The sequence below is a fragment of the Ostrinia furnacalis genome, unplaced genomic scaffold (genome assembly GCF_004193835.3).
Source record: "Ostrinia furnacalis isolate ACB-3 unplaced genomic scaffold, ASM419383v2 OfSCF0660, whole genome shotgun sequence".
Classification (NCBI taxonomy): Eukaryota; Metazoa; Arthropoda; class Insecta; order Lepidoptera; family Crambidae; genus Ostrinia; species Ostrinia furnacalis.
In genome coordinates, this window is record NW_021130899.1 from 47,134 (window position 1) to 108,671 (window position 61,538).

General features: G+C 41.1%; 3 protein-coding genes across 3 annotated transcripts; 1 reads left to right on the forward strand and 2 right to left on the reverse strand.

The window, feature by feature from the left end:
- Positions 1-15,776: 15,776 nt before the first annotated feature.
- On the reverse strand, positions 15,777-23,011 carry LOC114366679 (mediator of RNA polymerase II transcription subunit 28-like). Its single transcript, XM_028323622.1, has 2 exons — positions 22,569-23,011; positions 15,777-15,932 (listed from the first exon to the last, which is right to left on the reverse strand). The coding sequence occupies exons 1-2, from the start codon at positions 22,626-22,628 to the stop codon at positions 15,804-15,806; spliced, it is 189 nt and encodes a 62-aa protein (XP_028179423.1). The 5' UTR covers positions 22,629-23,011; the 3' UTR covers positions 15,777-15,803.
- On the reverse strand, positions 17,181-22,505 carry LOC114366678 (probable lysine-specific demethylase 4B). Its single transcript, XM_028323621.1, has one exon. It carries the CDS (start codon positions 22,035-22,037, stop codon positions 19,311-19,313), a length of 2,727 nt encoding a protein of 908 aa, XP_028179422.1. The 5' UTR covers positions 22,038-22,505; the 3' UTR covers positions 17,181-19,310.
- Positions 23,012-25,321: 2,310 nt separating the features above from the next.
- Positions 25,322-60,528, forward strand: LOC114366680 (U5 small nuclear ribonucleoprotein l(3)72Ab; the record flags this gene model as incomplete). Its single annotated transcript, XM_028323624.1, has 30 exons — positions 25,322-25,522; positions 25,702-25,865; positions 26,963-27,161; positions 27,586-27,697; positions 28,651-28,778; positions 29,347-29,460; positions 30,803-30,919; positions 31,961-32,093; positions 32,683-32,813; positions 33,711-33,915; positions 34,789-34,922; positions 35,542-35,739; positions 36,187-36,331; positions 37,180-37,316; positions 38,883-38,989; positions 39,868-39,985; positions 40,747-40,844; positions 41,510-41,672; positions 43,764-43,941; positions 44,905-45,066; positions 45,808-45,943; positions 46,784-47,015; positions 49,358-49,535; positions 54,947-55,053; positions 56,081-56,305; positions 56,866-56,979; positions 57,748-57,815; positions 58,582-58,762; positions 59,332-59,541; positions 60,373-60,528. Coding segments are annotated over exons 1-30 (4,395 nt in total), but the record flags the coding sequence as incomplete, so codon positions are not given.
- Between the last annotated feature and the right edge of the window lie 1,010 nt (positions 60,529-61,538).

A 61,538-nucleotide genomic window follows, 5' to 3' on the forward strand; every position in this document is an offset into this window, starting at 1 on the left:
GGACGTCCTATGGCTGAAATAATTATGGCGAAATCATTAGGAAAAAATAATTTAATACATTATAAATAGGACTCACAGATATTAAAAACTATTTCTAGTGTTACAAATGAAAGCCAAAAAACCGTCCACACTCGACCATAAATACCGTGGCAGAGCATACATCTAATTCAACGTGTCCATTCACACCATAATAAAACCATCGTAAATCTTCCCTTGGCTTTATACCCCGATTATGGCCAGTTGTTAAAAGACGACATTAAAGGGAGTATCATAAGTACATATATAGAGTATCCGGGTCGAGAGAGAGCTAAAAACGCAGAAAAATTACAATTATGGTTATGTATCACAAATACGTTAAAACAATGCACTGAAACTGCTGAACTGATTTTGGATATGGATCATTCCACTGTAGACGCAGTTGCTAAAAAGAAGGTGATCTCAAAAATATAGTAGCTGTGTGAAATGTAAACGCTTTAATATTACCATGAAGAAAACCAGCCTAGACACTAGAACTTAGAAGCTCTTTTAAGAGAATAATCCTAGGACCAGTTAAGTAGAAAATTAAAGTCCAATTAAAACTCGTAAAAGGAAAATAGGCATTACAGCAGCAACTCATCGCGTGTCATATTATAATAAAACACGTTCCACACATTACGTTACGTAACAGATAAATATAAATAAATAAACAGAAGTTACATTATAAGCGGCAACGTGCAGTGGGAACGGCATTGACATTGGTTCAGTCGGACTGTTAATGAGTCATTATTTAATATGCGCGGGCGCCTCGATAAACGTTATTATAATGTCGTTCACGTTTTGTATCGGAGTTCGGAAAAAATACGGAACTTTTTGCAAAAGGCCGCAATCATACGCCAGTTCAATAAAAAGCAAAACGTGCGTTCCCCTTGATAGAAAATATGCAAGAGGGTGCATTTCTAATGTATCATAGATTTTATACGAAGAAAGATATTCATAGTCGAATGAAATACTGACTGCTGCATAAAATAAAGATGATCGTGAAACACCTCCATAACATCCAAAAATGTCATCCATATTTTATAAACTTCCATCGACTTTATTATATCAGTTGTATTTTTGGATTCTTAAAGCAGCATTGTTTCAAAGTGATTTACATGTAAATTGAGACTGCTATTGTTTTGGGTGCATTTTGGTTATGTCTTTATTGTCTAAATCGTCTCTATGAAATTCTTTATTTCCTTCTTTACGTGTTTCTTCATCAAAGATTGGAGTTTCTTTGGAATGTACGGGTGTTTTATCTTTATCAACTAGACGACCCTATTCTATATTCATGAGCGTTCGTCTTATATCGTGTACGGTGAGTGGAGGTGGCGTAGGCGTCTCCACTCTACCAACATTAATTACAACGACATCGTCTGCACTTCTACCTATTGTTTTATTGCATCTCCTCACGATAGTTTAAACAGATAAATTACTAAGAACGATGATAAGCATTGTAATATGGATATCCTATGCTGTTACTTTCCATTATGTGGTTATTCCGAGTTTTAAGTACACAGAGCTAGTTTGATTTATCATCCACGAGATAAGCTTACAAATAATCATAATAACAGCACAAATGCTTCGTAAGTAATGACCCGAATTTATCAAACAGAACTAAATGAATTTGCTTCAATTCATCAGAATCAGATGCAATTTCGATATGCATTCTTCTTTTTATATCTCCGTAAATTAATTCAGCTTCTCTGACATAAAGAATGGCAAAGGCGTATTTAAAATGCTCATTCATTTATTCGCAGATTAAAAGCCATATATCACTCTTTAGGCGGCACTGCATATTAAGATCATACTTTATAATTGTTCGGCCATTATTCTTCCATCTTGATCCCGAGGGTTTAAAGGATTCAAAGTACCTGTTGCTTAAGATACGATCTTACGAACGTGGGTGTAGTATTAAGAAATAATAAATCTTCTTTGAGCATTAATTATTTCTCATCTTGAAATGGAGGCGGCTGTGAGTTTTATTTCATTAGACAATGAGATAACATTTGATGATGATTTATTGATCATGATTAACGCCCTGTATCCATTAAAACAATTGAGATGTCCTTCTTTTGGTTTTAATGTATGTTTAACGTCTCTAAATGCTGTTGTAAAACTTGAACTGGATGGTTCTCGGAACATAGTAGTGTTTCATCATAAAATGAAATAAAGTTAATTTGAACAAAATTAACTCTGTGAGTTTGTCAGTTTGCGTAAAATTAAAGAAAATGTTTTTGTCATGAAAATTACCATGTATATTTTCTATTTGAATTTGAAATGGAGATAAAATTGTGTAATTGGAAATTTCCTGCAATTTACATTAACGCCAAGTAAATGTTGATTTCACAAATTTCTCTACATCCCACTGCTGATATTTGATGCAAATTGTGCGAACAATTGGACGTAATAAATTTTGAAATTTCAGCACTTCCTTTTTTGGTTAATGGTGGCTTGAAAACGATTAGTACAGTGCAAAAATAGTTTTGTTTAGTTAACAACGGATGTTGTTTAATAATACGCAATTAAGTAAGTGTAGAATTTCTGGAGCCCTAATTAGCTATTTCAAAAGCCTCTATAATGTCATTTTAGAAAGAGACTTTCATTATTCTCCAGTTATAGTATAACTGGACCAATTAAAGTTCCTGCACATTATGGTGTTACATACAGTTAACAAATGAAGGCATATTTCCAGGCACTTCATTATGTAGGTGGTTATTTAATTCCTGAGGTTCATAGAGTTTTACTGGGGTTTATAACATTAATTTAATAAGCTTTGTTATTGAACACTGCCATGTCCAAATTAGTCTATTAATAGTCCAGTCGTTGCTCTATTAAGTGAGTTATACTGTAAGCTATTTCAGTTTTTATTGCAACATGGCGGAACACAATTGGCTGTACTCGGTTCATCTCCGAGCTTGTAACAATTTGTGTTACGGATGCCATAATTCCATGCTTCCTTCTAGCAACCATTTAATAGGAGGGTATTAAGAGCAAATTGGCCTGTCGATCGCTGCGAAAAGTGGCCTAACAATAGGCTTGGCGTCCTAGGTGCGGTGCGTGGAAGATTACCTTAAACCGGCGTGGAGTTTGTTAGGTTCAACCTGGTATTTTGCTCTTGGTGTTGCATTCTTTTTCTAGGAACTTTCGAGAAGTTACCACACAGTGTGAACATGAGTAATAAGTTACCCACACAAATGAAGTGAGATAGATAATAATTGATAGAGGGATTACAAGCAAAATACCTCATGTTTGGGGGCCAAATTAATCCATCATCTGCTCAAATCAAAAAGGCAAGAGATCGTGCTTTTTTAGGGGAGACTAACTGCGTCTAAGAATAGACTGAGCTGAAATGATGATGATCAGTCTCTATCGTAGTTGAGACTGTAATATGCATGACAGTAGGAACAATTTAATAATACAAGTGCCTTTAGTGTCTCTGTACCTACTACAGCACTAGACACGCGAATCGTTCGCCCACATTCCCGAGTCAGCAGGATGGCGTCGTTTAACCCCCGTCTCCGGTGATTCCCAATTGAGAGCAATCAATGTATGCAGCGAACTGCAGTACCTACACACACTTTCTTTCATTGCATACAATCTCATTGTACCAAACAATCGTATGACAAAACGAGAAGTTCCACATCTATCGGAAAATCTTGGAAAGGCTCTTTTCAACTCCACTATCCATTATTCCTTCCGTATTATTTCTGTTATCCGATTTTCTGTTTAAGTGTATTAAGTGTGTTAACAAACCCTAAGCGGTCACATGAGGCCAATGATTTCTATTGTGTCACCACGACTCGATGCACTGGTATAGATCGTTTCATCCACGAAGACGCTAGATAGAATGGTGGGGACCATTCTTCCGCTAATGTTTGAGTATTATCGGTACACGCTAAATTATCCATGAGTGCACACGTACGCTACAGTAATGACGCTCAGATTGCTCGGGAACTCCCCGCACCGCGCGCTTCCCTCGACCAAAAATTGGTGGGGCGCGTCTTCGTGGATGAAACGAAGAATACATGAAGGGCTACAGCCAGAAAAAAGGTTGGTACAGTCAGAAAAAAAATTGAAAATCCAACCATTTCTCAAGCTTCTTACTTTCAGGCTTGTAAATTCATGCTGACTGACTGACAGCAATGCTTGACTTTGAATTAAGTTTTTGGCGTAATTTAGGAATTAATTTTACGTAACTAAATGCAGTAATTGGCACTAGACAGACATATTTCTTGGTGCATTAGCTCTCCAATTTATTGTAATAATATTCATACTCGTAATATTCTTGGCGTAATAACTATTATTTAATCTGAGGCAATAGTCATAAAACTAAAATTTCATAATTACATATTTTACGAGCACATTTTCATAAATGGCGTAAATATAGAATTTAAATAATAAATTACCGCAGTTAAATATGTATAGTTAGTTTAATATTCTAATAAAGTCTGACATGTCAAAGCAGCATTAATTTCAAATCATATTATTATATGCAAGCCAATATTTTAATACACAATTTCTAATGTTTATTTATATATTAAAGATTAAATGGAATAATTCAATGAGAAAACTTTTGTACTTTTTAATGTGTTAGTATTTATATTGGAAAATAAGATTTGGTTTCAACGAGACACAATTTCAACGAGACACATTTTCAATCAGACACATTCCCACGTGGACACACCGTAGTTGAACCATAATCAATTTGATCTCTAGTAGATTGCTTACTTACGAATAAAGAACAATGTGTGCAGTAAATTCCTTGCCTTAGTAGGTCTATAGCACAAATTAAAAACAAAGTTGTATTAAAAAGTGCGTGCGTGCGTACTTAGTTCTTCTGCGTTTATCGAAAAATAGGTAGGGCCATTAATTTTTAGACTTGAACGAGTCCTATAGATAAGTACCTGCTCTTTGCAAAGATATTTGCAAACTTATTTTTATCACTAATGAGATCTGTGCTGATTAGATTAAGGTTATAGTGCAATTAGTTACGCTAATTACCCTATTAACATTGCATACGTGATTGCGGTCTGTAAACAGGATATCCACACTATAGGTACATGCTGTGATTGTTTTGGAGTTATAAACGTGGAATGAGAGCATGACGTGACTCGATAATGTTGTATTGCTGTAAGGTCTGTATTTATAAACGGTCCCACGTTTTAGCTATATCTTAAGCGCAGATCTTAAACTGAGATGACTTTTCGTCAGGTTCACTTGAAAATTTATTTGGATGCAAAAAGTGGGTCCACGTTTTAGCTATAACTTAACTTAACCGCAGATCTTAGAACTGAGATTACTTTTCGTCAAGTTCACTGGAATAATTATTTTGATGCGATAAATTTTGTTTTCTTATTCCTATACCTCATATTCATATTAAATTGAACTTTCCTAACGGTTTATCAACAAAAATTAGAGAAGGATATACCTAACAAGAAACCTACCTAACGTGGAAATCATTGGGGGCCTATGTTCAGCAGTGGACGTCCTGTGATACCTAACAAGTGAACAAGATCGGTTTTATTTTTTATGTGGAGTAAAGATGACAGTAAATAGATCATTACATATCAACAAGACACCCAAAGAGAGAAGTTCTTAAGTCGTCGACTGATTTAAAACAGGGTAAAGTCGCTAAACGAACAAAGTGCAATCGATCTTGACTTGAGCGCTAGTATTTATTCTGACTTGAGTAATCGAGGACCGGTCTTGGTGTAGATATATGAATACGAGACGAAGAAATGCTCGTAAATATCACGGCGCTATGCATAAATATTGCTATTGTTGGAAAAGGAGAATTCATTGTAGAGCTATTACACTTTTCGACTGGTTTGCGATTATAATTTGCACTTTGTCTAGACCTACTGGTTTAAAATTATTAGTTCCGATTTTTGCCACATTGGACAACCATACAATGACATTTACAGGAGGGCGCTACTAGAAATACTGGATTATTAGTTCCAATTTTTGCCACTTGGCATTTCAGAATCGTTTGACTATAAGATCTGTATCTTCAGCATTTGCTGATAGAGTCCCTGATAGCTTCTTACACAGGTAAACAGCAACCTTTAAGTTTATAATGTCAAAGCCTATTTCACTCATTATTATTTTATGAAGCGCGTGAGCAATTAATATTCAAACTTACGCGCACATGACATTCACGTTTAATAAAAATTAAATTTAAATTATACAGGGTGACAAGGAATCTCGACCTATTCTGACTGAAATGATGATGAATTTTTATTGTCTGTAACTTTTAATTGATAGTCCAGTTGGACTTAATTAGTTGCTAATGGCCTCAAGTATTAACATTTAAGGAATAGGTCAAGTTTCCCTGTCACCCTGTATTATGACGTCTGCTCGTTTGCCTTCTGTCACATAAAAAAAATATGACATGAGACACGCAACTGTAAGACATTTCAAAATCCTCCACCGATGGATCACATTTCTGAACCTTGCTCTTAATATAAAAAAGTATGAAGTGAGCAACGGTGAATCGAATTTTCTAATCGATTAGGTTCCGAGTTATTGAAACATCACACCGCTGTGGTAATTTGATTTCGTTTCTGGTTGATTGGGGCTACTTTCACACACATATCATAGGAAAAATATTAAATTACCGGTCGATTTCCAGATGATGTTACATTACCACTGCTGAGGAATGTATTGGCCTGCGCGATGGATCGAAACGACCTCAAATTGATTACGTTAGGATTTTGAGTTAAATTTTCATGAATAAAACATTACATAATTACATTATCAGATGAAATGACACTACCTTTACAATAAGACTAGGCGCAGGCCACCGATTTTTAGTTGGCCGATAGTTGGGTCGGTTAATCAGTATGTATATGGACATGTATGAAACTGCGCACATTACACCGATTTGTTATCGGCCGTTTCTTCCAAACAAATTAAAATCGGGCCCAACTATCGGCCAACTAAAAGTCGGTGGTCTGCGCCTAGGCTAAAGAAGACCTGGTAGAATCTCGATTTAATTATTAATTGATAGGTAGGGTAGTTACTAAGTTTTCCTCTTTGTATGGGAATAAAATAAACAATGGACAACTTTGCCTACTAACTCTGTCTAAAAAAAGTTTCGTGCCTCTAAAAATCTGTTTCTAAATGCTTAGAAAAGATAACTGACGTCTTATAAAAGCAAATATTTATTTGGCACGTGGAAAACAATTGAAAAATTAGATAAAAACTGTGAGGGCATGTTTTCGTCATCATGTTTAATTTTATCTTTACCACGCATTTTTTCTCTACCATATCATCTGCTGATAGTGGGCAAATATTGGAGCAAAGCTTTGCACCACGTGGGAAGTAAGAACACAAAGGTGCCGACTGCCGGCACCAAATTGCGTCCTGTGGCAATGATGATACAAGAAAAAAATTAAAACGTCACACTATTGTGCCTAAATGGCAGCAGACTGTCAAAGATTAAGCAACGTAGATGACACAAAACTGTAAATATACCTAACAGAAAAGTCTTATTTGCAAGTTGCAATAAGTTGTTCTTGGCATTGCGACTTCAATCTCTAGAGATTTTGAAGTAATTTTCTAACAAATAGCTCTTATATCTTGTAGGTAATTTAATTTAAAACATGTACCGTGAGATTTATTAAATATTTAATTTATATTCTTTCTATGTTACAGTCTTAAGAATATGTTTAATCATGTATTTCTAAATTAAAATTATCATTATGCATAATATATGGAACAAACAATTAACTAGTTTTCTCGGAGATAATTGAGGGAGATTGCGATCTGCATCCATCAAGCAGAACATAATTCAATTAACATTACAAGACAGGTAAGGTCTAATTATGGAATTATAAAGTCATGCCTTTAATGCCCCATCTAGTGCTTACATGTTAGTCTTTTGTAATATAAATTAACTAACTTTTGCCCGCGGCTACACCCGCGTGAAATTTAGTTTGTTACAGATCGTCATAAATTATAGCCTATATGTTGTTCTGGGTTATAAAAAATATTTGTCGTAGAATATTGATTGTCATGTAATTACTTAGTAATCATTTTAATAAAACCAAATAGTAATAACAACATTAATTTTAAATGTAATAAATTATAATTTGATTTATTGTAAATGTCTAGTTATGTTATAAAATAGTTTGCAGTAAGTAAAAGGAGTTGTATTGACCGTACCGAGACAGGTCGGGCGCTACCTGCTAGCCGGTTTGGGTGGGGATGGCTGTATAAAAGAACGAGTACGACCGTAGTCGTGGCATTCTGGCCTCACCCGCCGCTCGGTATTGTTGTCTCGGTCCTGTGTGTGAGACTGCTCGAATATTATTATTGTTATTATTGTATTCTTACCGAAATACAACAATCTATAGTGTTAAAACTATACATCGTTTTATTTAACTTCCTGGTGAAACATAATGTCCTGCCCCTTCTGACCGTTCTCCGACATCAGAAGCGGGATAAAGAAGGCCAGCCCACTTCAATTTTTTTTTCTCCTTTCTGTTTCCTCATTTCTGAAAGCACATAAGTTGTTTGAAATAGAGGACCGTGTCATTTGTTTTATTTTTTCTTTTTTTTTCAACTTGGNCCCAGAATAAAAAAAGAAACCATATAAACTTATTGTACATAGAAAGAGGAAATTGTTCTCATTATTGTTTAATAAAAAATCTTACTCGTTTAATGAGATCGCAAATAACTAAGCATCACGGCAAAATATATTTTTGTGACGATTGTATGATATTTTTTGAGAATGAACATAAATTAAATTCTCATGTGTGTGGTGGTGTCACCACTATTTTGCCGAAGCGTGGTACACTTATTGAATTTAAGAATTTTGAAAAAATGCAGGATATGCCGTTTGTAATATACGCGGATTTCGAATCCCTTTTGCAAACCAGTCCGGATGGTCCGAGTTCAAATTGTACCGAAACGTTTCAAAAACACATACCAGCTGCTTTTGCTTATTACGTTGTCTGCTCTTATAATAGTTTATTAAACCGTTACGTATCTTATCGCGGTGAAGATTGTGTTGAAGTTTTTATAAAAAATATTAAGAGAGATGTATCAAGAATATTACAACTTTACAAAAATCCAATCCCCATGAAAAAATTAACAAATTACGAAGTGGAAATGTTTCAAAAAACAAAATATTGTTATTTGTGCAATCAATTATTATTTGACGATAGAGTTAGAGACCACTGTCACCTGACAGGCAAGTATCGCGGTGCGGCACATTCTTACTGTAATCTTAATTACAAGCTTTTTATTACTTTTTACAAGCTTTTTATTACTTTCACATGTCTGGTGTCTGTCGTCAAATCTTGCAACTTAAAATTGACCCACTTCCCGGTTTCCTATTGAGCTGAAATTTTGCATACATGTGTAAGTCCAATGACAATGCAATATTATGGTACCATTGAGCTGGTCTGATGATGGAGCCGGGAGGTGGCCATAGGAACTCCTAAACAAAACGGCGGAAACTCGTCGAGTTTGGGTTCGTTGGATTTGTCTTTTTGAGCACTTTAGTGTTAGATAACGTCCAGGGTCCTGAGATTAAGATATAACTAAAAAGTGTAAAATAAAATTATAATAAAAATAAACTTTTTTAAAAACAAGCTTTTATTCTGAATTTCGAAAGCTTGTAGCGCAAACAGAGAAAAAGAGGAATAAATTCCATGCGCGATACAAACTTTCGAAATTCAGAATAAAAGCTTGTTTTTAAAAAAGTTTATTTTTATTTTCGTTTACCGCAATTCGTCTCTTTCGTCTCGCACGCTAACCAGAACGGACGCATGTCGCTCTGCAGTAAATAAAATTACGCAAAAACACGATTCCGCTAAGTCAAAAATATACCTTAACTACTTAACCAAAGTGGTGAAAGTGAAGTGTTTAACTCCTTACGTTAATAAATAAAATATCATCTGCGGTGCGCGTGACCGGCTTCGTTGGCGGCCCCCTTCACCCCCGCGAGTAAACGAGACAACTGCCATAATTGCTGTCCTCGTCCCACACAAGCCACCTACTACGCGCGGAGCAACTGACGTCACAGCTCAACGCTACGAACTGTGCTACGAAGGTACTACGAATATCAAGTGCTACGTCTAAACGCTACGGACAGCTATAAACATAATGATGCGAACACCGGAGAAATATGGATCGGCGCCCGATGTATCCGCCTTGAGCGATAACGCCGCCGCTACAGCGTGCACACACCGTGCGCCGCCGGCGGCGGCTAGCAATATTACGACGCGTTATAAAAGGAAACGATCCACCGAACTCGATAGCACTCAATTGGAAGAGATCAAAGAGGAACTACGAGAACAAATAGAAGACTCCTTTAGACAGTTTACTGAATCACAGAAAGAACAAACAAACAACATTCTTACCACCTTAAAAGAAATCCAGAAGGTTACAACAAACGTTCAGGCAACCATCTCGTTTCTCTGTGAAGAAAACACAATGCTTAAGAAAAAAATAGAGCAGCTGGAGAACCAAGCTAAAACGGATAAGGAGCAAATAATAATTCTCGAAAACAAAATAGAGGAAAATCAGAAGAACGACAGGAAAGCAAATATAGAAATAAAAAATGTACCACTAAAAGGAGAGGAAACAAAGAGGGACTTGCTCAACATGATTCACAAACTATCAGAAAACATCGGTTTTGGGCTGGAAAAGTCAGATGTCAAAGATATTATAAAAATTCATAAGAATAAGAATGAAAAGTCAACACTCATAGTGGAATTCACCAACATTTTTATAAAAAATGATGTCATGAAGGCCGCAAAAACATACAATATCAAGAATAAAACAAGCAGACTGAGTGCTAAGCACCTAGGCATAATATCACATGCTGACGTTCCCATATTTATATCCGAAAACCTGACACCAAAGTCAGCTAGGCTTTATTTTTTGGCTAGAGACTTAAAAAGCACCAAAAACTATAAATATTGTTGGACGAACTATGGAAAGGTATACTTGCGTCTGGATGATAATTCGCCGATAATATTAATAAAAAGTGAATCTCAAATACAACAATTAACGAACAAGTGACTAGTAATTGGTAGGACATCTGGTTTCTTTAATCATATTGGTGTATACCTAGTGTGGATTGCCTACTTCAAATTGCTCCTTCTCATGTGTATTTCAACTCATTGTATGTACCAACACAACTTTGTACTAGTTCCTAATCTTAACCTAAAATCTTATGTTACATCACTCATATCTATACTCACCTCTACTTACACACAGCACAAACTATTTATTTATTTAACTTATATACTAGCGCTTTATATAAAAACAAAATCAACCATATTATCACATATCACACTCACATTAAACTATATACAACACAAACTGTTTATCTATATAACTTTTAAATACGCAGTTTATATTTACACGATCTCAACCATATTGTCACAGTTTCAAACACAAATTATGAAAATAACATATCCCCTTGATTTCTTATTTTACCCACATGAATAAGCCAGACAATATAGTACAAGACTTAGACGTCACAAGTAATATAACTGCTAAACAATGTCATATTGAACACTTAGATAAGTATCTACCGTCAGATATTCCCAACCTTTCACTTATAACGCAAAACATAAGAATCTCAAATCTAGATGACTTAGATGTTAATCTTAATCTACTAAAGAAAAAGATCGACATCATTGTCCTGACGGAATGTCGAATCAACCCTGACAGGCCACTACCTCACAAACCTGACTACCTTACTATTGTACTACAAATAAAATTAACTAGTTACTTAGTTTTTATTAGCCCTTCAATTGAACACTCTGTCAAAGAGGTAATACTTAATGGAGCCTCATGCCTAGAAATTTCTACATCCAAATACAACATTATATGTATCTACCGTCCACCATCTGAACCAAACCCTACTAACTTCATAAACTCTCTTAATAACACTGGTCAACAGTGGTTTTGGTGCCAAGGAACTGTATATATTTTTTGATTGAGGACCTTATGCTGGTTGCTTTAGTAGCAAATTTGTTGATTTCCTACGTGTGGTTTTCTAGATTTTGACGTGTATAGAAAAATACAAAATTTCACCAAAATCAGCGTTTATAATATTTTGAAATGCTTAAAAACTTTATTTTCAACGACTTTTGTGAATGAGGTGTAATGTAACTATCACGTTACATCCTCTAGCAGTAATCAGCCATCATATACCGATCCCATCTGCCTTGGTACCTCTCTTCCAATGGTTTTTAGGTCTTGATAGCATCGCTCTCCCTATTCTTAGCTATAGCATGCTATAGTGACCCAAGATTCTCTGGGAATTGGTCAAGATGACTGTGGAGGTAGTGCTCTTTGATAAAAATTATGACATCCTGAGTTCTTAGGCATGTCTCACAATTTTATTATAATAACAGGCGACATTAATATAAATATATGTGAAGGTAATAACGGAAGGTACTCTGATCCGTATCTAGACATGTTAGCAACGCACAGTCTTCTGCCAGGCCACACATTTGACACAAGGAAAAACAGTTGCCTGGATCATATTATCACTAATCTAAGTCCAATACACTACACAGCTACAATTGCAATTCTCGATACAACTATAACTGACCATAAAATGGCTAGCATGTTTATATACAGTCAATTAAGATATCAGAAAACGGTCAAAACGAAATCAGTTACAAATTACGTAGATGCTTTGAAAACCTTGAAAACTAAAATAACAGTTGACTTATTCAATATTCAAGACCCTGAATATCTTACAGATGAACTTGTTAATATTATTACAGACTCTTTAAATAAAAACACTAAAAAAGTTATTATTCCAAATAGTAAAAAAATCTTAAAACCTTCGATTACACCAGGTATATTAAAGTGTATTAAAAACAGGAATAATTTACAACATAAATTAAGGCTAGATGATACAAATGAAATTCTTAAAATAACTTATCGTCGTTATAGAAATTTTTGCAACAATTTGATTAAAAAACTCAAAATTAAATATGAAAGGGATCTCTTAGATAAAGCTAAATCAAACAATAGAACATTTTGGAGCTGTATAAAAGACATTACTAATCTAAAAAAACATAAAACTCTAAATAAAGAACTATATACTTTTAAAAGCAGTCCGGAAGAATCTGCAAATTACATTAATACGCACTTTAATAACGTTGGAAGGTCTCTTGCTGAACAACTCAAAACGGATGTCAAAGTAGTAAATGATTATTTTAATAAGCTACCGTCAAGTCCAAATTCTATAGGTGTTATAGAACCGGAAGCTTCTGAAGTTGACGCTTTGATATCAAACCTTAAATCAGAATCCGCAGCTGGTTGGGATGGTATACCCACTTCATTTATAAAAATGGCAAAAACAGAACTTGTTCCAATAATTACACATCTCTGTATTATGGTTTTCCGACAAGGAACTTTCCCTAGACTTCTTAAACGAGCGATAGTACATCCTATCTTCAAAAGTGGGAACAGAGACGACATTAATAATTATAGACCAATATCAGTGCTCCCAGTCATTTCAAAAATTCTCGAAAAATTAATTAATTCTCGTCTTATCAAATACCTCAATCAATTTAACTTACTATCAACTTGTCAATACGGCTTTCGTGAAGGCCTGAGTACTGAAGATGCCATTCATAATCTCACAAAAAATATTATTAAAAACATTGATGATAAAAAGAAAACGCTCTGTGTTTTCCTCGATTTAAAAAAAGCATTTGATGCCGTCTCTGTTCCCCTTCTACTTCGTAAAATAGAAAAGATGGGAATCAGAGGTACCTTCTTAAGTCTACTAACTAACTATTTAACTGACCGTTCACAGCGTGTGAAACTTGATGCCAACACTTGTAGTGACGACTTCACAACGAACAACTATGGCGTACCGCAAGGTAGCGTCCTCGGACCTACCTTATTTTTAATGTTCATAAATGATCTGACAAATCTACAACTTAACAACGGAAAAATTATATCGTACGCAGATGATACCGCACTACTCTTTGAAAATAGTAGCTGGTCGACCGTATTTCAGGATGCTGAACTAGGTTTACAAAAAGTCATTAAATGGCTAAATCTAAACCAACTCTCATTAAACACAAATAAAACTAACTACATCACATTCTCCATTAAAGATTGTATGCAACCTGAAAGTGACTTAAATATAACTGCCCACTCATGTGAGAACAGATCAACAGGATGCAACTGTCAAAAAATAGAAAGGGTCACTACCACTAAATATCTAGGCGTGACAGTTGATCAAAAATTAACATGGTACCCCCACCTAACGATAGTTGCTAACGGAGCTAGAAAATTGACTTGGTTATTTAAACACCTGCGTAATATTGCTGATAAAAAACTTATAACTTACATCTACACAGCCCTTGTCCAATCAATCCTACTGTACTGTATAACAATCTGGGGAGGTACTCATAAGACTCGATTTATAAGCATCGAGCGAGCTCAAAGAAGTATACTAAAAGTCATGCTAAAAAAGAGAAAAATGTATAGCACATCTAAATTATATAGGGATGCAAATGTTCTAACAGTCAGACAATTATTTATACTACAATCTGTTCTCAAAGTTCACAAGAGCTATAATATAGACCCAGATATTCTCAAAAAGCGAAATCCATACTCTGTCATAAAACAACCTCCAGCTAGAACACTATTTGCTAGACAGCAATTCTTGGTACAATCCATATTTATATATAATAAAGTAATCAGACTAAAACATATTTATACAATGTCTTCTAATGAGTGTAAACAGACTTTAATAAATTGGTTAAAGGAACTTGATTATGATCAGACTGAACAGCTACTTTTGCGGTAAAGCGGTCGCTACCTCCTCGCCGCAGAAATAGCCGTTCAGTTTGTAGGTACTTATATAGATAAATCACAATTAGGGAACAAGCAAACACAAGAAACAACTAACGCATGCACACATTCACACAAACCCACACACACAATATCTCATACTCACACAACTTTTTGGTACGAANAAAAATAGACTAGTACAACCTTTTACTAAATTACATCTAGTTAGCTCAGGCACTTACCATATGTCAATAAAATTATATAATAAGATACCTACGAATATAAAGAATATTGAAAATGATAATTTGTTTGGTAAAGAATTGAAGGAATGGTTATTAAAGAAATGTTTTTACTCTTTGAAAGAATTGTATGATCTCAAGAATTAATTAGAATTTGTACTTACATTTATTAAAATAATTTAGATTAAGCATATTTAATTAATATTATGTATAATGTTGCAATGCCCTCACAGGGCTCATGTTCTGGGACTATTTTATTTTTAATACCTTGTTTGTACCACATGAAGCAATAAAGATATTATGATTATGATTATTATGATTACCCATTGCCACTTCAGCTTCGTTTGTTCGTACGTTTCAGCCAAATGAAGTCCACTGCTGAGCAAAGGCCTCACCCAAAGATTTCCACAAAGACCGGTCCTGCGCCGCCCGCATCCAGGCACCTCGACCTTCACTAGATCGTCGGTCCACTTAGAGGGAGGTCTGCCCACACTACGACTTCCGGCTAGTGGCCACTTCAGCTAAAGCCTGGTCTGGGAGCACTTAGAATTTTGTCCAATGACCCAAAGCTACCCATCCTTATTGCTCGCGCGTTATTATATGCATCGCGACTGTGCGAGGCGCCCGCAGTGAGTGTGCGAGCGCAACAGCAACATAATTACGCGCGAGCGACAAGGATGGGCAGCTCGGGGTCATTGGACAAAATTCTACGTGCTCACAGACTAGATTATAGCTAATCCGTTATTATTGCACTCACCTCTTCTGAAGGAAGAACGCCTCCATCTGCCTGGCCAGGTCGATGAACCGCTCCACTTCCACCTTCACCTCCTCCTTCTCCACGCTCGGAGACGCCTCCTGCTTCGTCAGCACGTTCAGACATGCCTGGGGGTGGGCAGTGGGATACAGTAGGTCTAAAGTCCGGTCGCCGAGCAGATAGCATTTTGTCCAATGACCACAAGCTACCCATCCTTGTTGCTCGCGCGTAATTTTTTTGCTGTCGCGACTGTGCGACGCGCGACGGGCAGCCGCAGTGAGTGTGCGAGTGCGACAAGTGGCTTTTGATCGAGTCGAATCCGTTCACGGACGGAGCGATGTAATTAAAATACAAAAAACACAGGACAGTTGTAATTTCGAAAGACCTTCGCTTCTTTCGAAATTACAACTGTCAGCTTTTGCCACTTGTCTAGGGAGGCAGGGTAGACTAGGTACCTACCTTACAAGTAGCGAAGATCACTTTTTCGAAAATGATAATTTTTCAAAAACTTTTTTGTAGTGTTTAGCTATTAAGTATGTATTTTTTTTTATGGTTCATCATCACTTCAGCTACAGGACGTCCACTGCTGAACATAGGCCTCCCCCAATGATTTCCACAATTACCGGTTGGCAGAGCGGCCTACCTTGTTCTTCGGACGTTCTTCTATTGTGTACCTAGTGTAGGATAGGTCTACCGGAGAACATTTAGGTTTTTTCGTGAAGATTTATGGTATTGTCAAAACTTATTGTAATGATTAATAAGTACCTACCTATTTGGTTATTGGTTGGTTACTGAATTAGTTATTGTACAAGTTACTGTGTTGTGTAATGTATGTAGCTATTTCGAAACAAAAGTGTGGATGTCTACAGGATTGATAATTGAAAAGCGCAAATAATTTACCATACTTTTATTGACAGAATTCCATTTAAAACAGGTTTTAAATACTATTAATTATTCTACATTGAACATTTTGCACTCTTAACCAATTGAACGTGTGATGATGATGATAATGATGATGAGGCTTCAAACATCGAGCTATAGTAGAAGAACAAGTCGTGGTAATATATGAATTAAAATAACATCACTCAAAGTAGGTACATTTAGATTTAGCCTAGGCGCAGACCACCGATTTTTAGTCGGCCGATAGTTGGGTCGGGCTGTTAATCAGTATGGAGATGTATGAAAGTGTGCACATTACACCGATTTGGTATCGGCCGATTCTTCATACAAATTAGAATCGGGTCCAACTATCGGCCGACAAAAAGTCTGTAGCCTGCGGGGTGTTTTCTTAGGCTGGGTTGCACCATAATATTTAAAAAAAACGTCAAAAATCTGTCAAACTCCATACAAAAACACCGGTTATCTTTAAAGTTATGGTCAAACCACACGTTGGCCGAGTGGCGTTAACCAACGTGTGTAGCTGGCCTTAAAAGGTCGACATTAAAACGCAAATTACAGGTCTCAAACTTCGAACCTTATGGCTTTATGATACAGTTACAAATCAAATAGTCAAACAAGTAGTCGACAAGCGCCATTTTTCGGTACAAATGTACAAAACTGTTCCATAAAAAGTCACGTATAATAATAAGTAGTACACGTATAGTAGCACTCCATCTTTAAATTGGCTTTTTGACTTGCAAGCGAAACGAATTTTGAAGCGACGTTATTTTGTCTAGAAGTTCAGTAAAGTTAGACTACCCTCGTAAATTAGCTATTTAATATAATTCTAATCTTATATACAATAGTTCACATGGTTAAGAGTCTTAATACATTTATGACTAAGAAATTCACTTTTTACAAGCTTTATATTATACTTAACAACCAAAATGCCTTCACATATTTCTGGAAAACACTTGAATACGTTATTTTAAATTTAATAGTCCACCTCTAGACCAATACAATAAAATCTCAATTCTGAATATAATTATTTTGTAATTTATTCCACACTTATGATGAAAAATAACAATTAATTTCAAACAAGTGTAAAGTACTCATTTTCAAGCTTACCATCTCCGTATTTTCGGCTATATCTGTCCTTGTTGCACAAGCCACGACTGCTTAAGGGCGAAAGGGATAGAACCAAAACCACGAATATGGTACACCCAAGAGAATCGTGTTGAAATAATAAGTAGAATTTTAAGACTCGCCACAGGCTACAGATTTTTTAATCAGTCTGGTCAGTTTCAAACTTGTATGAAGAATCGGCCGATACCAAATCGGTGTAATGTGCGCACTTCCATACTTGTTCAGACTGATCAACAGCCTGGTCCTGACATAACTATCGGCCGATTAAATCTGTAGTCTGCAGGGAGCCTAAAACTAATACTTAGGACACACCCAAAATTGTGTAGAACACTTATACTATGGTAAAGCTGCTAAATTAAACTAAGTAGTACTATACTTAAATGTGATTTTTATACTAAATTAGGTATTCAATCAGTCGATAAAATGGCTAAGAGCATGATTAAATGATGTGAAAAGTGATATGGGGGACGATCCAAAATATAGAAGAGATTACGTAAAATATTTTTTGTATGTTTGTAATAAATAAACTCGACCGGTTTTGAAAAATTCTTTCACCATTAGAATTCAATTTTTTTTTAGTGATTAACATAGACATTTTTTAATTTATAATTTTTAAGTTTCGTACGAAATTACTGACTCACACAGTCATCACGACATTTCAGAATCTACAAGTGCTAGGAATCTCAAATTTAGCATAGGGGTTCCTTTTAGAACGTAGGTGCTCACTAAGACGAGACTTTGCAAAATTCAACCCCTAAGGGGGTAAAACGGGATCCACGCGTACGAAGTCGCGGGCGGCTGCTACTTACTATAACATTCTGCTATGTAACATAACCAAATCACTTTTCACATCATTCGTAACTTAAGTGTAATGATGATACACAAATAATAATTTACAATCCATTCACAAAGCGGATTTTTTATATTGAAATTAATGAATAAAGATCCCATTAAATCTACCTATTCATAATAGTTCACTTTAACAATCGTAAACATTTTTCAATCAACATTTATTATTTTGTATCGTTTTTTAATTTACCAACACAATTTAAAATAAGTTAAACGGTTATTGCTTAAAATCACACCCTAAAAATAAGTGCAAACAATCAAATCACAAACATATAGTTTGATAAATAGAAAAACTTTAGTGTTACATTTTCTAGACTCTATTAGGTACTTTTAAATTATTGGTAGTGTAAAAAATTACTTTAGATTTTATTATTGTTTTTATGGATTTAAGAATATGAATAGGCGATGGATGTAAATCCCCACAGCCTGATAATAGATGACTATATTCATTAGTATTTGCAATTAACACTGTAATAAAGAATTGTGAACTAAACTCTGTAATTTAATTATTTTGTACAATAAATTAAACTAAATCTTGTAATCAATTTACATCATTAAGCAATATTTATAGTCTTTAATAAGAAATATCGAACGGATTTAAATTACTTATTGAGTAAATATTACAATACTGATTATTTCTGGTACGAATACCACGGGGATTGGTACGGACTTCTGTAGTAGTCATCGTTTGTGTTGATTTGATTGAAGATGTTGTGCATATTTTGGAAGGACTGTTGCTGATGATGTTGTTGGTAGTAAGCGTCCTCTGGTCTCCAAGACCTGGCCGGTTCAGGATTTGGGTGCCTTTGCGCTGTCTGCAGAGGTGCATACGTCCGATAGTCGAGTGGGGAGTCAAGGAATATGCTGTCATTGTACTGGCCCACTGGCATTGGCCATTCCTGCGGATTAGCGGGCTGAGCAGGCTGTGCGACAGTTTTGGGAGGCGAAGGCTTCTTAGCTTGCCGTCTGACTTGCCCTAACGGCGGTGACACGGGCAAAACATTCTGTTTGTTCGACATAAACTTGTGGAACTCCCCTTGGAAGGCACTAGGGTCTTTATTCAAAGGTGGAATTACAGCTGGAACCCGTATACTTGAATCTAGCACTCTACTCGTGTATGGTTTTGTGTCGTAGTCGTAGGACTTTGGTTGAACTGTTTTGGCATTTGATGTTGCATTTGGGTAAAGAACTTTAGGCGGTGTTTGCAGCGGCGTCAACTGTTTGAGTATTGAAGAAGTGACGGTAGATGTAGGCGGGGAGACTGTTGTAGCTGTTATTTTCTGTGTAGTAGAGTACATTTTCGATTGCCTTGACATTACTGGTTCTATCGGTGAGTTGTATTCGAAGTTGGGATGCTTTTTAGGCGTTCGCGGTTTCCTCGGCTTCTTTTCTTTTGGTACGTCGCTCTTTACTTTGGGCTCCTTCTTAATGCGCTCTTTCTTCGGCGGTTTTTCCTTCTTTTCTGCGTCAGATTTCACGGCGGGTTTCCGCTTTTTGCGCTCTTTCTTCACTTCAGTCTTTACTTCAGGAGTACCCTGCGTCGTACTTGATTCAGTAGAGGTATTTGGTTTAGCCTGGCTTGTTTCCAGCGGATCACTGCCGTCTGTCTTCGCGATTGCGTTTGGACTTAACCCTTCGACATGCGGCGGAGACTCCCAGTTCGAGACCGCAGAGGCCATATCGTCAAGCTGTTCATCTGACAATTTCTTTGTCTTCACTTTCTTCACTCCCTTCTGTTTGGGTTTCTGACTAGCTTTCGATGGAGATTTCTTTTTGTCTTTATCTTCAGAGATTTCATCCTCAGTTTTGACCTTCCCATCTTCTGATTTGACTTTGCCTTCTTTCTTGATACTTTCTTTCCTCTTTCTTCTGGGTTTTGACAGCTTTTTACTCTTTGGTTCTTCGTAATCAGAATCTTTGTCAGAGTCCATATACCCAACGTCAGGCAATTGAGCTTCAGATGGGTCCATCTCATCTCCTTTCAGCCAAATGTCTTCAAGAGCATCAAGCTGTGTGTCATCAGGGTCCATTGGCATTATCGGCCGCTTCATTGAGGTCATCATGTCCAGGTCTCCTTCAGCCATTGTCATCTCATCGTCATCCATAACATCGTGACCTAAAATGGACACAGCAATCGCACCTTCAGATATGCTTTTACTGGCCATTGCTCTCTTCAGATGAAGTGGGTGGCGTTTCTTTTTCTTAGAATTCTCAACTTCAGCTTCTATAAATGATTCTGGGAGTTCTGTATTGTTTTTGTTGCACAAAATGTCTTGGCCTGAAGGATGTGGTGCAGGTACCATTTTCTCAGGCTGTTCCGGATGACAGCCGATGTCTTGGCCTTTCAGCCACAGTTCGTAGCGATCTGGCTGGAACCTTTTCACAAATGTATCCATCGATATTTTAACCATGTCATTGCTGCAAGTACATTGAGTTGCCCTCTTTCCGTATTCCACCCACCGTGGAGCTGCAAAGTTTGTCGACTCCGCACAGTTGAAGCCATGGTTGAAGCCTGCATGGTAGCCAAACGGGAATGTGATCATAATCTCACCAGCCTCTTGAGTGATTTTATTGACTGGAACTGAATATTGTTTCAGAATCTGTGGTGAGATCAATGTCATCTTGTGTCGTAGGAAAGCTTGACAGGTTTTCGCAGAAGTCGGGAAAAATCCAGAAGCGATTCTTTCAAACCGTTTTCCGTGTTCCGGTGGGATTGCATACCATGTTTTGGGTTCACCAAAGTGTAGATAATTTATAGAGTACAAATCCATGTCTTCGGTGTGCCAGGCGAATGTTGTCTTCCACATGCCAAAGTACAAATAAGCTGTGTTTACACCGTCAATTTCTATACCGTAATCTGAGTTGACAAAGTCGAGTATAGTTCCCAAATGGTTTATGTTCCATTCTTTGACGTCTGGATCAGTGATGCTGCCGTTGACATCGGCACCGTATATCGGAGCAACGTAGGTTACATTCTTCCAGTACTTTCTCTCAAGATCATCATAGCTGCTGTGTCGAGGAGTGCAGTATTTTGCAGAGTTGGCCATCACAGCAAATTGCTTCACAGTCATGGCTTTTTTCTGAATATTGATCTGTTGGAACAAACCTTGTTTTCCAGTCACCACCTGGCAAATCGGCGAGGGTATCGTCACGTTTAGCGCATCCAAGTCATAGCCCGACTTACGAGGCACCCACTCCGGCGGAGGGATCACTTTTGCCAGGCCTGCCTTGTGAGCACCCTTTGACTCCATATACTGGATGTAATTGTTGAAATCCTTGAATTCCTCCCATGTCGGCCGGAACACCTGAATGGCCACACCACCCGCCGAGGTCCCAGCTTCATCACCAACCACAGACATGTCTTTTTTATCAACACACGATGTCCAAAATCAACACTATTTCATCACTTGTCCACCACTCGTACAGTATTTCAAACGACACTTCGCCACCTTAGACGCCATTCACGATATTATTCGCCACGAAATATTGTCCAAATTTCGGAAATTCGAGTTAAAAACCACGCGATAATCTACTCGTAATTATGTGAAAACATTATCAGTAAAATGGCCGACTTGAATGAGATGCGCTCGCAATGCTTTCAACAAAAATCCCTTCACACAAATCGAAGTACACTTGAAGCTACATAAGCGAATTTAGGTCACGTACACACCGAATTGTATGACATTACGCGAGCTAGGATTATTTTTTAGCCTATGCAGCTTCGATTGTAGCAACGCCGGCCACTCAGCCACGGTCCGGATTCATTTCGGAATGTTGGTATACAATTTTGACAGTTGTCAATAATACAAACATTCTTTTTCTCGTAGAGGTTATGAATGATTTACGAATTTCTCATAGGAAAACTACTATTAATTCGAATAAAAACATACCTGAAATGATTCTTCAAATTCCTCAACTAAATTACCACTTCCATTTGAGGGAGTCGCCATCTTAGGTATTTGATTGATTGCACAATTTTATGTTATTGTCCGTTTGGCGTCTCTGAGTGAAAGAGAAGTCGCTACTGTATTGCGAGCACGCGCAAGCAAAATGCGCGAAAAGCGATCACAAGCGATGGGCGTATTTTACCCGCTTTCTCGCTCGCCGTGTTGTGAGCGTTGTCGTTATCCACGCACGCTCATTCGTTCTACGAGTCAGGGTTGTCAACGAGTTGCTCGTAAGTTGCAAACAAAAAAGCGGTTAGAATCAAAGATCTGTGTTTGATTCAATATATTTTCAAGTTTTCTGTTCTCATTGTGGTCCCTCCCTGCAGTGTAGTAGGTATTATTAAACAGTTAAATAAAAGTTGTTTTCATTGCATTGCAGCGCGGCATGTGAAAAAAGTTTTCCCAAATCAACCTAATTGTTTTTTTTTTCTTGCCCTAATCTTGGATTGTATAAAAATCATTTAGTACCAAATAAATATTTTTTCTTTCTTTCTTTCACAAATTAAGAATTGTAGATATTTGCCTCGCTCGCACGCACGTAAACTGAAGGGTAGGTATAAAAAAATTAAGTGACAACCCTACAGACTTTCATCCCAAAAATTCGTTCTATACCGTACGTGCGCAACGCACGTGTCCGTTTATTACAATGCGTATTACGTGTAATTGTGAAACATGTTAAAAATACTAAAAAGTTGTATAAATTTTACCCGGGGCTAAGAGATGACGTCCATCTTACACATTGATCATTCATTCAATCCATTTTTTAAATGTTGCCAACACTGCGCTGTCAATAACAGCTGATTGTGGTAAACATGTCAAAATCAGCTGTTTGTTATCAAACTTTGACCGGTTGACCGGTCTTTCATGTTTTTCTGACTGAGATGTGGAAGACTGACTGATTGAGTTGTAAGACTATCCTAGGCTGATCGCATACCGCAACCGCAGATGCAGCCAACCGCAAATCCGTGGTTCGATCACAGAGACGTAGGAGCATCCAGGAGAACCAGGAAGTTCCTTAAACTACCCTACATCAGTTGAAAGATCATAAACTACCTACGCTTGAAAAAAAGAACTGCTGGCGAGTGGCGCTGCAAAATAATCATTTGCGGTCTAAAGGAAGGGAGAGGGGGGGATGCTTCATAAGGGGGTGTACTAAGGGGAGTGGGGGGAGATTTAGGGGGGAGGGAGTGGGTGCATCATAAAAGGTGGTTTAGGAGGAGGGGGAGATTTAGAGGGGGAGGGGAGGAGGTTTCAAATCTCTTGCCTTGCCACTAATACAGGTACTATGTGTCAGAGTCACTAAATATCATAATCACAGAAAGATCCCCCGAAACCTTAGGTAATCAGCGCACTTTCACCTTAACATTGATAATACATAGTTGTGAAAAAATCATACTTCTTAAAATAATAACACAAACACGTGACGCGTGTTATACATGAACGAGCCCAAGGACGGTTATTCACTCGTACATACTGTTTGAGTCATCACGATCATGCGATTGTAGACCTTAACGCATTGTGATACAGACACGTGCTATTTTTAGGTTGTATGCGAAAGACATAAAAAAACCATCATCATGCCCCTCAAAAGAGGGAGAAAAAAGAGAGATGGCGATTGAAATAACCATTCTGTACTAAAGGTAAAAAAAATACGGTCAGACAGAAAAGGCATGTAAAAGGCTTCAGTCAGAATCCTTAATATTTATGAGGAAAACAACATGGTGAAGGTCAGCAGCAGTCAGCGTCCTCATTCGACTCTCGTTCGGTTTACATTACATCGACTTTGGTTTTCTGTCGGGTTAGATCGGTCGATATGATTCAGATGACAAATGTATGGTTTTATCGCGTCTAATCGATAAAATGGCATGACAAAAGCTTAAATATCACGGCGCACATCATAATCTGGCCACGCTGATGCCAGCCTTAATCAGCTTTGAGATAACAAAAACATAAAGTAAGTTTGTAAGTAGATGAAAGTTTTTAAAAATCACATAGATTATTGGCATTTTGTGTTAATTAGATTATCTTGTCTCGATGTGGTGGTAAAGGCAAGCAATTTTACACTCTGAAAATAAGTAAGAATAAATAAGCATTTATTGCAAAATTATAAGTTCCAGGTTTGAATCCCGCTGAAGTAAAATAAAATAATATAAAATAAAATATATTTTTTTATTTCGTTTAGGTATAATTAAGTTAGATTGGAACCTCCATTTATGCAATATGAAACCAGCTCACCACAGTTTAATAATAATAATTAAAATTCCTGTAGAGTTACCTAATGCATGTAAAAAATAAATCCTCGCGAGCAAAAGCCGGGCTTAAGACTAGTAGGTACGTAGTAGGTACATGGTCAACTTTTTCTGTAAACCATGGAAAACTTAATCCATGATTTCGCATAAATTGTCCCTGTTTCATTTGGTTTAATTTAAATAGATTATAATATGAATAACCATACAAAGAAAAATAATTAAAGATCGTGAACTCGTAAATAACAACAAACAGACAATCAACATGTATTGCATTTTATAATAATTTTCAATATTGCCAACATGACGCATCTAACCACCAAGGAGTCACTATAACACCACAGACTAAAAAGAGTATGTCCAACCACAGATTAGAGAGTATGTCTAAAGACACCACTCTTGTTCAAACCCCATTTCCCAAGGCTAAATCTTCTTGACATACGATAAAAAAAGTTAGCATTAAAAATGGTGGCGGCGAGTAACCTCGCTGACATTTGTTTTGATGCGTAAATATTTGCATTTGGATTGAGTTTATATTTATTTCAAAGCGAATTACACAAACTTTTGTGCACAAATTTAGTGGAGCAAAATAAATAATCAACTACAATGGCTGACGCGGCTGCTAGGCAGTTGCAATACGAATACAAAGCCGTGAGTACTAACATCATCTTATTTATCTATTACAAGCTGCTATTTACTTGTTTATCCATGCTAACACTTAGTTTCAATCCTATACTCGCTAATGAACACATAAATCTCCACTTATTTAGTCGGTAACTGATAAAATTTCAAGATTGTTTACGCATCATAACCTAACTTTTGATTTTCAGAACTCCAATCTCGTCCTTCAAGCTGATGTTCGTTTGATTGAGCGTCGCGGTCGTGATGAGGCGACGGGAGAGGTTCTATCCCTGACCGGGAAGCTTGGCGGGACCCGGATGGGTGACCGGGCTCAGCGTACTAAGCCTGATAAAGCTGAAGAGAGAAAGGCCAAGTAAGGACCCAGTTCTAATTTGGTAGCATAATCAAATCAAATAGTTTATTCAGTGCATAGGCCCTTACCAGGGCTCTTGTACACGTTCCCAAATATAGCTTGCCCTACCACCAATAGCCACCAGTTCGGGTCAACATACAGGCTGGTGCTGTGAAGAAGTGGCGAAAGAAATTCAGTCACTTAGGGATTTAGTATTTAGCATCTAAAAGTGATCTTTAATTTGTTAAATGATTTACTTTAATAAAAACATGCAACCAGTTTAGTTAAATTATTGATTTTCTAAAGATTTCCTATTGCTTATTGATCAATATTGTGCAATAAGTACAGTTTTTTAATTATTATTATTATGTTTGTACGCTTTGGAGCTCACGGGTCAAAAGTGGCCCGGTCCTTTATAAAGCTTGCGTGGGGATACAGATCCAACACGTAGAGGCCGTTTTATTTATTTTTTATTTTTTATTATTATCTCTTTATTCATTTTATTTCTTATTTTTAATATTTTTTTTACAATGTAAATTATAAAAAAAAACTAAAAATACATTATAAAAAAAATTTAAAAATAGTTAATCCGCTGGTAGCGGAGCAGGGCCCAAGCTACCGGTGGTCAGGGTCACAGGCTGAGGAACCTCCGGACAATGCGTGCCGTGCTGAGGATCACCGCCTTTTGAATCTGACCCTTGAGCCAACCATCTAGCGAGAGCTTCTTTATTATTATTATTATTATTATACAATATTAATAGCAATTCAGTTGTGTTGTAGTCAGTTGCTATTTTGCTATTGATCAATATAGTTTTATAATCAGATGTTTTGTATTTCTTTTAATGTTATTATGGAGGGAAAAATAAATAAATGACTATTTCAAGAAAAAGTGTGACAATTTTGAGTGAATCTTCTGTCTGTTGCCTGTAGTATGGACAACAGTGTCCTCCCCCATTAGGTACAAACAGTTTAACAATAGGTTGGTTCAATTTACAAAATTTCAGTAAGTTCTCTCCTTCGGTCTTCATACCTTCACATAGTATTATATAGTTCAGCCTTTTAGTATTCAGTCCAAGCTTCTAGCATCTTTGGTACTAATTGATAATAAAAAATTTCAGGCGACAGAAACGTGACGAAGCATCCTATGAGCTGTCCAAGTCTAAAACCGCTCGCGTGGCGTGGGCGGACGACACCCCGGGTGTCCTATACCGACCGCGGGCTCAGCACACGAGGCACGCTTATGAACTGCTGCTGTCGTTCATGCAGAGCGCTCTTGGGGACCAACCGAGGGATATATTGTGCGGGGCTTGCGATGAAGTAAGTTATGATTATATTTTGTGATAGTAGGAGGAACTGACAGTTTCGTAATACAGGTTGTGGTTTTGCAAAACAACGCCAACATAGTACATGACACTGATGTGTGTGTGTTAAATTGATGTCAATTTTATCCAGTATGTGCTGTATGTACATATTATTATTTGCAAATTCTATTCTATTCTATTCATTTTGAACTTCTAAGAAAGTTGTATTTGCGAATAATACTAAGAATACTAACTTCTGGAATCTTTGTGCATAAATCTTGACAAACTTTCAATGTGTCTGAGATTTAAGTTTTTTAATTTTATTTTTACACATTGACTAGTCTTATGCCCGTTTTCACCATCAATCCCTAGTTTTTAAGTGACCCCCTATGGTAAAACATAACAGGAAAGTACTATTCACTGTACTATTATTTTTTCAGGTGTTGGTTGTCCTCAAAAACGACAAACTAAAGGATCCAGAGAAGAAAAAAGAAATTGAGATGTTGTTAGGACCGATTCCTGATGAGAGATTTGCACTTTTAGTCAACTTAGGTGAGTGAGTCTTCTAGACACTTCATCATCATCATCTAAGCCATAGGACGTCCACTGCTGAACATAGGCCTCCCCCAATGCTTTCCATGTTGCCCGGTTGGTAGCGGCCTGCGTCCAGCGCCTTCCTGCTACCTTTATGATGTCGTCGGTTCACCTTGTCGTCCCGCGCCGCGTTTTCCGGTACGCGGCCTCCACTCCAGAACCTTGCTGCCCCATCGGCCGTCAGTTCTGCGTACTATGTGCACTGCCCATTGCCACTTCAGCTTGCTAATCCGTCGGGCTATGTCAGCGACTTTAGTTCGTTTACTACGTAGTACGTTTCTAGATACTTATTACACTCGACATCAAATAAATCGCACCTCCCGCGACAAGCACTTTTAAAGTATGCATCCCCACTTCCCACCAATATTGGCACCATTTAAAAGCCTCGTTCTAAACTTCATTTCATTAAAGGAAAGGTTTTTATCCCAAAAATGTGTCTTTAGAAGGATCCAGAGTCACTTCTTCAAAAAATAGGTAGTTACGCTTGAGCTAACTTTTATGGCTATAAAACTGTTAAGTTGGAATTAATCGCTATCCATCTGTTAAAGAGGCCACGTGTAATCATTATTTGGTTTTATAACCATAAAATTTGGTCTAATTGATCCCAGAGGTGAGCCCAAAGTGAGGTCTTTTTTCAAGTCACATTTATGGTATATGTTAATCATTTATTAAGAAATTAAATGTGTTTTTCCTTAAGGATATTTATTAGGCTTTCAAATAACACCAATATTGTTGGGGCACTATGATTGTGTCAGAAGAAAATCTTTAAAGTTCGCGTCGCGGAAGGTGCGGTTTATTTGATGTTGAGTGTAGTACTAAATGCTTGTGGCGATCACAATAGATCGATACCAGTCGCAGTGATACTAGGACTTTATTTCCATATTAATAAAAGTTTATTTCTTCATCGCCAGGCAAGAAGATAACAGACTTCAACATCAGCTCGGCGACAGAAGGGAACACAGAGATCGATGAGACTTACGGCATCAATGTCCAGTTCGAAGAGTCTTCGGAGGAGGACGACGAAGATGCTTACGGGGAGGTAATCATCTTCGTACTTCTTTTTCAAGTGTAATACGCTGTTACGGCCAGCGAAAATTTCGACGGGTTCATCCAGTGTCTAATGCCCGTATTCACCACCAATCCCTAATTATTAGGTGACCCCTATAGTAACAAATAACAGGAATTTTGTTGTCGTAGGGGTCACATAAAAATTAGGGATTGATGGTGAAAACGGGCGTAAGTTGCTCAGTTGGAAGAGCAGTCGCCCGGCAAGCGGAAGGTCGTGGGTTCAATTCCCGCCTTAGGCAGTTCGATATTACACGTTATTTATAATTTTCAAATTAGTTTGAGATGCGACTTTAGCCAAGGTTGTGGGTTCAATTCCCGCCTTAGGCAGTTTGATTTTTTCAAGTTATTTATAATTTTCAAATTAGTTGGAGATGCGACTCTTAACGCTAAAAATGAAATAACTATTCAACTAAATTTCCTACTAAAATGTTGAATGTTGACATGTTGATTGTGTAGGGCAAAACGCGCTGAAGACCCAGCTTGACATACACAAAATTGATGTGATTGTTACAAAAAATTGAATTATTTAAATTACACAGGTTCGCGAGGAAGAAAAAGAGGAGGGTGAGGGCACAGACAACGAAAAAGACAAAGAGAGCTCCGGGGAAGAGGACAGCGACGGAGAAGGGAAGAAGAATGCTATTCATGCCAACGTGAGTTGTTTATTTTGTAATTAGACTTTATTTATTATTTATTATAGCTTTATATTCCACATTTTTACAGTTTGATTAAATTAATCTGTATCTCTTGCTTGTGGCCCCACTTGGGTAAAAGCCTCCTCCATCTTTTTCCACCTTTCCCTGTCGCTGGCTATGTGCATCCAATTTTTCCCTGCCTTGTTTGTTATGTCATCGGCCCATCTTTTCTTCGGCCGTCCTACGTTTCTTTTGCCTTTTGGGCCTTGCCATTTTGTTGTTTGATAGGTCCACCTCTTATCTTTATATCTTGCCAAATGACCTGCCCAGTTCCACTTCTGTTTTAGGCTAAATTTAAGAGCATCTGATAATTTAGTTTTCATACGGATGTCTGTGTTTCTAGTCTTTTGTATTCTTCTTAGTTTTAAGATACTTCTCTCCATTGCGTGTTGACAAGAGGAGATTTTGTTTTTTACTCTTTCCGTAAAGACCCATGTCTGGCTAGCATAAGTTAGGCTTGGGAGAATGCAGGAATCCATTATTGTCTTTTTTATACTTAAGTTATAATTCCCTTTTAAGATTTCTTTTTGTGCCCAGTATTTCTTCCATGTTATACCTATTCGTCTGTCTAGTTCGTTTTCGTTGCTGTTTGTATCGAATGACACCAATTTGCCTAGGTATACATAGTCATCTACATATTATATAGAATATGTAGATGACTATGTAATTAGACTATTTGATTCTATTTATTTACAGCATTGTTGTATCTCAGCTGATGGAAAGCGATTATCAGGCCTCAGGTGGAAGTGAGCTTCATACGGAATCATCAATCACAAAAGAACTGGCTTGGTATCTTACCTCCAACTGCCGGGCACATCAATGCTATTAACATTGTAATTATGTAAGATTTTAGCCAACTAGATGGACTTAAAACAAGCCCTACCACCAAACAAACCGAGCTGAAAATGTTACTCCCACTAGAAATCGAATCCGGGACCTCATGACCTGAGACAGGATTTCTTACCACTCTGGCCACAGGTAGTCTATAGACAGGAATGATATATCATATGGCGATTATCACACTGCACCGCGCTCCGCCGCGGTACGCGGGACGACAGATTTAATCATTATATGCAAGTACCTCAGTTTGTATAGAAAACACGCGCGGCACAACACACTGACAACGCGTTTGCGCGCGGGATTCGTTTGTGATAATCGCCAAATGTCAGTATTTTTTCTCCACTAACATATTTTTTAACAAAACTTGCTCTGTCTTAAAACCTGTAATTATTGTCATAGATCAAAATAAGTTCTTATTTTACATTTCGATCGCTTTTAAACTAAAAAAATGTTTTTTTAGCTGTCCGAAGAAATGTCGGCCAAACGTCGCGACACGACACTCCACCCGATGGATATCGACGCGTACTGGCTTCAAAGACGGCTGTCCAGGCATTTCCCCGACGCTATGGTGTCTCAGGTAAAAAAATGATTTAATTTTTTTTATATCACTAGTTTTTTATGGCCATGACTTCGTATGATTTGCACATTTGGCCTGTGACAAATAATATAAGGCCTGATTTGACAAAGCGGCCGTCAAATTTTTCTATAGAATTTGACAGAGGTGCGGAGCGGAGACGATAAATGGAAAATTAAATCAACAAACATCTCTGCTCCGCTCCGTTTTGGTGGAAACTGGACCTAAGAAGTGACAAGTATGTCCCACGTACCAGAATGCGCTGCGTGAGACGTCCACCTATTAGAAATTAGATGGACACATGATCTCATGAAGGTTGCAAAAAGGCAATGGATGCAGGCCACTATACATCGTTTCATCCACTCGGACGCGCCCCACCATTCTTCCGCTAATGTTTGAGTGTTATCGGTACACGCTAAATCATCCATGAGTGCACACGCACACTACAATAATGACGCTCGGATTCAATGAGGGCTATCGTTTTTATACTTAACAGTTGGCACCCCTGGCGATTGACAGGACCTTACTCTACAGTGGCGCCATCTTGATGAGGGCAAATGCGATAGTCCTCCTACAACTTTAGCGCTCACCAGTTGGCGCCACTGTCTTCGCTACTAGCAAGTGACAGGATTTTACTCTACAGTGGCGCCAACTGGTGAGCGCTAAAACGATAGTCCTCATTCCCCGCAAGTGTTCGTGGATGAAACGATCTATACCAACAATGATGATGATGATTTGAGTAAAGCAGGATAATAAGTAAAATAATGACGGTGATTTTTTTGACTTCATAATGTCTGCAAGATTTCAGATGTGCTTTGAAAGATCTACAGTCAGCGTCAAATAGTTCGTGACACTCAAAGTGGTCAAACAGTTGACAACACAACCTTATTTCAATTGTAACAAAGACGTGTTGCGTACTTTTAGTGTCACTAAGTATTTAATGCTGACTGTATTTCGTGACAGCTCTGTTACGTCACAGAATACGCTTCACTACAAAAGGAACCTACTTCAGTTAAGCGTTATGACCTATAATTGAATTTGCAGGGCAAATCAAGCGAAGTCCTTCGCGCGTTAGCCGAGGCGGCCGACGAGCGCGACCTGGAGAACAGACTAGTGTTGCTGCTCGGCTACGACTGCTTCAGCGTCGTCAAGCTGCTCAACAAGTACCGATACACCAGTGAGTTAATTACTATTATTCTAGGAACTAGGAACTACACTCAGCGTCAAATTAATCGCACCTCACACAATAACTTTTACTTGTGCGAATTTTTAGTAAAAACATTTTTTTTTAGTTTTATTTATACATTCATGATAAATTAAAGCTCAATTTATTGGAATTGTTTATGAAAGTGAGTCTAACCAGGGCACCCCGCCCCGCTCTTACACTTAAAAATGAATGTACTGTTGTTGATTACTTCTTTACATTCAATCAAGGATATACAGGATATCCCTGTAAGTCTACGCTTCTAATCCCAAACTAAGCCGGAACCTCTCGGCATAGTAGTCCGTTTCTACTAAACCACTACGCCAAACGGCCGACGTATGCAACAACTATCCAAGAGAAAGAAGTTCAAATCTTCCAAAAAAAAAAAGCTTGTCACACAAAATTGTCTTCAATAATCACATAATATGTATGCAAATGTTAATTTTTATTAAGAAATTTTGATCCTGTGGAAAGTTGTTGCATTTGCACAATAGAATCAATTCTTTTCGTTTGATCCACACTTACAAGGACACCCTGTATACTTTTCTTTCTTCGTTCACAGTTCTCTACTGCACCAAGCTGGCCTCATCCCAGTCAGAAAGCGAGCGCGCCGCCATCCGAGAGGAGATGTCCAAGCAGCCGCACCTTCAGAAGATATTGGCTCAGCTGGACACCGGCAAGGGAGATGACGAGGTAGGCTCATCATCATCATCATCATCGCAGCCACAGGACGTCCACTGCTGGACATAGGCCTCCCCCAAAAGTTTCTAGACTGGCCAGTTGGTAGCGGCCTGAATCCAGCGCCTTCCTGCTATAGTCTGGTCCGTGAGCACGTAGAATTTTGTCCAATGACCCCAAGCTACCCATCCTTATCGCTCGCGCGTATTTATGTTGATGTCGCGCTCGCACACTCACTGCGGGCGCCCGTCGCACAGTCGCGACAGCAATATAATTACGCGCGAGCGATAAGGATGGGTAGCTAGGGGTCATTGGACAAAATTCTACGTGATCACAGACCGGGCTTTACCTATTGACGCTCCGCTACAAACTAGTGGCAGTCAACGCCCAATAGATGGCGCTCGCACATGAGTTATTATGGCATACACCGCCGCGCCTTCAAACCTGCATCGCGGTATCGAAGTTTTTTACCCTGCCTAGTATAAATAGAAAATTCGAGATGGTCATGGTATCAACTAGCACTGGGTGCTCGGAAGGAAGCAATTTCACTTTAGATTCCTTACTGTGGTCGATCTTCAATTCACACAAGGTCGTCTGTCCACCTTGGAAGTTCCTAAGGTGCGCTTTCTGATACATTGCCTCCACTCTAGAACCTTGCTGCCCCATTGGCCATCAGTTCTGTGTGCTATATGCCCTGCTTGTCACTTACTAATCCGTAGGGCTATAGAAACGAGGTAGGTTTTGTAGCCCTTGAATTATAGATCTAGCATATAACTTAGTCAGTGTCCGGCACTCCCGTACCGCTCCTATATCTCAGGCACTTGATTTAGTTAAGCGCTAGAAGACTAGGGGAATAGGGATGCGCTGCCAGTGTTAATCAATATTTATTTATTTAGTAACTCTCTTCCACAGATGACCGGCCAAGAATCGGAAGTGCCCCGAAAAAGGCACAAAACGGACACCGAACCCGAGGCCTCGGACCCGCAGTCCGGCGGCCAAGTACAAGGCTCGCGCAAGGTGCTAGCGTTGGAAGAGCTGGTCTTCGCGGCGGGAGCACACTTCATGGCCAATAAGAGGTGCCAGCTGCCGCCCGGGTCATTCAGGAAGCAGAGGAGAGGTGAGGAAATACCTTAGTGTTTTGGGAATAGGCACATCATCAGGGAGGCTCAACAGGGGACCCTTAGGCATCCCTATATGCAAGCTGCCGACGCATCTAGATGGCTGCCAAAGCATACCGAAGGCTGCCGACGCTTCCCGAAGGCTGCAGAGGCTTACCGAAGGCTGCCGAGGCTTCCAGAAGGCTGCCGACGCTTTCTTAAGGCTGCCGAGGCTTCCAGAAGGCTGCCGACGCTTTCTGAAGTCTGCCGAGGCATCCCGAAGGCTGCGGACGCGTCCCGACTGCTTCCGAGGTATCTCAAAGGCTGCCGAGGCATCCCGATGACTGCCGAGGTATTCCGTAGGCTGCCGAGGATTCTTGAAAGCTGCCAAAGATTTATTTATTTATTATTTATTTATTTATTATTTATTTAATAAGAGGTGCCAGCTGCCGCCCGGCTCGTTCAGGAAGCAGAGGAGAGGTGAGGGATATACCTTAGTTGTTAGGGACTAGGCATATTATAGAGACGGCTCAATACCCTTAGGCATCCCTATATGCAAGGTTGCCGACGCATTCCGAAGGCTGCCGAATCATTGCGGAGGCTGCCGACGCATCCCAAGGGCCACCCCCGTTAACCTATTTTCACAAGTTAAATAGGATAATTACGGCAAAATAGTTTTATGCGAAGAAAAAAATATGCAACATTATGTGAATGGAAGGGAACCCATCCAAGTGCTTCCCGCGACCTTCACCATATCGTTGGTTCTAGTGAGGGGCCTGTCGACATTACGTCTTCCGTCCCGTGGTCGCTACTCGAGAACTCTTCTGGCCCAGCGGCCATTATCTCTACGAGTTGCAATAGAAATAGTTAATGAATATAATATCCATCTACAGGCTACGAGGAAGTCCACGTGCCGGCCCTCAAGCCGAAGCCCTTCGAAGAAGACGAGACTTTGGTCGCCATCGAGAAACTTCCGAAATACGTGCAGCCGGCTTTTGAAGGGTTCAAGACGTTGAATAGGATTCAGGTATGTTACCATCTTCTATAATATAAAAATTAATCGCAAAATGTGTTGGTAAGCGCATAACAGCTCAACAACTCCTGGACCAATTTTACCATTTTTTTTAAATGTTCGTTGAAGTCCAAGGATGGTTTTTACGGCGAGAAAAATTCGAATAATTTCCGGGAAAACCCTATAACCAGCCCTTTTCTTTTTCCCATACAAACGTTTTCTAACTAAAATGTAGAGTCAACGCGTACGAAGTCCCGGGCACAGCTAGTATAAAATACAGGGTCACTTTGCAAGGCGTTGTCAAAATTTTAGAAGTGACTTTTTTTTTTCACATATAACGTGAGGATAATTTACTTTATTCATAGAGAAATATGCACGCATGTCACACCAGTTAACTGCAAGCTTAATAGTCATATTGACGCGCGAAAATAAGCTTACAACGTAATGCATGGCCAAGCATTATTATAGCGAAAAATACTACGATTAAAAATTCGTCCTGCTGTTATATTGTTCTACCTATAGAGCTAATTATAAAAGATTGGCAACACCTTGCAATTTCATCCTGTATACAGTAAGGTCTGAAACGTCAAATCACTATTACAATCTGTATTTACAATGTGCCCTCTTCCCACAGAGTCGCATATCCAAAGCAGCGTTGGAGACGGACGAGAATCTCCTGGTTTGCGCTCCTACAGGTGCCGGGAAGACCAACGTGGCTCTCCTGTGTATCCTGCGGGAGGTGGGCAAACACGTGAACGACGACGGGACGGTCAACGTGAGCGACTTCAAGATGATATATGTCGCGCCGATGCGGTCTCTTGTACAGGAGATGGTGAGTACAGTTCATTCACTCAATATGCGTCGTCATTCATTTTGTTTAGGAAATGGGGAGCGATAACCACAGAAAAATAGTTTCGTTCGTACATTCGAACTAGATTGTCTTTTGTTTATTTGAAGAAGATATTTGTTTTTTGATCATTCATTCAAGGTACATCTTTATTCGTTCACTCATTCGTTCCTATGAGGTAGATCTTCATTCGTTCGAGGTGTCTACGGTCATTCATTCCAAATACGTCCTCATTTGGTTTGGCGATGTAGCCTAGAATATGAAAAATAATGCCCACGTATGATAAAATGGCCGATTTTTCAGATAGTGTCCTACATAAAATTAGATGCGTCTTTGTTCTTTTACGCGATTTACGTCTTCGTTCATTCTTTTTACAAGAAATAATTTTAAAACATTATCCAATCCCACATTTAAGTTTGTGTTCGCCCACAGGTGGGAAACTTCAGCAAGCGTTTATCAGCATACAACATGAAGGTATCAGAGCTGACGGGAGACCACCAGCTGACCCGGGAACAGATTGAAGCCACTCAGCTTATCGTCTGCACTCCGGAAAAGTGGGACATCATCACCAGGAAAGGTTGGTCATCATCATCATCATCATCTCAGCCATAGGACGTCCACTGCTGAACATAGGCCTCTTCAATGCTTTCCATGTTGCCCGGTTGGTAGCGGCCTGCGTCCAGCGCTTTCCTGCTATCTTTATAATGAGGAAAGGTTGGCGTTGCCAGTAAAACATTGCCTGGTTTTAAAATCATGTGTTTAACCAAAATTGTGCAGATAAATACACTGGTCATCACAAAAATCGACCTCCCGCGACAAGCACTTTCAAACATATGCATCCCCACTTCCCACCAATATTGGCACCATTTAAAAGCTTAGTTCTAAACTTCATTTCATTAAAGGAAAGGTTTTTACCCCAAAAATGTGTCTGTAGAAGAATCCAGAGTCACTTCTTCAAAAAATAGGTAGTTACGCTTGAACCAACTTTTATGGCTATAAAACTGTTAAGTTGGGATTAATCGCTATCCATCTGTTAAAGAGGACACGTGAGATCATTATTTGGTTTTATAACCATAAAAATTGGTCTAATTGATCCCAGAGGTGAGCCTAAAGTGAGGTCTTTTTTCAAGTCACATTTATTGTATCGTTTATTAAGAAATTAAATGTGTTTTTCTTTAAGGATATTTATTGGGCTTTCAAATAACACACTTAATATTGTTGGGGCACCATGATTGTGTCAGTAGAAACGAGTTTTCCTGTAAAACGTAGGTGAGCCGATTTTTGTGATGACCAGTGTATTTGAATTGTCCTTTAGATTGATAGGGCCTAAAACTGGGTTATAGTAGCTTTGAATAAGTGCCCTAGAAAGGGCCTATGTAATGAATAAACTATTTCATTTCTAATTAATATGTTTATTTTCCTCAGGCGGCGAGCGTTCCTTCACGAATCTGGTGCGGCTGATCATCATAGACGAAGTGCATCTACTCCATGACGAAAGAGGGCCAGTGTTAGAAGCCCTGGTCGCCAGGACCTTGAGGACAGTTGAGCAGACTCAGGAGGAGGTGAGTTCAAATCAAATTAAATAGTTTATTCAGTACGTAGGCCCTTTCCAGGGCACTTATACACGTCCCAAATATAGCTTGCCTTACCACCACTTCGGGGCAACATATGGGCTGGTACTGAGAAGAAGTGGCTGTCTGAACTGTCAAACTAGACAGGAAGAGGTGAGTTCATCATCAGGTCATTAAGTTTTCAATGCAGGAGTACGACGCTCTTATTTCAGCCACAGGACGTCCACTGCTGATCATAGGGCACTAGGCCTCTCCTAATGATTTCCATATTGCCCGGTTGGTAGCGGCCTGCATCCAGCGCCTTCCTGCTACCTTTATGAGGATCATCCTGCTACCTTTACGCTATTTAGCCTATAGACGCTGATCTTTAGGACCCTGAGGACTGTCAAAGTAGACAGGAAGGTCATTCAGTTTCCATTGCTGGAGCTCGACGCTCTAGTTTAGTAGAGAAGTGCTTCTACTCCACCTTTAACTTTAACTTTGACAAACATCAAAATTCTGACAAAATCCATACAAAAAGCACCGGTTATCGTCAAAGTTACCGTTAAAGTTAGGTGGTGCGACTCAGCCTTAGTCTTCAATGCAGGAGCACGACTCTAAAATACCGGAGGCAAGAGAATTTAGTCAACACTTCTCACGCTGGCCAGACGGGTTGGGGAGGCTTGATGGTCGCATGTTTCTCTCTAAATAGCTTACGACATTAAAGCTTTGTTCACATTAGTCGAGGCTTAAGGCCTCAGCCTCGAACTTAGCGGGCAGCGGGGCGGGAGCGGCGGCGGCGCTGGAGCGGGGCGGGCAACGCAGACCCGTTCTCGAAACAAGCGGGCAGCTCGCGCGGCGCTTTAGCGGCGAAGTGTTGTGTTCGGGGTTGTGTTGTTGAGATATTTGATTTTATTCGCAAACGAAATGTCTGAACAACGGCGACAATTTTATTTCGATTCAAATTTATTCCTAACGCTCGATTTATTGTGGGCAAAAGAAGGAGTGCACTGCGCCCGCTCGTTGCCCGCTCCCTCGCCGCTGCCCGCTCGTTGCCCGCTCCGACGCCGCTGCCGCGCCGCTGTTTTCGAGAACCGGTCTATTTGATTTTACGCATAAGATCCTGCCGCTCCCGCGCCGCCGCCGCCGCCGCCCCGCTGCCCGCTAAGTTCGAGGCTGAGGCCTAAGAGTGGTCCTACTCTACTCTGTCGGAACCACACTAAGATAATGAATGACAACCCACCACCACCCATGGTTCTTCCTGTCTCACGGCGTACGAACCGAATCTCGGGAGAGCGCGCGGGTACTTGCTCTGGGCTCTTTTCCCCGGGCGCTTTGCTTGACTCCCTACAAATTTCTCTTATCCTTGTCCCTTCTCATTGTCAATTCTCCCCCTTCAGGGGCTGGACACCACAAATACGGTACTTCGCGTCGGGCTGCTATCGTTGATAAATGTCATCACTTCTTCTCATAACTTCGCCTGATTGTGTGCCAGGAGTGCGCGAACTCCTAATGAATGACAAGTTATTTAATTATAACCTCTATTTCCCATAATAATAAGGTACATATCGTTCGCAGGTCCGCCTAGTGGGTCTGTCGGCGACACTGCCCAACTATACCGACGTTGCCGCCTTCCTGCGGGTCAGGCCGGAACAAGGACTGTTCTACTTCGACAACTCCTTCAGGTAAGAACAAGGAAAATAGATTTTGCTACTTAAGTATGCCAGTATTAGCTTTACGCCCGCGGCTTCGCCCTAGTAGAGCCTATCCCTAGTAGATTAGTCTACACACTCGTTTTAAAATACCAGTTGGGTAAAAAGTTATCTTAACTAATCTAAAGTTAAGATAAATTTTCACTGGTGGCTTGCACACATTACACAAAAGTGTATTCTATAGACTTCAGCAGATATGTAAACTAATATGGCCAACTGACCGCAACGCATTTTTAATCTGTGCTGAGGCTACAAAAACTCTCGTTAATCGCAAAGTGAAAATATTGTAGTACGTACTATCGGGGACTCTTCCGCCTGACCACTTTGTAGAAATTTTAGCGTAAGCGCATCGCTCCGGTCACGTGCTCACCGCGTCTCTAATTGGTTACGCATTTTACTATATTTTTACTACGACCAATAAGAGACAATCAGGGCTTAGGTTGCAATACGAAATACCATAGTTCACTTTATTGTCATACGGTTAAGGTTTAAAACNAAATTGACTAAAATGCGACGTTGCCAAACGAGCGCTACGGATGAGGGTAATAAGCAATACTCAATCCTAATTGCTTTACATAGAGCTTGGTTTGCTAGGGCAAACATCTACAGTGGTGCGCCGACGCTGCTTAGACCCGAAATATGAATGAACGGGGGCGGAGCATAATCGAGCGTGTGTGTGCAAACAATTTAGGCCCTTAAGGTGTCAAGGCGTTCGAGTCCCCGATAGTACCTATAGAAAGAAAGAAAATTAAAATACTTTTCTTTAAAGCTGTGCATTAAATAATTATAATACATATTACTGTATGTTTGCGCTTCTAAAGTGATAGCAACAATTTTTTTTTACTTCACAGGCCTGTAGCCCTAGAACAGCAGTACATAGGTGTGACAGAGAAGAAAGCGCTGAAGCGCTTCCAAGTGATGAACGACATCGTATATGAGAAGACGATGGAACACGCTGGCAGGAATCAGGTGAGAATCATCCTCATCATCATCATCATCATCATCATCATCATCTTAGTTCTTTTTAGGGTTCCGTTTGTTCGTTCGTTTCAGCAGCCAAATGAAAGAAAGAAAGAAGAAAGAAAAATCTTTATTTAACAACTTAATAGTAAGAATAAATACATTCATAACATTTTACATCACAAACATCAAAAGGAGAAAGAAAAAAGGAAAAAAAAAAGTTGTCAAAAAGGCCACCCACTCAGTAACGTCTTGGACTTGGACGTCCACTGCTGGACAAAGGCCTCCCCCAAGGATTTCCATAACGACCGGTCCAGCGCTGCCCGCATCCAGGCTCTTCCGCGACCTTACCCAAAGGGTAAAAACGGGACCCCAAGTGATGAACGACATTGTATATGAGATAATGGTGCAGCGGACAGGAATCAGGTGAGAATCATCATCATCATCATTTTTGTTCTTTTTAGGGTAAAAACTCCTCTTAACTTCGGAGTCCTATGTTCTTCTGATTAAGGTCCAATGACAGTTTCCCTTTCCCCGGGACAAACTTGACCTTCACTGGTTGGGTTATCGGCGGTCAAGCTGTAGATCCTGGCTACACAGGAGTTGCAGCGGTGGGAACGAGAGATGAGAATAGTCCCGTCATCCGTCCCGTGCATCTCCCATACCTCAGACACTGACTGAGTTAGAGCTAGACCTATGATACCAACACAGTTGCTTTTTATACACTCAAATCTATATTTATTTCATGATAGTGACTGTCTTTGTTTCAGATACTGGTATTCGTGCACTCAAGAAAAGAAACTGGTAAGACTGCGCGCGCGATCCGTGATATGTGTTTGGAGAAGGACACTCTGGGGCAGTTTTTGAGGTAAGTTTTATTTATTTATTTTTCATCATCATCATCATTTCAGTTTTTAACCGACTTTAACAAAAGGAGGTTCTCATTTTTTAGTTCTTGAACATTCGGCTTTTATTTAACCTTATAATATTCGGCAATTAGTTATTTTAACTACGGATGAAGAAATGGTCATAGGGCACAAAAATAGAGCATATTTTATTATACACCACACAAGACGGAAGAAATATAAAGCGATGGCTTGCCAGTTGGCCAGTGTTCCGCAAAGTAATTACTTTTATTAGTCTTACCCTTACTTACTAAAAATAAGTTTATAAGATAGTCTGCGCGTTTGCTTCTCTAATGACTACGATACACCAGTGTGCCGCAGTACGCCATTTGCGGAACACTGTTCTAAAGCCCGGTCTGCGAGCACGTAGAATTTTGTCCAATGACCCCAAGATACCCATCCTTATCGCTCGCGCATAATTATGTTGCTGTCGCGCTCGCACACTCACTGCGGCCGCCCGTCGCACAGTCGCGACAGCGATGGGTATCTTGGGGTCATTGGACAAAATTCTACGTGCTCGCAGATCAGACTATGGACAATCTAGAGGATGGTTGCTTGCTTAGGTAAAAATGTTATTCTTGTAGGGAATAAAAAAAGTCTTATAACCACACATAATTTTCTTTACCAGGGAGGGTTCAGCAAGCATGGAAGTGCTCCGAACGGAAGCGGAGCAGGTAAAGAACCCGGAACTTCGTGAACTACTGCCGTACGGGTTCGCCATCCACCACGCCGGGATGAGCCGAGTGGACAGAACGCTGGTTGAAGACCTGTTCGCTGACAGGCATATACAGGTGAGACATAATAATATGAGGTTCTTTAGAGCCAGAAAGGAGCAGAGCGCAGCAGATGTGAGCAGAGTGGAGCAGTGCGGAGTAGAGTGGAGCAGAGCAGAGCAGAAAGGAGCAGAGCGGAGCAGATGTGAGCAGAGTGGAGCAGTGCGGAGTAGAGTGGAGCAGAGCAGAGCAGAAAGGAGCAGAGCGCAGCAGATGTGAGCAGAGTGGAGCAGTGCGGAGTAGAGTGGAGCAGAGCAGAGCAGAAAGGAGCAGAGCGGAGCAGATGTGAGCAGAGTGGAGCAGTGCAGAAAGGAGCAGAGCGCAGCAGATGTGAGCAGAGTGGAGCAGTGCGGAGTAGAGTGGAGCAGAGCAGAGCAGAAAGGAGCAGAGCGGAGCAGATGTGAGCAGAGTGGAGCAGTGCGGAGTAGAGTGGAGCAGAGCAGTGCAGAAAGGAGCAGAGCGCAGCAGATGTGAGCAGAGTGGAGCAGTGCGGAGTAGAGTGGAGCAGAGCAGAGCAGAAAGGAGCAGAGCGGAGCAGATGTGAGCAGAGTGGAGCAGTGCGGAGTAGAGTGGAGCAGAGCAGAGCAGAAAGGAGCAGAGCGGAGCAGATGTGAGCAGAGAGGAGCAGTGCGGAGTAGAGTGGAGCAGAAAAGTGCAGAGCGGAGCAGTGCGTAGTAGAGAGGAGCAGAGTTGAGCAGAATGGAGCAGAGTGGAGTAAAGCGGAGCAGAAAGGAGCAGAGTGCAGCAGAACGCAGAAGGGCAGAGCAGAACGGAGCAGAGTAGAGCGCAGCAGAATGGAGCAGAGCGGAGTAGAAAGCGAGTAGAGTGGAGCAGAGTGGAGCAGAAGGAGAGCAGAGCAGATTGGAGCAGAGGGGAGCTGATCGTCATTTCTCCGCACTGCTCCGCTGTGCCTTAGTGTAAGCGGAGCAGGTAAAGAACCCGGAACTCCGCGAACTACTGCCGTACGGGTTCGCCATCCACCACGCCGGGATGAGCCGAGTGGACCGGACGCTGGTTGAAGACCTGTTCGCTGACAGGCATATACAGGTGAGACATATGAGCCTTTTTAGAGCAGAAAGGAGCAGAGCGTAGTAGAGCAAAGCACAGAGCGAAACAGAGGTAAGCAGAGCGGCGAGCGACTACTAGCGGCCGCCCGTGACTTCGTTAGCGTGGATCCCGTTTTAGCCCTTTAGGGGTGGAGTTTCGTAAAATCCGTTCTTAATGAGCACCTACATTCTAAAAGGGACCCCCATGCAAAATGTGAGACTCTTAGCATTTGTAGTTTCTGAGATATCGTGATGAGTGAGTCAGTCAATCAGCGACTTTTCGCTTTAATAAATATAGATGTTAAAAATCAACCTACTTTCTACTTTCCACGGCTTCTCTCGCAAGAAGTGTCAACTTGTAATTTTAATTTGTCAGCGTCTCAATTAAAAATCAACCGTATCTTCTTACCCCTAGGTCCTAGTTTCGACAGCCACTCTCGCGTGGGGCGTCAACTTGCCGGCCCACACCGTCATCGTCAAAGGGACCCAAGTGTACTCCCCTGAGAAAGGCCGATGGAGCGAGCTTGGGCCTTTAGATGTTTTTTTATATTTGACCTTTATTACCATCATAATAGATCCTAGTTTCCAGTTTCACTTCAATACATTGTATTTTGTAATCTACTAAAAAATAATGCGTTAAATTGTAAGCAGTATGTTCCTGTTTCACAATATTCCGTTCACAATCACGCAGGTTAGATTGTAATCTAACGGTGACATAATATTATGTACTACTAGCAGCCGCCCGCGACTTCGTTAGCGTGGATCCCGTTTTCCTCCTTTATGGGTGGAGTTTCGTGAAATCCGTTCTTAGCGAGCACCTACGTTCTAAAACGAACCCCCATGCAAAATTTGAGACTTCTAACACTTGTAGTTTCGGAGATTTCGTAATGAGTGAGTCAGTCAATCAGCGTCTTTTCGCTTTTATAGATGTTAAAAATCAACCTATAAGGTTCTTGGCCTTAGGTCCTATTTTCCACGGCTTCTCTCGCGAGAGTTGTCAACTTGTAATTTGAATTTCTGTCAGCGTCTCAATTAAAAATCAACCGTATCTCCTTACCTCCAGGTCCTAGTATCCACTGCCACTCTCGCGTGGGGCGTCAACCTGCCGGCCCACACCGTCATCGTCAAAGGGACCCAAGTGTACTCCCCGGAGAAAGGACGGTGGAGCGAGCTTGGGGCTTTGGATGTACTTCAAATGCTGGGCAGAGCTGGGCGGCCGCAGTACGATACTAAGGGAGAGGGTAAGTGTTTTTATTACTTTCATAAAGTATTGTTAATTGTGAAAAATATAAAACGTTAAAATAGCGGTATCGTTATAGCCAATGAGATGCTGTCATAGTGACATTGACAATACGTCAATGTCACACGAGAATCAAACGTCAGAATAGAGGGACGCGCGGAGACGACTCCGCTCGCTTTTGTGCTAAGTGATGAATTGTATCTAAAATAAGGCAATATAATGTGAAAGATGAGTAACCAGTGTTTTATTTATGAGAATAGATCGACCGGCCTCTAATAGTATAAAATAAAATTGGGAGTGTGTAAATCGACAACCGAAAAGTTTAAAAAAAAATTAATAATTCTAATTAATTTCTTTTCATAAAGTGTATAGTAAAATTGATAGGGAGTTGTGTGTAAATCGACTTGAGAGTTCTTTGGAAATGTTGATAAAATGTCTTATTTAATAAGGAACACAATTCCTGTGCACCACATACTTTGAAAAAACGCGTGATGTCAATATTTTGTAAAACTAGAATTAACGCGACATTTCAACCCAATGTAGCACTGCAATTATTTGTTTATTAAAAACCAATTAACCGAGTCACTGCGTGAGCTATGGGAACAGCATGGGAAGGGTGACAATGACATATTATTATGACTTGACAGAGTTTGATACTACAAGAACACCCTTCCATACCTCAGGCACTGACTCCGAAGTGCTAGACCTAAAATAGGGTGAATTTGCAATAAACCCAATTTATTTATTTATTTCAAATGCAAGTAAGCTTACATTGTTATATGGATCTGTTGCAGTCAAAACTCAATCGGTCAAAACCACTTTTAACTGGAAAAATCAGTCAAAAGTTATATTGACCAAGGGCATCAGTCTAAAACACTTTTGATTGATTTTTCAGTCAAAAGTGGTTTTGAAATTGCATTTAATGTTAGTAAGTACTTATGTCCAATACATTTTCCCTCCACAGGTATCCTGATAACAAACTACTCTGAACTCCAATACTACTTGTCGCTGCTCAACCAACAGCTGCCGATCGAGTCGCAGCTGGTCAGCAAGCTGCCGGACATGCTGAATGCCGAGGTCGTGCTGGGCTCCGTGCAGAGCGTGCGGGACGCGGTCACGTGGCTGGGTGGGTGTCTAAAATGGAGGATACTTTCTAAAACAAAACGGGACTATTCCCACCGCTGCAACTCCTGTGTAGCCAGGATCTACAGCTTGACCGCCAATAAAAACCCAACCAGTGAAGATCAAGTTTCTAAAACTAGTGTCTAAAATGGAGGCCAGTGTCTAAAATGATCGCAAGTGCTAGACACTTGCGATCATTTTAGACACTGGCCTCCATTTCAGATACTAGCCTCCATTCTAGTGTCTAAAATCGTAGCTAGTGTCTAAAACAGACGCTAGTTTCTTTTGACTTTGATCCATCTAACATAGTTTTACGTCCATCTGAAGCATGGGTTCCCAAACTTATTTGAGACGCACCCCCTATCGACCATACAAAAAATTTCGTCCACCTAACATGACTTCGTCCACATAACATGATGACTTATCGTCCACATAACATGATGACTTTTCGTCCACATAACATGACTTGTCCATCTAATATGACTTTACGTCCATCTAATATGACTTTTCGTCCACATAACGTGACTTTTCGTCCACCTAATATGACTTCGTCCACCTAACATGACTTTTCGTCCATATAACATGACTTTTCGTCCACATAACATGACTTCGTCCATTTACCTTGACTTTTCGTCCACATAACGTGACTTTTCGTCCACCTAACATGACTTTTCGTCCACATAACATGACTTTTCGTCCACCTAATATGACTTTTCGTCCATCTAACTTGACCTTTCCTCCTCAGGCTACACATACCTGTACATCCGAATGCTGCGTCAGCCCGCACTGTACGGAGTCACTCCTGAGAAGCTGCAGGAAGACCCGTTGCTTGAACTGCATAGGGCTGACTTGGTTCATACTGCTGCGAATCTTTTGGACAAGTGAGTATTATTTAGTGGTGTTTTAAGCCGTGTATTCATTAGGCAACATTTGTTGATAGACTGTTTATGACTAGTGTGAAACAAGTTTACCATAAACACAGGTTTCTGAAACTTGGCCGTTCACACTTGCTCTCCACTCATAGCGGGGACATGTATCATAAACAATGTTTCATCACCTATGTTTATGGACTGTTTACAGACATGATGAAACATTGTTTATGAACAGTTTATAAACAGTGTTTATCAACAAATGTTGCCTAATGAATACATGGCTTTCGTATCTAACTGTAATAAACAAAATAATGAATTTTCTGGTACATTCATAAATCATAGATCAAAAATCACGTCGACAGAGTTTATTCTTGCAAGCAAATTCGTGCCAGATTCTCACGGCCGTGTGGTGACGGCAGAGTAGAATACATTTGTCACCAACCCCTACTCTTCCCGCGGGTGTCGTAAGAGGCGACTTAGGGACTACACATCAAACAGAGAACGGGCAGCAGCGCTCTCTGACAAACATAAATCTTTTAAACTGCGATCTCCAACCCGCCTGCCAAGCGTGGGGATTATGGCAAAACCCTCTACTATAGTGGAGGAGGCTCATAGTCCAGCAGTGGACTGTAAAGGGCTGTTGATGAAGCAAATAAATATTAAACCTTTGTGTTGGTGTAAAACTTGTCAGAATACAATTTTTGAGTAAAGAGTATCTAAATATTTTTGTAATACCCTTCGCAGTCCAATTGGTTAAAAAGTCTCGTGCTCCTGCATTGGAGACCAAACTATCCTAATGTATAACTTTCTAGAAAAGGGTCTCAACTAATCAAATATCTTCTTTCCCAGAGCCGGCCTAATAAAATACGAACGCAAATCCGGCCACTTCCAACCGACCGAACTCGGCCGAATCGCATCGCACTACTACTGCACATACGAAACTATGCAATGCTACAACCAACTGCTGCGGCCGACGCTCGGCGAGATCGAACTGTTCCGAGTGTTCTCTCTGTCGGCGGAGTTCCGGCACGTCGCGGTGCGCGAAGAGGAAAAGCTTGAGCTGCATAAGCTCATGGAGCGGGTGAGTGGCTAGAGTGGACCCACGTGGCTAGAGTGGACCCACGTGGCTAGAGTGGACCCACGTGGCTAGAGTGGACCCAAGTGGCTAGAGTGGACGCTCGGCGAGATCGAGCTGTTCCGAGTGTTCTCTCTGTCGGCGGAGTTCCGGCACGTCGCGGTGCGCGAAGAGGAAAAGCTTGAGCTGCATAAGCTCATGGAGCGGGTGAGTGGCTAGAGTGGACCCACGTGGCTAGAGTGGACGCTGGTGCCTAGAGTGAACGCTGGTGCCTAGAGTGAACGCTAGTGGCTAGAGTGGAGGGTAGTGTCTAAAATGGAGGCTAAAGTGTCTAAAATGGGCGCTAGTGTCTAAAATGGAGGCTAGTGTCTAAAATGGAGGCCAGTGTCTAAAATGGAGGCCAATGTCTAAAATGGCCGCTAGTGTCTTAAATGGAGGCCAGTGTCTAAAATGGAGACTAGTGTCTTGACAAGTGTCTAAAATGGCCGCTAGTGTCTAAAATGGAGGCCAGTGTTTAAAATGGAGGCTAGTGTCTAAAATGGAAGCTAGTGTCTTAGAGGCTAGTGTCTCGCTCGGCCGCTGTGTCTCGGTCGTCAGTCCACCAAGCGCGGCCGCTCGCCGCGTGTCTCCGGCGCACAGCGTCCACTGCTGCGCCTGCGAGACGATGCAATGCTACAACCAACTGCTGCGGCCGACGCTCGGCGAAATCGAACTGTTCCGAGTGTTCTCTCTGTCGGCGGAGTTCCGTCACGTCGCGGTGCGCGAAGAGGAAAAGCTTGAGCTGCACAAGCTCATGGAGCGGGTGAGTGGCTAGAGTGGACCCACGTGGCTAGAGTGGACCCACGTGGCTACAGTGGACGCTAGTGGCTAGAGTGGAGGGTAGTGTCTAAAATGGAGGCTAAAGTGTCTAAAATGGCCGCTAGTGTCTAAAATGGAGGCCAATGTCTAAAATGGCCGCTAGTGTCTTAAATGGAGGCCAGTGTCTAAAATGGAGACTAGTGTCTTGACAAGTGTCTAAAATGGCCGCTAGTGTCTAAAATGGAGGCCAGTGTCTAAAATGGAGGCTAGTGTCTAAAATGGAAGCTAGTGTCTTAGAGGCTAGTGTCTCGCTCGGCCGCTGTATCTCGGTCGTCAGTCCACCAAGCGCGGCCGCTCGCCGCGTGTCTCCGGCGCACAGCGTCCACTGCTGCGCCTGCGAGACGATGCAATGCTACAACCAACTGCTGCGGCCGACGCTCGGCGAAATCGAACTGTTCCGAGTGTTTTCTCTGTCGGCGGAGTTCCGGCACGTCGCGGTGCGCGAAGAGGAGAAGCTCGAGCTGCACAAGCTCATGGAGCGGGTGAGTGGCTAGAGTGGACCCACGTGGCTAGAGTGGACCCACGTGGCTAGAGTGGACGCTCGGCGAGATCGAGCTGTTCCGAGTTTTCTCTCTGTCGGCGGAGTTCCGTCACGTTGCGGTGCGCGAAGAGGAAAAGCTTGAGCTGCACAAGCTCATGGAGCGGGTGAGTGGCTAGAGTGGACCCACGTGGCTAGAGTGGACCCACGTGGCTAGAGTGGACGCTCGGCGAGATCGAGCTGTTCCGAGTTTTCTCTCTGTCGGCGGAGTTCCGTCACGTTGCGGTGCGCGAAGAGGAAAAGCTTGAGCTGCACAAGCTCATGGAGCGGGTGAGTGGCTAGAGTGGACCCACGTGGCTAGAGTGGCCCCACGTGGCTAGAGTGGACCCACGTGGCTAGAGTGGACCCACGTGGCTAGAGTGGACCCACGTGGCTAGAGTGGACCCACGTGGCTAGAGTGGACCCACGTGGCTAGAGTGGACCCACGTGGCTAGAGTGGACCCACGTGGCTAGAGTGGACCCACGTGGCTAGAGTGGACCCACGTGGCTAGAGTGGACCCACGTGGTTAAAATTGAGGCTAGTGTCTAAAATGGAGGCTATGGGGCGCGCTCGTGTCTAAAATGGAGGGTAGTGTCTAAAATGGAGGCTAGTGTCTTCGAGGCTAGTGTCTCGCTCGGCCTTTGTGTCTCGCTCTGTGTCCCGGCTAACAGGCCTCAGTGGCTAACATGACCAGCGTGGTTAATTCCGTGGCTAACATGGGTACCGTGACTCCGTGACTAGTATGGCCACCTTGGCTAACACGACAGTGGCCATGGCTTAAAATACTGCCTTAGATTATAATAATATGTAAATCCCTGTAATCCATATTCTATTACCCTATCTCCAATATTTCAAAAGTAGTTGAGAAAAATCTTTTGGCAAATGTAAAATTAGTAATTCTAAGTTTTATCACCTGTTTTTTCTCCTAATAAATAAAAGAAAATCATATAAAATATCTACCTTTGTCCCCAGGTACCGATCCCAATAAAAGAGAGCATAGAAGAGCCTTCAGCGAAGATCAACGTCCTCTTGCAAGCGTACATATCCCAGCTGAAGCTGGAAGGGTTCGCGCTAATGGCTGACATGGTGTACGTGACCCAGTCTGCTTGCCGCCTGCTGAGGGCGATATTCGAGATCGTGCTGCATAGAGGTAAGTTCGCAGTGTCTAAAATGGCCGCTAGTCTCTGTACTAGTGTCTAAAATGGCGGCTAGTCTCTAAACAAGTGTCTAAAATGAACGATAGTGTCTAAATAAGTGTCTAAAATGACCGCTAGTGTCTAAATGAGTGTCTAAAATGGTTGATAGTGTCTAATCAAGTGTCTAAAATAGCCGCTAGTGTCTAAAATGGTCACTGGTGTCTAAAAAAATGTCTAAAATGGTCGCCAGTGTCTAAACTAGTGTCTTAAAGGGACGTTAGTGTCTAAATAAGTGTCTGAATTGGTCGCTATTGTCTAACAAAGTGTCTAAAATTATTACTAGTGTCTAAAATGACCACTAGTATCTAAACAAGTGTCTAACATGGCCGCTAGTGTCTAACATGGTCGCTAGTGTCTAAAATGGTCGATAGTGGCTTGCATGGTCGTCAGTGTCTTGCATGATCGTACCTTTGGCGAGAGCATAGAAGAGCCTTCAGCGAAGATCAACGTCCTCTTGCAAGCGTACATATCCCAGCTGAAGCTGGAAGGGTTCGCGCTAATGGCTGACATGGTGTACGTGACCCAGTCTGCTTGCCGCCTGCTGAGGGCGATATTCGAGATCGTGCTGCATCGAGGTGAGTTCGCAGTGTCTAAAATGGCCGCTAGTGTTTAATCAAGTGTCTAATATGGCCCCTAGTCACTAAAATGGCCGCTTCTCTCTGAACAACTGTCTGAAATGGCCTCGTGTCGAAAAATAATGGCTGCTAGTGTCTGTACTAGTGTCTAAAATGACCGCTAGTGTCTAAATAAGTGTCTAAAATGGCCGCTAGTATCTAAAGAAGTGTCTAAAATGGTCGCTAGTGTCTAAAATGGTCGCCAGTGTCTAAACAAGTGTCTTAAATGGACGCTAGTGTCTAAATAAGTGTCTGGATTGGTCGCTATTGTCTAACAAAGTGTCTAAAATGGCCGCTAGTGTCTAAAATGGACACTAGTGTCTAAACAAGTGTCTAAAACGGACACTAGTGTCTTAAAAAGGGTCTAAAATGGCCGCTAGTGTCTAATCAAGTGTCTAAAATAACCGCTAGGGTCTAATCAAAGTGTCTAAAATTATCACTAGTGTCTAAAATGGCCGCTTCTGTCTGAACAACTGTCTGAAATGGCCTCTAGTCTCTAAAATGGTCGCCAGTGTCTAAACTAGTGTCTTAAAAGGACGTTAGTGTCTAAATAAGCGTCTAAAATGGCCGCTAGTGTTTAGAATGGCCGCTAAAATGGTCGCTTTTGCCTTCATTAGTGTCTAAAATGGCCTACTAATGGCCGCTAGTATCATGCATGGTCGCCAGTGTCTCACATGGCCAAGTCTTTTACGAGAGCATAGAAGAGCCTTCAGCGAAGATCAACGTCCTCTTACAAGCGTACATATCCCAGCTGAAGCTGGAAGGGTTCGCGCTAATGGCTGACATGGTGTACATGACCCAGTCTGCTTGCCGCCTGCTGAGGGCGATATTCGAGATCGTGCTGCATAGAGGTGAGTGTCTTAAATTGTTGATAGTATCTAACATGGACGTCAGTGTCTAATAAGGTGTCTTAAATGGCCGCTAGTGTCTAAACAAGTGTCTAAAATGAACGCTAGTGTCTAAAATGGCCGCTAGTATCTAAACAAGTGTTAAAATGGCCGCTATTGTCTAAGTGTCTAAAATTATCACTAGTGTCTAAAATGGCCGCTTCTGTCTGAACAACTGTCTGAAATGGCCTCTAGTGTCTAAAATGGTCGCCAGTGCATAATCTAGTGTCTAAAATGACCACTAGTGTCTAAATAAGTGTCTAAAATGGCCGCTAGTCTCTAAAATGGTCACTGGTGTCTTAAAATTGTCTAAAATGGCCGCTAGTCTCTAAAATGGTCACTGATGTCTAAATAAGTGTCTAAAATGGTCGCTTGTGTCTAAAATGGCCGCTAGTGTCTGAAATGGACGCTGGTGTCTAAATGGTCGATAGTGTCTAAAATGGCTACTGGTGTCTAAACAAGTGTCTATCATGGCCGCTAGTGTCTAACATGGTCGCTAATGTCTAACATGGTCGCTAGTGTCTAAAATGGTCGATAGTGGCTTGCATGGTCGTCAGTGTCTTGCATGGCCGTACCTTTGGCGAGAGCATAGAAGAGCCTTCAGCGAAGATCAACGTCCTCTTACAAGCGTACATATCCCAGCTGAAGCTGGAAGGGTTCGCGCTAATGGCTGACATGGTGTACGTGACCCAGTCTGCTTGCCGCCTGCTGAGGGCGATATTCGAGATCGTGCTGCATAGAGGTGAGTGTCTTAAATTGATGATAGTGTCTAAAATGGTCGCTAGTATCTAAAGAAGTGTCTAAAATGGTCGCTAGTCTCTAAAATGGCCGCTTCTCTCTGAACAACTGTCTGAAATGGCCTCGTGTCTAAAAATAATGGCTGCTAGTGTCTGTACTAGTGTCTAAAATGACCGCTAGTGTCGAAACAAGTATCTAAAATGGCCGCTAGTGTTTAAGCAAAGTGTCTAAAATTACCACTAGTGTCTAAAATGGCCGCTTCTGTCTGAGCAACTGTCTGAAATGGCCTCTAGTGTCTAAAATGGCCGCTAGTGTCTAAACAAGTGTCTAAAATGGTCGCCAGTGTCTAAAATGGTCGCCAGTGTCTAAAATTGTCGCTAGTGTCTAATTAAGAGTCTAATATTGCCCATAGTGTCTAAAATGGTCACTGGTGTCTAAACAAGTGTCTAAAATGGCCGCTAGTGTTTTAACAAGCGTCTAAAATGGCCGCTAGTGTCTAAAATGGTCGTTAGTGTCGAAACAAGTGTCTAAAATGGCCGCTAGTGTTTTAACAAGCGTCTAAAATGGCCGCTAGTGTTTTAACAAGCGTCTAAAATGGCCGCTAGTGTCTAAAATGGTCGCCAGTGTCTAAACAAGTGTCTTAAATGGACGTTAGTGTCTAAATAAATGTCTAAAATGGTCGCTAGTGTCTAGAATGGCCGCTAAAATGGTCGCTTTTGCCTTCATTAGTATCTAAAATGGTCGATAGTGGCTTGCATGGTCGCCAGTGTCTTGCATGGCCGTACCTTTGGCGAGAGCATAGAAGAGCCTTCAGCGAAGATCAACGTCCTCTTACAAGCGTACATATCCCAGCTGAAGCTGGAAGGGTTCGCGCTAATGGCTGACATGGTGTACTATCGAGGACTCGGACGCCTTGACACCTTAAGGGCCTAAATTGTTTGCACACACACGCTCGATTAAGCTACGCCCCCATTCATTCATCTTTCGGGTCTAAGCAGCGTCGGCGCACCACTGTAGATGTTTGCCCTAGCAAACCAAGCTCTATGTAAAGCGTTTAGGATTGAGTATTGCTTAGCTTACCCGCATCCGTGGCGCTAGTTTGGCAACGTCGCATNATAGTACGTGACCCAGTCTGCTTGCCGCCTGCTGAGGGCGATATTCGAGATCGTGCTGCATAGAGGTGAGTCACAACTCAAGTCTGACTGACAAGTCTCAAGACTGCATCCCACTCAAAATCAGGTGCGATTGTGGTCAAATACCTGCCTTGTTATGCATTAAAAAAAAGTTACCTGCGCAGCTCGGGACTATTCCCACCTCTCGTTCCCACCTCCTGTGTAGCCAGGATCTACAGCTTGACCGCCAATAACCCAACCAGTGAAGGTCAAGTTTGTCCCCGGGGAAAGTTAAACTGTCATTAGACCCGCAACGAAATTATTCAGAAGAACATAGGAGTTCGAAGTTAAGTTTCGACTTCCCTCCATTGCAAAGCGGATGACAGGTGACAAACAAAGGTTTTAATAACCTTTAACTACGCAGCTCGCTGGAATGCGACTTCCTCGCTCTCACCCGCACACCTCCCCGCGTTCGTCCAGTCCGCACCAGAGCGTCGATGTGACGTCATGGCCGCTATAGTCTTTTTCACCTAAGATGATCCGTATGACGTTTCGAGTTTGAAAGATTTAGAGATGTCACATAACTAAACCATAGCGATTTATCTATCGATTTTTTTCGAAGAGTTAGTAAAACCTACTTTTAGAGAAATATTTTGTCTAAGTGTTATTTAACAAAAAACATGTTTTTTTTAATTACAAATATTATTGTAACAATTTTTTATTGGTAATATTCAAATTTCATGGTTCGTGTTCGAAAAAACGATTCCTAAAAAGTACTGGTTCTGTTTCTTTAAATTAAAAACTATTAATTTATTTTTAATGCGTTTATTAAAGTCAATAATCGAAAAATATAGTTGATTTTTGTGATGTTTTTAATAACTAAGTATTCACTTCAATCGATTAATGAACCGCGGAAATAATCGATTTTATTATACAAGAAATACCCCAGCACTAAATCTATTCCGTTTCACACATTGCGTACATTAAATAAAAAATATTTTTACATCGTATTTAATTAAAATATAATCAATAGACTCAGATTTTACTACATATTTCAAGACAAGGTAGTTATTTTTTTTTATTATATTGCTAATAAAATACAAAATTTTTTTCAAAAATATTCTGCATAAGTAGTATGCGTAATATGGATAACCTTGAAGTGTCATACGGATCATCTTACGTGAAAAAGACTATAGGTGCGCAGTTAACTTGACCGGGTTGTACGATATTATCAGATCATCTATTCTACACTGCAGGAGCACGACCCTCTCTATTTTACCAGAGGAAAATGGTATTTTTATCCACAACGATGAAACTCTTCTTCTATGTGCAACTTCCTAGATTAATTGGTTAAAATCAGTTCTTTTTTTCTGTCGGCGAGCTTATTTTCTTTGAATGCTGTATTTACCTGTAAAGGCATATCTTTTAGATTCTAGCTTTCTAATAATGTAACGATGCATATAAATTGATATGTTGTTGGTAAATCTTTAACAATAAATAAATAAATAAAGCTCTTGGCCTGCATTTCATTGCCACTTGATAGGATGTAGAAGTGATCTTCAACCAGAGTCCTCAACCACAGAACTGGCTATATTCTAGGTCTTTTAACTGAGTCCAGTGCCTGAGGTATGGAAGCGGCAGGTTCGTTTCAGCCGAATGACGTCCACTGCTGGACATAGGCCTCCCCCAAGGATTTCCACAAAGACCGGTCCTGCGCCGCCTGCATCCAGACCTCCCGCGACCTTCACCAGATCACCTAGTGGGAGGCCTGGCCGCAATACGTCTTCCGGTTGTGCTTCTATGTATTTGTGACGTCAAACGTCAGCGAGACTTCTGATGTGCTTCAGAATAGTCTTTTTTTTGGTTTAGAATCTAGATGGTAATCTTTTAGTCTGTAAGTTTGGCAGGGCCTTTATGGGACATCCTGTATCTTATTATTTTGTTTACTAAACTGTGCAATTTTCTAAACACTAAACAATCGTCTGTTATAATAAACTTATCATTTTGTCTCCAGGCTGGGCGCAATTGGTGGACAAGACGCTGGCGCTATGCAAAATGGTGGACCGACGCATGTGGCAGTCTATGTCACCGTTGAGACAGTTCAGGAAGATGCCTGAAGAAGTAAGTTACATTTTGTGGCGCAGTTACACTATGCGGGACATTGATCGAGACGTAGTGTAAACACGCACTTCAGTTACTTTCGCCGTGCATCGCCACTACTTTGGTGTACGTGCTAGCGCTTCGTTTCGGTCAATTACCCGCATAGTGAAATTGCGCCATTATAAATTTGAGTTTTTCATCGTATAATAAGCGAGTAAGGTTCTAATAGACATGTTGACACCACAGTCAATTGACGTACTTTTTAAAACTGTCAGAACGAAACTCTCCCATAGATTTTGAATGGCACTACAAGCAAGTGACGTCACTATTTTGTCAACCAATTAAACTACTTTTTTCAATTACAATTCGAACAAAAATCGAAATTTACAGGTAATTTAAAATAAATTAGGTTTTTAAGACCAGAATATTTTTAAAACAGTTGTGGTTTCGAATTATTGGGGTATGGTGTCAAACTGTCTATTATGATGGTATACAGAAGGTACAGTGCCCTATAAAGGATTTAAACCTTTAACAGTTATAACTTTATCAAATTTTTCATTGTTTTTGGACCTTGAAACAAGCGAGTAACGTCCAAAATATGGTGGGAACTATATTCTCACTGCCTTATATAGGCTTAAAGTTGGTCGTCTATAGTCTGGTCCGGGAGCACGTAGAATTCTGTCCAATGACCCCAAGCTACCCATCCTTATCGCTCGCGCGTAATTATGTAGATGTCGCGCTCGCACACTCACTGCGGGCGCCCGTCGCACAGTCGCGACAGCAATATAATTACGCGCGAGCGATAAGGATGGGTAGCTTGGGGTCATTGGACAAAATTCTACGTGCTCCCGGACCAGACTATAGTGATAAAGTTTTTGGCCTTCACTGCATGTAAACATTTGTTAAATGAATAAGAAATATCTTTCATTCTTTCCTTATGCGCCTCCACCACTATCAACCGATTCTCCATACATATTGGAAGCCACTCAACTGTCGGCCGACTAAGTCTTTAGTCTGCGGGAGTATTAATTGTCGATGGATTTCACAGGTCATAAAGAAGCTAGAAAAAAAGAACTTCCCCTGGGAGAAACTGTACGAGTTAGGTCCCAACGAAATAGGAGAATTGGTGCGCGCACCTAAACTCGGCAAGATGATACACAAGCATGTGCACCAGTTCCCTAAGCTGGAGCTGGCCACACATATCCAGCCTATCACCAGGTCCACGCTTAGAGTGGAACTGACGATCACGCCGGACTTCCAGTGGGACGACAAGGTAAGAGTAGTCGTAGTCGTGATCATGGTCATGGCCATGACCATTACCATGGCCATGACCATAATCATGGCCATAATCATGACCATGACCATAACCATGACCATGACCATAATCAAGGTGAGTGTTTTTAATGTCACCGTCACAGTCATTCACTGTCTCTGACATTACTGTTACAGTCGCTAGCTGTCATTCCCATGGTGATTCTTTGCGATAGAACGAGACGACATGACCGGAAATGGGTAGCTGGAAATGTGGCCGATATTCCGACTAAAGTCCGGTCGCATAGCTGATAGAATTTCGTCCAATGACCTTAAGATACCCATCCTTATCGCTCGCGCATAATTATATTGCTTTCGCGACTGTGCGACGGGCGGCTGCAGTGAGTGTGCGAGCGCGACAGCAATATAATTACGCGCGAGCGATAAGGATGGGTAGCTTGGAGTCATTGAACGAAATTCCATGTGCTCGGCGACCAAACTTTAGCCTAGACATGCCCGAGTTGAGACACGTTATTGTGAAAGAAAATACCTTTTTTTTTACTTAGTATGTTTTGTCTACAGGTCCACGGCCAATCGGAAGCCTTCTGGATCCTGGTGGAGGATGTGGATTCCGAGGTGATCCTGCATCACGAGTACTTCCTGCTGAAACAGAAGTACTGCAAGGATGAGCATCAGGTACTTTTAAAGGAATTATTATTATTACCACAGAATAAAATAAGTACTATGGTCTGGTCTGTGAGACCGAGCACGTAGAATTTTGTCCAATGACCCCAAGCTACCCATCCTTATCGCTCGCGCGTAATTATGTTGCTGTTGCGCTCGCACACTCACTGCGGGCGCCCGTCGCACAGTCGCGACAGCAACATAATTACGCGCGAGTGATAAGGATAGTAGCTTGGGGTCATTGGACAAAATTCTACGTGCTCAGAGACCAGAACGACCTAGTTTTTGTGATAATTACACTGTCACACTAATATTATAAAGGCGAAAGTTTGTGAGTATGTATGTTTGTTACTTCTTAACGGCTAAACGGCTGGAGCGATCTTAATATTTAGTATGGAGTTAGCTTGTACCCTGGATTAACACAGACTGTCGCTTTTTTTAAGGAAGAGGTGAATCCTAAAAATAAAATGAATAAATAAATAAATTATAATAAATAAAAGTTTATTTAACAACTTTAACATTTTACATTGCTTACATTGCATTGTTGTACCTACTTACATTTACTCTTCCTTCATAAAATCTTAAATCCTTGTCATTTGGCAAGCCCCAGATTTAAAATATTCTCACCGATATAATTGTCCACAAAAAAGTCATAAAACTAATTTTATTTTTGCAAGTAGGCTTTTGAAAAAGCAACAGAAAAGCACTTTTACATAGCCCATAAAGTCTGATAAGTAGTTACCCGGACACCCTGTATAGAATTGCTTTATTTTTGTTTAGGTGAAACTCTTCGTGCCAGTCTTCGAGCCGTTGCCGCCACAGTACTTCTTACGGGTGGTGTCAGACAGGTGAGTCTTCTTTGTATTTATTTATTCATTGGGCTATCAACATGAAATACGGTAATACAGACAACAAAAAAATAGCTAAAGGTGCGTCTGTTTTCATCATCATCATCAACAGCCCTTTACAGTCCACTGCTGGACTATGAGCCTCCTCCACTATAGTGGAGGGTTTTGCCATAATCTCCACGCTTGGCAGGCGGGTTGGAGATCGCAGTTTAAAAGATTGATGTTTTTCAGAGAGCGCTGCTGCCCATTCTCTGTTTGATGTGTAGTCCCTAAGTCGCCTCTTACGACACCCGCGGGAAGAGTAGGGGTTGGTGACAAATGTATTCTACTCTGCCGTCACCACACGGCTGTCTGTTTTGCTGTCTACTTATACCACAGAATAATAAATAAGTACTACGTACAGAAGGTTTTCTTCGCGGAGGTAGGTATTTGAAAAAATGTATGCTCAACGTCGTTAACAATATGGTGTAATTTACCTTGTCTCAAGAGTCAAGCACCATTTTGTTGACAAACGTCAGTGATCGGTACTGCGCCGAAGCCATAGGGCTGACTTCGGAAAAATTATGTGTGACGTGAGGTGCCAAACTGCGGAAAATAGCGGAGGAAATGTTGAACCCCCATGCAAAATTTTAGACTCCTAGCACTTTTAATTTCTGAGATTTCGTGATGTGTGAGTGAGTCAGTCAGTGACCTTTCGCTTTTATAGATTTTCACGCGTACGAAGTCGCGGACACAGCTAATAAAAACATAAATTATTATTTCACAGATGGATAGCCTCCGAAACCCAGCTGCCAGTATCGTTCCGACACCTCATACTGCCTGAGAAGAACCTCCCACCTACAGAGCTATTGGACCTCCAACCGCTGCCTATATCAGCGCTACGGAACCCTGAATACGAAGCGCTGTATAGCGACATATTCCCGCAGTTCAACCCTGTGCAGACACAGGTAAGAATCAGCTGAAATATACAGGGAGAAGTTACTAAAGTCCGGTCGCCGAGCAGATAGAATTTCGTCCAATGGCCCCAAGCCCCAAGCTGTCGCTGCCCATATCAGCGCTACGGAACCCTGAATACGAGGCGCTGTATAGCGACATATTCCCGCAGTTCAACCCTGTGCAGACACAGGTAAGGAATTGTTAAAATACAGAGTGAAAAAGTAACTGGCATCATTTTAAAATAATACTCTACTAATGACACATACAACCGGGTCGAGTTAACTGCGCACCTCTTTGGAATGCGATTCTCCCTCGCAGAGAGTCGATGAAACGTCACGACCGTCAGGTGCGCAGTATTACTAGTGCAGGGGCACTATCGTTTTAAACTTTATAAACCCAGGACTTTTGGGTCTGGTACTGGGACAGGTCTTACCGCTGGACCACATTATAAAAAGGAAATGTTTGTTTGTATTTAATAGGCTCCCAAAAAATTCTTTCACCATTACAACCCTACATTATTTCTCCCGAACATAGGCGGTACAAACTTCGCCGGTATAATAACTAACATCATCTCCACCAGGTGTTCAACGCAGTCTACAACTCGGACGACAACGTATTCGTCGGTGCGCCGTCCGGCTCCGGCAAATCTGTGATCGCTGAGTTGGCACTACTGCGGCTGCTATCGGCCAACAGCGGTGGTCGCGCTGTGTACCTGCTGCCTAAGGACGCGTTGGCTGACGTTGTGTTTGCTGACTGGTACCATCGGTTCGGCGCCAAGTTCAATCTGAAGGTTAGTAAATATGTTGAGTTTAATCAAGTGTCTACAAAGGTACTATAGGTCTAGCGCATTTGGTTCCCAAACTTATTTTGAGACGCGCCCTCTTTCGACCGTACAAAAATGCATGTCGTATCGACCGAGCAGTCTGGAATGCATTTTCTCAGCGGTCGCAGGTTTTTTATACTTAAGTACACATATGGCCCGCGTTTAAAGGTCTTTGCGCCTCCCCCCACTTTAGAAACCAATGGTCTAGCGCATCAGTCAGTGTTACTAAGGTCTAGCGCATGACTCAGTCAGTGGTGCTATAGGTCTAGCGCATAACTCAGTCAGTGGTGCTATAGGTCTAGCGCATAACTCAGTCAGTGGTGCTATAGGTGTAGCGCATAACTCAGTGCCTGAGGTATGGGAGAGGCGCGCGAGGGTGTTTTTTGTGACGTCAAATGTCAGCGAATCTTCAGATTTCTATGCTCTGTCACGTCATAAATGTCAATGCTACTTGACTTTACCAGCAGTGGACGTCATTAATTTGGCCAAAACGAACGAAAGAACGAACTTAACTAGGCCATGTATAAGCGTAGCGAGAGAGACAGAGACGGGAGATAGAGACCTATGCCCGTTTTCACCATCAATCCCTAATTTTCAAGTGACTCCTATGAAAATAAAATAAAATAAAATAAAAATAAAAAAACAAAATTACTGATAAGTGTTACCATAGGGGTCACTTAAATATTAGGGATTGATGGTGAAAAAGGGGCACTAGTCAAATAACGGTCGCAGTATCCCGTCTCGGTCGCTTGTCTCTGTAGCGACTCGAATCGCCACCTTAGGAGTAACCGTACAAAGGTACTTGAGAAGTTAGTGATCGCTGAGTTGGCACTACTGCGGCTGCTGTCGGCCAACAGCGGTGGTCGCGCTGTGTACCTGCTGCCTAAAGACGCGTTGGCTGACGTCGTGTTTGCTGACTGGTACCATCGGTTCGGCGCCAAGTTCAACTTGAAGGTATGTAAAAGCGAAGTTACTAATAAGGTACTATAGGTCTAGCACATAACTCAGTGGTGCTATAGGTCTAGCGCATAACTCAGTCAGTGACGCTATATGTCTAGCGCATAACTCAGTGCCTGAGGTATGGGAGAGGCGCGCGAGGGTGTTTTTTGTGACGTCAAATGTCAGCGAATCTTCAGATTTCTATGCTCTGTCACGTCATAAATGTCAATGCTACTTGACTTTACCAGCAGTGGACGTCATTAATTTGGCCAAAACGAACGAACGAACTTAACTAGGCCATGTATAAGCGTAGCGAGAGAGACAGAGACGGGAGATAGAGACCTATGCCCGTTTTCACCATCAATCCCTAATTTTTAAGTGACTCCTATGAAAACAAAATTACTGATAAGTGTTACCATAGGGGTCACTTAAATATTAGGGATTGATGGTGAAAAAGGGGCACTAGTCAAATAACTAGTCTCCCGTCTCGGTCGCTTGTCTCTGTAGCGACGCGAATCGCCACCTTAGGAGTAACGTAAAGTTAGTGATCGCTGAGTTGGCGGAGTTCATTACTGCGGCTGCTGTCGGCCAACAGCGGTGGTCGCGCTGTGTACCTGCTGCCTAAGGACGCGTTGGCTGACGTTGTATTCGCTGACTGGTACCATCGGTTCGGCGCCAAGTTCAATCTGAAGGTATGTAAAAGCGAAGTTACTAAAAAGGTACTATAGGTCTAGCGCATAACTCAGTGGTGCTATAGGTCTAGCGCATAACTCAGTCAGTGGTGCTATAGGTCTAGCGCATAACTCAGTCAGTGGTGCTATAGGTCTAGCGCATAACTTGGTCAGTGGTGCTATAGGTCTAGAGCATAACTCAGTCAAGGTTCTATAGGTCTAGCGTATTACTCAGTCAGTGGTGCTATAGGTCTAGCGTATTACTAGGTCAGTGGTGCTATAGGTCTAGTGCATAACTCAGTCAAGGTTCTATAGGTCTAGCGTATTACTCAGTCAGTGGTGCTATAGGTCTAG

Coding starts and splice junctions, on each gene's coding strand:
- LOC114366678 (XM_028323621.1), bottom strand. CDS start 22,037: ATGTCTGTGGTTGGTGATGAAGCTGGGACCTCGGCGGGTGGTGTGGCC.
- LOC114366679 (XM_028323622.1), bottom strand. CDS start 22,628: ATGGCGACTCCCTCAAATGGAAGTGGTAATTTAGTTGAGGAATTTGAA. Junction 15,933..22,568: donor AATTTGAAGAATCATTTCAG/GTATGTTTTTAT, acceptor GCCCACCCCCAG/GCATGTCTGAACGTGCTGAC.